This window comes from Loxodonta africana, chromosome 23, assembly GCF_030014295.1.
Source record: "Loxodonta africana isolate mLoxAfr1 chromosome 23, mLoxAfr1.hap2, whole genome shotgun sequence".
NCBI classification, from domain to species: Eukaryota; Metazoa; Chordata; class Mammalia; order Proboscidea; family Elephantidae; genus Loxodonta; species Loxodonta africana.
This window is the reverse complement of record NC_087364.1, coordinates 59,777,394-59,838,341: the sequence shown is the minus strand read 5'-3', so window position 1 is coordinate 59,838,341 and position 60,948 is coordinate 59,777,394. Positions and strand designations below refer to the sequence as shown.

Below are 60,948 nucleotides of genomic sequence, written 5' to 3'. Positions count from 1 at the left end.
ACAGCCTGTGAGCAGAACTTAGCAGAAGTCTGGCGGAAGGGATCAAATTGAAATGAAATCAGTGACCGTTAGTTTTGGAGGGACAGGGACGGAACACTGGCTTTAAATCCTGGTCTACATTTAATTGCTTAGATATCTTACTCAACTCCTGAACTCAGTTTTCTTATCTATAAAATGAGGGTAATGGCACCCCTCAGGGTGGTAGGGACTAAACGAGAAAATCAAGTGCCCACATGTAGTAGGTATCTAATGAATATTGGTTCCCCAATGCCCACCCTCTTTTTGAGGTGTGTGAGGAAAGTGTTACATGAAGAGTTTTCAGTGTGTGTAGTTCCTGGTAACTGATAACCGCATGTACATGAAACTGCGGTTTTGCTGTGGTGTGTTGGAGGATTGCTTGATCCTTATCGCCTGTAGAGAGGGGCGTGGAGAGAAAAAGGTAGGGGTTTTTGATTTTTTTTCTGCCTACAACCCTATTAACAGGCTTAAAAGGAAGGAGGCTATTAGTTGCCATCAAGTCCGCTGACTCACGGCCACCTTTCATATAACAGAATGGAACGTTGCCTGGTCCTGCACCATCTTCACAAGTGTTGGTTTGCTTTATACCAACTGTGAGAATCACTTTTGTCAGCTGCCGACTTCTGAGACAGCGACAAGCAGAGCTCCCAGTGGGGCTGAGTGCTCACTGCCTATGCATGGAGGCAGCCACAGGTGGACTGGAGCCAGCGAGGCCCAGCCAGCCTAGCCAGAACACCCAGTGTACTCGTGTTCCTCCAAACAGCCATTCTCCAGGCAGTGGGGTTGGGCCTCAGCTGCCCCAAAATCTACAAGAAAAACTCAAGACTATCTGCTCCCCCGACCTTTCTATTTAAAAAAAAAAAAAAAAAAAACAGGTCACAGAGGAAGCAGAGCTTTCTCAGCAGAGGAGAAAGTAGTGGGTACTGTGACAAAGGATCACACCAAGGACACACCTATGACTGCAGGAAGAAGTATTTCATGACTATAACCAAAGAATGCTCATAGAAAACTCTGTGGCTTGGTCTGAAGCTCTCAGTAAGTTCCAACTTTTTTGATATTTCACAATTTACATTTTTATTTGGGTCCAGTCTGCTAAATAAAAACAGTAACAAGATATTTCACAAACTATCATACAATTTAAATTTTAAGACTTGAATTTCATTTAAAAAATTAGGTGCATATTCATACTGGCTAAACTCAAGATGCTGTGTTTCATCTATGGCCTAAGTTGCTCTGTAAGAGATTTGGTTCCAGCACTAAAAATAATCCAGCAGTATTTTTTTTTTTTAACATGGTTTACATTAAAAAGTTTGTGTTCTTAGTCAAAAAGACTCACGGACTAATTCAGCATGTAAAAAATAAAGTTTACAAAAATCCAAGGTAACACTTTCAAATCCACTTTTATTTTCTTTTTTCCTTCTCACACACACACTCGAAAGGTCTCCACACACCACATTTGTCGCAGTTATCAAGTCACTTGTTGGTCGGGTACCATATTCCTTTATCGTTTTATCCCTAAAATTGTGTTGGCATCAAAATATGACAGTTAACCAGTGTTAAATCCATAAAATATTTACATAGCACAGCACATTAAGCTTTAGACACTTGGCAATTAAACCACATAAAAACAGGTCACGACCCCCATTGTACATGGTCTCAAGCAGGTATTTACCAGTCCCCAAAATGGCGTCTGCACGCTGGGTCAAAGGGCAGCAGAGGCAACAGGCAGTTGCTTCGGAGGACACTGAGCACTGTGATCTGGAAGCACATTACGGTGTTACCCCAGTGTCACGTACCACCCACCTTTCTCCAAGGTGGTCTCGTCATTCTAGAATGGCAGGTCCAGCTGATACAAAATGAAGACAGACAACACAACATTTACTCTGTAGAGATATCCTACTCATACTATGCATTCACTGTGATTTTGAACGTAACTCGTCCCAAAAACTTGTCACGATCATCCTTGTTTTTTAGGTTGGGTGATCCGTCAATTATGCAGTCAAATGTTGCTTCTTTCCTGGTATTGTTAGGGTTAAAGACTGCCTGAACAGCAACCACTGGCTGTCGATACCCCACCTGGCAAGTAAAGGAAAATACACTGATTAAAACTCTATAGTAATTTCAGCTACAGTTCTCTCTACCAAGGGTTGGTCTATTCCGTACATGAAAAGAAAAAAATAAACCCAAGACTTGACTAGGCCTATCATTTTCTACTCACTGCCTCATTTACTCTGCTTTTTTAAATGCTGGAAATAGAATTCATTTATTTTCATATTTCATTTTTATTAATAAAAGTATGTGTCTATGAATTTTCCTGCTTTAAATTAGTATAAATTGTGATCACAGTTTCAAATGAATTTTCCTGCTTTAAATTAGTATAAATTGTGATCACAGTTTTAAATGTATCCTATAGGTTGTGATTATGTTGTTTTTATTATAACATTCTATAATCTTGTTTCATATTTTCCCTTTCATTGAAGAGCTGTTTAATATTTTTAATTTTCCAAGTGGAAGGATCTTTTAAAAATAATTTTACTGCACTGTAATTAGAAAATAATTTTATAATATGATCTCTACTTTATGGAACTTAAGCCTGTTTTCTTTGTGACCTAATACATGATAAATTGTTGTGACCACTCCATGTGTGATTGAGAATACGTTTTCTTTATTATAGGGCATTACCTTTGGTAAACATGCAGGAGACCTCCCTTACAGACTGTTACTTAGGTCTTCTATATCCTTACTTATGGTTGCTGTGTAGTCTCGCACATAAAGATTCATCTTTTTTTAGCTTCGTTGTGCATGCTAAATATAACTCTTCACTAAAAGGAACCACAACTGATTCCAGGGCTGTGGTATGGAAAGGACAAGTTGAGACAGGGACATCTTCTGGTGCCAGAAAGTAAGGAAACGCTCAAAGAATTATGGGAGCATGTCAAAAGGAGAAGGAGCCAACCTGAAGGTCCACTACTGAACTAGTCGGGGACAATTTGAGCATCTATTAAAATGAAATGATTTTAATAGATTATAACCCCTGAATTAAAGAATCCATGAGTCCATACTGATACTGAACAGAAAGAAAAACTCTTAAGAGGAGAATGCCAATTAATAAATCTAAAAAGGCCCTGAAGTCACCTTAACTTAGCTTAACTGGTAAAAATGTCTGCCTTGAGCATTATGCGCTTTTCAGAACCATCTATATGGGATCGAATTGACAAGAGCAACTTGAAAGATTAGACAGGAACCTTAGGATGCAGTGAGTTTATGTTAACGAGGGAGGAATAACTCAGAAAAGGAGGGTACGAACGGTTACGCGACTCAAAGAATGTAGTCAATGTCACTGAGTCATACATGTAGAAACTGCTGAACTGGTGTATGTTTTGCTGTGTATATTCTCAACAAAATTTAGGGAAAAAACATAAAAAATAAAGATGGAATCAGTAAAATCAGCATTTGGGATCAATCATACTAGTAAATGATACAGGCAAGAATCAATGAATTCTAAAGTGTCGGAGAAAAGTTTGATGAGAAATAGGGTATTTATAAACTCTCAAAGTCTCTCCCTTAAGATATTCACTGATTACAAAGGAAAAAAGAGACAAACTTGCCAGAGGAGAAACTGGCTAACACCCGGTGATCAAGGTTAGCATCACCATTAATGATGGTGACAGTCAACATTATGTGCCTCCTGAGAGAATATGTGGAGGAAGATGTAACAATTCTCCTGAGGGATTCCTGACAAAAACGCACAACCTAAATCTAATCATGGAAAAAAAAAACTCTCTAACAAACATACACAAAAAAAAACAAACCCAAGAAAGGGTCAGAGCTCATTTTTGAAGAGTACAAGGACGTGAAATACAGACCGAGGAACTGTTCCAGATTAAAGGCAGCTAAAGACGTTAACAGTGTGACATTCTAGACAAGGAAAAAACTTTTTTATTTTGCTACAAAGGACGTTACTAGAAAGAATGGCAAAATTTGAACAAGGTCTATAAACTGAATGACGGTTCTGTATCAGTGTTAATTTTCTTTGATAACTGTATCATGGTTACATAAGATAATGCCTCTAAATGGTTCTGAGGTATGTGTATACATACCCACATACATACATATATATGTATACATACAGAGAATATGATTAGCCTAATGAAGTAAAATTTGGGAAATCTGAATCTGGGTACAATTCTTTGTATTAATCTAGTTTAAGAGTAAACCTGAAAGTATTTCAAAATGAAAGGTGTACACACAGCAGTATGATCCTAATTTCACAATATGAATATATATCTACATATACACAACATATATATACACACACACACACACACACATATATATATGTTGTTAGATGCCATCCAATTGATTTAGAACTCCAAGTGATCCCAAATATGACAGAGTAGAACTGCCTATAGGGTTTTCTAGGTCATAATCTTTACAGGAGATTGCCAGGTCTCTCTCCCACAGAGCAGCTGAGTGAGTTCAAACCACCAACCTTTCAGTTAGCAGCTGAGCAGTGTGTGTGTCTGTGTGTCTGTGTGTGTGTCTGTGTCTGTGTGTGTATGTATTTATATAAAACAGAAAAAAAACTAGAGAAAAAAGATACCAGAATATAAAGTTACGTCTGGGCAATGAGTTTTCTTATTTCTTTTACTTTTCTACATTCCCTAAAAAAGCACACACTACTTCTATAAAGAAAGAGAAATGGTATTTAAAAAATAACTATCCTTTAATTTATCTGCTTGGGTTTTGGGCTTTGGATGGTAGGTGCGGGATCTCCATCTGCCATCAGCCCAGACCAGAGGTATCATAATACAGACGTGCCTGCTTCCAAGAAGATTCAGTACCACTTAAGAATGTCTAAATACTCACATGCAGCTTTTTTCCATAATATGGAAAATACTTCAAGTCTATAAATCCTTGGGAAGGATAAGCTCTTACAAGTGCCACTTGTTCATCCTATAGGTGAAAGCAAAAGAAAATCTTTTTAGATTAAAAAAAAAAAAGTGGTTATATGAAAACTATTAATTATGAAGACAGTGGAGAAACCACAATGCCAGTGCACTACATTCATTACAAGTGTTATTTTTTAGAAGAGACTTGCTCATCTTGATTGGAGATATTACGTAATTAGACCCTCGACACAAACAGCCCTGGTTCTTCTTACATTTTCTGCCACACCCTAGGCCCTTCCCCCGAGTGTCCCCTCAACTCACAGCCATATTCGCTGCCGTTCAATCCTATCCACCCCCACAAACTACCAAAGGCCAGTTCTCTGGCCACCGAAGGCAGCCACGCACGAGGCTGGGGCTGAAGTTTTCCTGATGTGAATCAGACATGGTGCTTCCACATTGGAAAGCAACGGCCGCCACGAGCTGCCACTCTAGAATGTAGCACTCAGGCCTGGAAGGCAGCAGGTCCAAGAATTCCATGGGACTAACTACCACGACAAAACCACCCAGAGGGCAACTATGATGCCACCAACAGAAAATTTAGGGTACCCCAAGCAAAAGACTTCCGAATCAATTTAAATACCACATCTTTCCCATGAATAACTATGAACATATGTGAATCATCAAGTACTCTGCGTCTACTGCAATTATATTCCAGTTAGAAAAACTGACAAGCACTATAAATACACAAACTTAATCAGCATCTATGGTCCAATTCATTCATGTTATTTATCTCTAGTATTCTTGGTACCCACCACTCAGTCGGTTTGTCATACTGTGGTGGCTTGCGTGTTGCTGTGATGCTGGAAGCTATGCCACCAGTATTTCAAATACCAGCAGGGTCACCCATAGCTTCCAGACTAAGACAGATTAGGAAAAGGACCTCGTGATCTACTTCTAAAAAAACTGGCCAGTGAAAACATTATGAAAAGCAATATACATGGGGTTGCTAATGAATTGGAACTGACTTGGTGGCACCTAATATTACCGTTATGAACAATTTATGAAAATTCTCACGTAGTGCATTTCAAACAGGCCTGATTCTAGTAACTGTAATGCATACTTAGTGGAGACTAAATAGACTACAATAATTAAATAAGTGGCACATTTTTGGTTGTTGGATTAATTAAAATAAAACATTACTGTAACACATGAATTCTAGATTTGAATAATCTAATTTTTATTTTTGAAAGCACGTACAAAACAGCACAGCAAAACTAAAACTGTGGAGACCTCTGGCTCACTGCCTCTGTCGTTTCAGGATCACGGAGCAGCAGGTGTGGATAGGGTGGGAAGGAGAAATATACAGACGCAGGCAGGGGCAAGACAGGGCAAAGCACGGAATGATACCGCTGGCTGCCCTTGAGTCAGTTCCAATCCAGGGTGACCCCATGTGTGCAGAGTGCAACTGCTCTATAGGGTTTTCAAGGCTGTGACCTTTAGGAAGCAGATCGTCGGGCTTATCTTCTGAGGTGCAGCTGGGTGGGTTCAAACCATCAACCTTTTGGGTAGTACCCCACGGCTTACCCGTTTACACAACCGAAAGATACCCCCACAAAGAGGACAATTTGCAATAACCCAAATCAAGGATATAGGAAAAGAGCAGGAGATAAGAAGTCTAAGATAAACTGAAGGAGACATTTTTCAATCACTAATCGACACCATCCTACATTGATGCTCCTTAATTTAAAAAGTTTTTATGTAATCTGAAATAGCATTTTAGATCAGAGGCAAATTTTCACATGAGTGCTTTTCTTTATTAGTTGCCTTTATTTAAACTATTTTTCCTTAATATTTGAGCTTAATTCATAGAAACACAGAGACATTCCCTGAAGTGAAGAGATTTTCTTTAGGTAATGGAATTGGAAATAACTTTTACTTTTGCCCTGTGTGATTTAAAATAAGTCATTTATAGAAACAGTAAACTACTTTCAAAAGGAAAAATCAAATTTAACATTTCTCCAACCTAATAACCATGTATTGAGCACTTCTGTGTTTACTTCTTAGCAGATACCACACTTAACTTACATTTACACCTCATTTAGGCCTCAGAAGGGAACTGAGGCTCAGGGTCAAGGTCACTGGCTCAAGATCACTCAAGTGTGACAAATTTTAACTGTTATCTTGGTTTCTACCTAAACTATAATCTCAGCAGGCTTTTCCCTTAACTTATATTTTATACTTTCTGTAAAAATAAACATGTAGAAATTGTAAAATACTGAAATGCATTATCTGAATAAGGATGAGATACTTTAGGGTGAAGCATCCATGTTATGCTTTTCTCAGAACACAGACGACATTTCCTTGGAAACTAAGAGCAATTCATTCCAAGACTCTATTGATAATTACTAAGTTTCACTGTGAACAAAGTTTAAAAGTTAATGCATTTTGTTTTATAGAACCATCACCCACAAAGGACTTGGAAGCACACACACCGAAGTGTTCTAAGCACTGGTTATCTCTGGGTAGCATTCGTAGATTTTTTAAAAATTCTTGTGCATTTTTCTAAACTTTCTAAAATGAACATGAGTCATTTTAGAAAATTTAGAAAGAAATTTGTAGTAAGAAAATAGACTATGGAAAAAACAATGACATATATCAGAATACTACATATTTTACAGAATCATCCTTTAAGCTGATATAAAAAGACCACCTCTAAGACCACACCCTGTTAACATCGTTTCTGTATTTTCAGGTCTCTAACTCAAATAAAAACAATGACAGCAGATCAAACTGCTAAGACTGCAAGATGAAATAAAAGACATGTGCATTCATAAAAGACAAGCAAGCTAAAAACCCCTCACGTAGACAAATTTAATGGCAAAGAGCAATTATGTTCATATGTGGCTGATACACCCATCTGGTCTACAGGGACACGCCTCTGAAGTTCATGACCTCCACCTGGCTACTCCTTTGTGTATAGGAGTATAACGCAAAATTTTATAAGCATTTCTTCCAGTTGTTTTTCTAAAAGAGTAAAAAAAAAATTCCACAACTAAATAAATACACAAAACACTCCCACCTATTTTGATTTTTCCTTGTCCTTTACGCCCATCTCTTCAAAGCGAAAGGGATAGCAAACTGAAATCCGAACCATGAAAGTTGTATTGTTCATAAACAGTTCTCAGCTATGCTGGAAGCAAAGGCTACATACATACTGCGAAGGCAAAACTTTGGCCCTTTATGGCCTGAATGGGTGCGGTGCGTGTGTGTGCGTGTACGCATGTTTTCCTCACGGGGTCTCCATCCCAGGCCTATCTCTGTAGCCCACTCACATGGGAAGGCACAGGCTCCTGCACACAGGCGCGCCACCCTGAAATGGGTGTTTCTATCGCACTGGGGTCTGGCACCCAAGCCTGAGGAACTCTGTGACCAAATACTCTAAAGTTTTCAGTGTGTAACCTGGACCAGTAGCATCAGCATCACCCGGCAACTTGTTAGGAATGCAGAAGCTTTGGGCCCCATACCAGAGACATTACTGAGTCAGAATCTTTGGGCCATCTGCGGTTCAATAAGCCCTCCAAATGATCCCGATGCATGTTCAAGGCCGAGAACCACTACAAAAAAGTTTCTGCCCAAGTGAGGAATCCACCTGTGGCTAACAGCAATTACAATTCTTTTCAAAAACAACTTTAAAAGTGATTTCAACATAACATTTCAAGTAAAATACTGACACACAAGTCCAGTTGGCATGTTAATATTTAGCACAATGATAAAATGAAGTTTACAATGGACAGCTTCTCCTCAGAACTCTTACCCATCATTTACATATCTGTCTTAGTTGCATTTGCAGCATGGAGAGAAAACAAAACAAGTTATGAGATGAAAAATGCACAGAAGTCTGGACAACAATAGAGATGGTGGGGAAAACAATGCCTCTACCTCAAGGAAAAGGTACCATAATTCACTGAACCTCAGGTGCTACTGACGGTTACCACCCATTTTACGTGCTATGGAGAAAGAAAGAAAAAAAATCTTACGATAGACTATTAAGATACCATCAGTTGTAAGGCCAATCACAATTTCTGAGGTATTTAGTTGGAAAAGTAACTGTGACTCTTAGAACTGATGAAGTATGGCACAGGTAAATGTAAGGGCAACGTATGTGAAGTCAAACAGACGTGGAAAACAAGTTTTTAGCAAAGATAGATGGGCTACCCACAAAAGTGTGGTGTATAACTTTACATTTCCGAGAATGGCACTAGAGAAGACTTTAAAAATGGGGCAGGAAGGAAAAAATGACTAAACCCATTAAACTTTTAAAGTATTCTTAGAAAATACCAAAGCATTAACAGAAGCCTAATGCTATTTTTTCAATAATACTAACCTTTGGAGTACACTTTATCCTTGGGTGTCCTTGAGGCTTTAATCCAATTATCTAAGGTTAAAAAACATGGATGAATTTAAACATCACATATAAACACAACAGAACCTCCTTCTCTGTTGCTGGGGATCAGAGGTGGAGGGGCTGTGGTTAGCACTAACTCTAGGTATTGACATTGTTATGGCTGGCTTTTCCTTTAATTTTATTTTAGAGAATTCCATCTTACCCACTAGCTGTCTTATTACTGTCCCGGGGTAATTTAGAAAATAAAGCCACTACCAAAGAACTGACTTAACCACAGCATTGCACTTCGCTACCCTTAAAACAAGGAACAAAAACCCTTAAATTTGATTATTTATGTGAACAAATTGTTTAATGTAAATATTCAGCGCATCAGAGGCATAACAGAAGCACAAATTATTCCTGATGAAAATATATTAATTAGGTCATAATCCCTAATGTGTATTCTTCCATATACCCAACAGAGCCTTGCCATATTTACCTCTATCTGTTCCACAAAATGCATACATTTGGAAAGAACTCCATTTTACGGCTATCACAACACCGCTCAGTTCTGTGAAGAGGCCATTTCCATGTACGCAGCTGGTACAACTAACTCTGTATGAGTGGTGACAGGTTTTTATGCATCTATTTCATGAGGGGATTTTTTGGGTTCTGAATGCAAATGCTGTTTACAAGTAAATGTCTGTAAATGTCAAAATTCCTCCCAAAAGACAAATAATTGTTGCAACTGAAATAATCCCCTCGACAGCAGTTAACTACCCTTGCCTGTGCAATGGCTTTGGAACAACTTCCGCTGGACCCCAAGCCCCTCTACACTGAGCGTGCTTCTCATTAGGGCAGCTGCTTCCTGTGTGGTCTGACGTGGCAAACATAAGCTCAGACCCTTATCATTCAAAGAGACCTCTGAGAAAGAAAAGAAACTCAGAAGGCTGGTCCTGTACTGGGAATAGATTTCCACCCATCTAGGTGTTTGTGTGGACAATCCCAGATGGCTGGTATTACAAAAAGCATTCCTGTACAAATGAATAAACTTTTACTTAATTCATCTTATAAACTAGGTATCTAGTTTCACATTGTTGCTACTGTTAGGTGCTGTAGGGTCAATTTTGACTCAAACCAGCCACGTGTGTTACAGAATAGAACCACCCCATAGGGTTTCCTATGCTGCAATCTTTACGGGAGCTTATCTCCAGGCCTTTCTCTCACAGAGCTGCTGAGTGGGTTCGAACTGCCAACCTTTCAGTTAGATCACTTAACCGTTGTGCTACCAGGGCTCCTTAATTTCACATTACAGGTAGTCTCCGACTTACGATGTATTTGAGTTATCACGAACTTTACGACCGTCGTTATGAATGGAGAAGCAGGAAGCGCCTGGTGTTGAGCCTGTTAAGTTTGTATGTAATGCTTCCAACACCCAAAGACAAATAAAGATAGGATTTATAAAGATACTGATAATAAAAGGCGATAATAATGAAAACTTAAAAAAAAAAAAAAAAGAGGTAGTCAACTTACGTTAAGAACCGACTTACAATGGAGTCATTGGAAAGGACCCTCGTTGTAAGTTGGTAAATACCTGTACTTTCAGCTTATTTTGCCTTTGCTAACCTCTATTCTTAACAAAGTCTTGTTGAAATATTCCACTAATCACATACTGAAAGCCTGCTGTGTGTCAGGCAATGTTTCAGGACAATCTCTACAGTGCTATGGGACCAACAGGAAGTGGTCATTGTCCACGGCGGCCCCTGTGTGAGAGCCCTAAGGGGAAGGAAGGAGGCTGCTGGCGCGTCATCTGGGCACTTCAGCCAAACTCCTTACTTAGCAGTGCCAACCTGACAAGGCCCAGGTTTTAATTTTATTTGGGATGGTAGCAATTTGCTTACTAATGGTGACTATAGTGATAGATGAACTCATGATTCCTGACAGGTCTACACCTGCTTAAGAATCTGCCTTTGCTCCAAGTAAATGACCAGGAATGGCCTTGCACTTGAAGGGAGGCCTTGCAGGCCTCAACAGGACAACTTAGCAGAAGACAACACTGTAGCACAACATTCATAAGGCAGCCAGGCACAGGGGTTAGAAGGCATTTCATTACACCAGGAAAGCATCTTCTTTTATACAATACCCTAACTTGTTATCACTTATATGTAGAGGACATCAGCTTTTTAATTTGCTAATGACTATATAAGGGGCCCAGGTGGAGCAATGGGTAAATGGCTGGCTGATAACTGAAAGGTTGGCGGTTTGAAGCCATCCAGCAACCCTGAGGAATAGAGACCTGGTGGTGATCTACTCTGTCACATGGGGTCACCATGAGTCCAAATCGACTCTATGGCACCTAGCAACAACGATGGCTGTATAATTCAGGTGCCCCTTCTGCACAATATGGTAAAACTCTGGTTACAGCTGCAATACCTCACTGAGCTCATTAGACTAGGATTTTATTTGCATTTCTACTGTTTAACTACATATACATATACTAAGAAACTATGTGCTGCTACGAAATAGCTCAGAAAAGGTTAAGGTAGCCAAAACTTTATAGATTCACCCGAGATTCAAAGGTGGCCACTGAACATGAACAAAGCCACACTTCAGGTACGGCAACCAGAACAACCCATCCCTCAAGCATCAATCTATGCTTGTAGCCATTTTTCCAAAAGGAAAAGCTTAAGTTACTTTACTCTCTAATCTATCATTAACTCTTATAAACCAATTTTTTTTTACTGTATTAACTTTTTTCCCCCTGAAGATCAATATCACTGCTAGCCTCTTAAATAAGCTAACCCCAAATTGAGGTATCATTTAATAAGGAAGGCATTAACGTGACCAAAACAGTCTAAAAATATCTGCCAGGTTTCTACCAGAGGATATTAAAGTGGAGCAGCAGTAAAGTATGTACCTACTCTGTTCATTTTCACAAGGACACAAGGGTTGCCTCCGGAATAGCCATAGTTAGCATCATTCTGGCCGCTGCACTCTTCAAGTAAATGACGAGGAAACTGACACGCCCTATAAGCAGGGCCCTCCTGTACAAAAAGTTCTCCATCGGTACAGGCCGTGAGATTCTTCTGCTCTTCCAAATCGTATGCTAAAAAGGAAACACGTGTGTGCATAGATTGACCAGCTCAAAAGACTCAAAATAACCAAGAATATACTATGCTTGGGACAATGTTCTTCGAAGGCAAAAACCGCAACCCTGATTACCAGATAACTCTAGGGAAGGAATGTTAAGCTTGCTCAATGAACTTTTAACGCCTGTGGACTGCTCTAAGTGATGGATTGCAGATCAATCTCTTGTCACCATTAGGTGGCAGCAGCCCCAGCTGTAGCTTCCATCTTCTGCAAGCTCTCTTCTATGTGCTAGGCCCAACAGATAAGATGGTAAAGGCACTGCTGCCACCCCCATGAAGCTTACAGTCCACTGCGGGGGCCAGACTGAGTAGGCCACTGTTAAGTTCTTTGGCTCTTACAGTGACCAAGATGGAGGCTTTTAAGCAGAAGATAACATACCCAAGTTTTTCAAGGATCACACTGGCTGCTTTTTGAAAGTAGACTATTGGGGCTGGAGAGAAGAGGGAAGTGGCAGGGAGCTAGGCCAGTTAGGAGGCTATTACAGTAATCCAGCTAAGTGGCGACAGTGGCTTGGGGCAAGGGAAGGAGCAATGGAGGTGGTGAGAAACAGACACGTTTTGGTGAGGAAATGGAGCAACAGGGACTCTCACTGCTGCTGGTGGGAATGCAAAATGGTAGACACTTTGGATGACAGTTTGGAGGCTTCTTACAAAGTTCAGTGGTCTGGCAGGGGGACATGAGGGAGGAATGAATAGGCGGGAGCACAGGAGATTTTCAGGGCAGTGAAATTATTCTGTATGATACTGTAATTGTGGACACTTGTCAAAAACCCATGGAACTACACCACACAGGGAATGAACGCTAATGTAAACCATGCACAGACTTCAGATAATAACTGCTGATAGCTGCTGTTGAGTCAGCCTCCCAACTCCTGCCGACCCTGTGCACAACTGAACAAACGCTGCCTGGTCCTGTACCATCTCCACAACTAGTTATGGATTAGAATGCTGTGATCCACATGGTTTTTAATTGGCTGATTTTCAGAAGCAGATCGCCAGGGCTGTCTCCCACAGGACTGCTGAGTGGGTTTGATCTGCCAACCTTTAGGTTCTCGGCCAAATGCAAACCACTTGCACCACCCAGGGTCCCCCCAACTTGTTCTACTAAACAAATACTTTTAGTTTTAAGGTAGATATAAATGTTAACATCAATGAACTTACTCAGTGTACCTAAAAGATGGGTGGAAAAATCAAACCAACTGTCCATTAGGGTTAGGCCCCTATGTCTCTCCCTAAGTTGGAATAGTCTTCAACTAATTATAAAATTTACTTGCAACTCTTCTTTGGTTGTCTATAGTTAACAGGAAATCAGGTAAAATAAACTCTAAGGATGATGTTTTTAAAAGCAATCATAACGTGGTGCTGGTTTTCGTCATAACTAAAATCTTTGAACTTACTCCCAGAAAACATACTTACGCCTTAGAAAATCATCAAGATCTCTAATGTATCCTTCATAGGAACTTGAATCAGACAAACTGAACGAATATTCCAACGCAGTCACTGGTTTTGGAAAAACCATAAGTCCTGTTAGACAAAAGAAAAAACGGGAAAATTAAGTGTATCAAACTCCCTTTTCTCCTCACTCTTGTCCCTCAAAAGCAGGTCTCAATTATATAAAAAACTATGTCCATAGTATGCTGACATTATCAAGAACTTCCCACCATTATCCAATTATGAAGGCTTTTGTTGTTAGGTGCTATCAAGTGGGTTTCCCCTATGGAGCTGCTGGGTGGGTGTGAATGGCCAACCTTTTCATCAACAGTGGAGCACTTAATCGTTGTGCCACCAAAGCTCCTTATTTACGAAGGTACAGACATTTAAAGCAAAAGAACACCCCAATCATCAAAACCACCTCAGAATTTGAATTACCAATTTGAAATCTCTCCTAAATGTGACCCCAAAACCCCACTGCCGTCGAGTCGATTGTAAGTGTGACCATCTACAGTTAATGATAATCACTGTTTCTTATAAAAAGATATAAGTTTTATTCTATATTTTCCACATTAATTTTATCAAAGAATATTTTTTAAATTTTGCCAAACTGTCATTAATATATGGGAAAAGATTTTAGTGAATCAAAGTCCGAGCACTCGCTATTAAAATTACAACTATACGGGAACATTCATAAAAATAGATTTTCTGAAGTGCTCAGCTACTAACTTAAAAGTTTGGTGGTTCAAACCCACCCAGCAGCTCCATGGCAAAAGGCCTGGCAATCTGCTGCTGTAAAGACTACAGCCTAGAAAACTTTATGGGGAAGTGTTCCTCTATCACACAGGGTCCCTATGAGTTGAAAACTGACTTGACAGCACCTAACAACATACGTTTTTACCTCTATGGTTAAATAGCCTTCCTTCAATAATAAGCACTTCTCTATAATTAAAAAACGCCAAGGTTCAAGGAGAAGGTAGTAAGAAACACATTCAGGTTTCCAACTTTATTACACGATCTCTTTGTATAAAAAGGATTAGGTCTATATTATTTCTCCAGCCTTGCAAAAAGGCTTAAAAACAATGTTAATATTTTCATTATTCTCCAAGCATTCCCCATAGTACAGGTATTAGAGACAATCTTCCCTGCAATGAATCTGAAAATATACAAGTGAAAAGCCCAATTTTAGCTTTCATTAAAATTGCTGCTCAGGCACTAATTTTTAGGCCACATCCAGTTTCTTTCAAACCCTAAACACTTGCCTGTGTTGATCTTCATGGTTCAAGAATTAAACTAGATCTGCTACTCAAATATGAACTAATACTCCTAAATGGCAGAGCCAATCTTACTCTACGTTCAGCACTGCAGTGCGGTAGACTGCTTTTACATGGCCTTTCTAGCCATGGTCTTGTAATTCCCACCAAATGACTGGGTGAGACCATGCAAATAATGTGTATGGAACCCTAGAGAGAGGACAGGTCAGTTCTGCCCTCCTGCTAGGCTTAAGATGAGCCATCCCAGAGGCAGAAGGGGGGAATTTCACTATCATGAAGAAGAAGAGCCGGGAGTGGAGTGCGTCCTTTGGGCCCAGGGTCCCTGAGCTAAGAACCTCCTAGACCCAGGAGGCAGAGAGAGTGAGAGCTGTAACACCAGAGATGGCACATGATGGTGACAAGCAGTGGCAGAGAAAGGGTGGCAGCAGAACCAGGGGAGCAGTGTGATAGAGCATGATGAACCTTTTGGCCCATGGAGCAAGGCAGTGATAGTAGGCTGCCAAACCTCGGAGCAAAAGAGCTTACTGCCTTCGGGCAGGAGGCACTTATCAATGGAGTTAAAAAGCTTTGTGACACTTACCTTAGCAGGGCAGAAGCAAGCCCAAGAGGCCCTGGGAAGAAGGGGAGGCCTGTCTGCGGGCACTGCCAAGAAACTGCCCTGACCTAAGACCTGTATCCTGAGTCATTCTTGATTCTGGATTGTAACCTGTTACTTCCCTAATAAGCCCCATAATCGAAAGTATGTTCTGTGAGTGTTGTGTGGCCACTGCAATTTATTATCAAACGCAGCGGAGAAGTTGAGTGCTGCGGGAGGGATGGCAGGTGTTAGAATTGTTAAAAAAAAAAAGTTGTAGGCTGGAGGTATGTTTGACCTCCACCTAAGGAGGCAGAACCACATCCCCGTGTTGCCATGTTTACAAGCACAGATGAGCCCCTAGTTAAACTCCCCATTCAGCTGCACATCCAGACAGCAAATCACTTGGATTTGGATGACCCCGTCTATTTTTTCTTATAACTCCGCCTACTGCCAAATCACTATAAAATCAGTAACTTCCTGATTTCTCTGTAAAAGTATTTAATAAAAAAAAAAAAAAAATCCTCTGACCATCCATCCCATATATGTCTAAAATGTTTGTTTTTATTTCTAAGGTTTTACTAGTCAGAAATAAGCCATAATATATACTGCAAGTAGAATAAAAGAATTGAGGCAGCTTGTACATAATTGTGTAAGGACACTGTTAAGTACTGAATCATGTTCCCTGAAAAGTAGTACTAGGACCCTAAATTCTATAGCTTTGGATGTAACCCCTTTTGGGAACAGCTTTTCTTGTAATGTTAATGTAGGTGTGCCCTAAGTCTAGTCACTTCTGAGTTATAAAGAGCAGCACAAGGGAACACAATGGAAGACGGAGGCCATGTGACAATCGCCAAGGAACAAGCTGAAAGAGACGGGTCTTTCCCCAGTGCTGACAGAGGGAAGCCCTGAATCTGGACTTTTAGCCTCTTGAAGTGCAAGAAAAAACTCTGTTCTTTAAAACTACTTACTTGTGGTTATTTCTGTTCCAGTAACACTAACAAACCAAGACAAACACCTAACTTTAAGAAACCTAACACTGAACATCTAGATTTCCAAATCAGATAAGTTTTTAAGGAAAACATGAAACTACCTATGGTTTCTAAAATTGATGACATCCCTTTATATAAGTTCTAACGTAATTTTAAAATGATTCAACCTAGAAAAAAAACTGTATTAACACCTTGAACGCCTAAAACTGAATTTCTGATACTGGTTTCATTTAGATCTTGCCTGGCAATGCTCTTGCCGCCCCAGTACCTGCTCTTGTAGCCCCTTGTACCTGCTATTCAACAGCCTGTTTGAAGTGCTATGTAAAAAACCTGGGCAGGACTATGGAGCACAGCTGCATTTGCAACACAGTACCTTTACTTATTCCAGATGAAGTCTTGGCTTACTCAAACAGAAAACAACAGAACGTGAAGACGACGCAATTCTTCTCTCCTCTCTACTGGTGTATGAGAATGTGTGTATGTGTGCACGCACGCACCACGTTGTGTACATGCATGCATCTGTAGGGTCACAGATGGGGAGGCAAATGGTATGTATTCCTGTCATAAGTACATATACGTAGTGACACATGCCAATTTAAAACTAACATTTATTTTACTGAGTGTAAACATATTCAGGAACCACCACTTAAAAATAATATGGTTATTGTAAAAAGACTTAGAAAATACAAGTACAAAGAAAAACATTACCCATAATCTCTTCATGAAGAGAAAAATATACATATATACACGTGCATATGTCTGTGTTTGTGTGTGTGTGCATGAAACTAATGATACATTTTTAACTACAATGCGCTTGTAACTACCTTTAAGGAAATCAGTTTAAACATACTGAACACATATTTTACTGCTTTTATTTTTCATGCAATCATAAAAAAGTTTAATACTTCTGAAATAGATCAAATTGTGTTCAAAGGCAATAAAAAAGTTAATTTAAGGAGCAAGAGGAAGAATATCTTAGAATTAGTCTAGACAGAAAGAAAACTGGGGTATAGTGAGAAAGAACAGAAAAATTATTATGGTGCTAGTCTGATACTTGGTCAAACAAACTTAAAAGAGATAACAAAAAGGTATTCAAGATGTTTACACAAATCAGTATTCACTGCAAAGGAAAAGGCAGTTAGAATAAATTGTAAGAAAAAAGCATTGGGAAAAATTGGTGCTGTCTGATTGTCGATATGGCTCAGAGGTCCATGCTGTGAGCAAGGATCTAGGTCAGGGTTTGTCAACCTCAGCACCACAGATATTTTGGGCCTGATAATTCCGTTATGGAGGGTTGTCTTATTCACTGTAGGATGCCTGGCTGCATCCCTGGCCTTTACTCACTAGATGCCAGTAGCACTAGGCCTGCCCTGCCGTGTGACAACCAAAAATATCCGCAGACATTGCCAAATATCTGGGAAGAGCCAACTGCCCTTGGTTGAGAACCACTGCTCAAGGTGGAAACCTCCTGCTGGAGGTCCACCTTCCCTGGTCTGATGGTCCGTCCTTCCTGCTATCCAAGCCCCACTCCTCCATGTAGAGTCTTTTCTTCTCTGTAACTTCTAGAAGTCTTTCACATTTTTAGGAATTAAAACACTGGAGTTCTGCATGTTATTGTTTTCGTCTCTAAAAAATTATAAACACCTTGAAGACAAGGGCCATTTCCAACAATTAATGAAGGCAGAGTTGGCATTCAAAGACTATTTGACTATTTTAAAGAATAAAATCAGGAGGTACAAAATGCGATTTAAACAAGTATTTCAGTTTAAAAATTTCTCTCCACTATATTCTTTAGTATAATGAAGAATTTTGTTTTTACCTGAAGAGAATCAATGAACAGGAATTAAATATAAAAATACACTCATTTTACTCTCTAATGATGTGTCAGTACGTAACACCGCTTATCATGTCCATCCTAAGCAATCAGAACCATGAAGCATGGATTTACAAGACCAGTGGTCTAGTCCCTGAGCTAGAACTGAAATACACACCTTATAATTACTCAAGGTAAAGTGAAACTGCTACGCAATACTCATAAAAGGCATTCATAACTAGAATTAAATTTAGCTTCACTATAATTCTCAATATTCATTTCTGCTTATTACTGACAAAGGACCTAAGATTTATCAGTCCACAGACATGGAGGCCTTTAAGTCAGCATTAAACATTACACAACAAATCAAAACCTTCACGTTAACCAACCCCACGGTTACCTTCTATCTGCTATATAAAACAGATTTACGGGGTCATGGCTACACATTCAATTATGTGAACGCTGGGCTGTCAAGCTCTGTAAGCACTGCATCGTTCTAACCGTAAAATTTACACTTATCTACCTTGAAAATTTCATTATTTCCCAGGAAAAAGAGAAAACTCATTTTTTTACAGCATTCTACTGCCTAAATCCTAATACATTAACATTTCAGATCTGTGAGGTTAAAAAGAATGAGACTTGAGCGGTAACTGTATTTACCTTTGTCATATGCCTGTGGGGATGTCAGAGAAGACTAAATATTATTTAAAACACACACACAGATTTATGGTGAAGATAAACTATAACCCAATTTTGTTAAAGGCCATGACAACCGCAACACAATTACCTGGAGTGGGAATCTGGTCACGATATTTTGGGACCTCATCATTCAGAGTCTGAAGCATGGCCCACATTGTGAATGAGAAGAGCGCAGCCAAGAACCCATAGAAGACAAGGTAGAAGAGCAAGATCAAACCTGTAAAAAGAAAATAAACTTATGAAATTTGCACATATGTAGACACATAGGAGTGCGCGTACAGGCACGTGCGCACACACTTGTGTGTAAGAGGTAGGTTAAAAACCAACCACTGCAAGGCTTTGATCGCAAGCTTCGCCATGCACATAGCCAAATATCCACATATCCAGGACACGTGAATTTGCCCAAGCAAAGGGATAGTTGAGCAGGCAGCACCCACACATCCACCATAATCCCCTCCTCTCCTCTGGCAATTCAAAGTACAAGTAGCTTCCATAGCTCCTACTCTGGCTCAAAGTGAGAGCTTTAAAATTCCAGCCCATAGGACAGTGTTTCCCAAAATGAAGTTGATGCCCTCTAGAAAGATGATTTTAGATCAGACCAAAAACCCAATATTTACATGTTCCTTTTTCTATTTGCCATTTAAAGGAACATGTAAATATTATCAAACCCATAATTCAGACAGTAATTATTTACATAAATTTAAGTTTCAAAAAGTGAGTTGACTTAAAGAATAACCAGGAAATGTGCAGATAATGCAAAAATCATGAAGATGGTACTCAATACATTAAGTTTAGGAAACACTGGTCAAGTGGAAGGCTCATGCAGATGTGAAGAGTAGACAAGTCTGGAAACAAGCACCCCAGGGGCCCTTCACAACGCTGTGGCTAGGCACAAAGCAAGGTTGCGCAGACGCAAGTGTCAACACCAACGGCTTAATCTCTTCACAATTTGGAAACGCTAAGGTAACTATTCCTGGGCCAATGATTTATTTTTGGAACACTTAAAATCAATTATCTTCTCAAATGTCTATAGTCAAAGTTCTAACTAACATCAGGTCACCATCAGGATTACATATTAGAATATATTGCTAAAGTCACGCATTTGTACTTAAATGTTTAAAATTAAGGGTATTAAAGAAACTCCCAGATACAACAAGAGTGAAGGACATTTACTTTCCAGTCTTATTAACCCCTTTTGTTTGCCTGACTCTATTCCTAGCAGAGGGGCTAAGTGCAGGGGTTGCTGACCTGGAATCTAAGAACCTTCTCCTTCCACCCAAGCATTACCTTACTTTCAAACGGTTTCTAACATTTGTGCTAATAACATATTTCTGTATGTATCCATTTTTTTCCTGGGGAGTAGCTCCCTAGGCCACAAAACACTCCTATGACCCTAAAACAGATTGTGCCAAAAGCTGGATAACCTTTATTTCTCATTTGCAGGCCTGGAAACCACACTTCCCCCCTTTTTTCTCCAAGTAAAGGGAAAATGGTTAGAGCAATCTCAGTTTCGGCTAGTAATCCCACCCCCCAATTACCAGACGCCAAAAACAGGGAGAGGACAGAAGGAAGAAAGGAGGACAGATGTCACCTTCAGACAGCATCATTTCCCTACCACACAGTGCGACCCTGTGGCAGAAAAAGAAAAGGAAGACCAATCTCAAAGGAGTGATCGGCTACTACAGAGGGAAATGAAAACACATGCAAAGCCCACATGCCCACCTAATGAAATATAGGAGAGGAAAGGTTCTTTAAGATCTAGATATTTGTAGGAACTAACAGATAAAATCCTCTATACAGTAGACCAGAGGTCAGCAAGTACATAAACATAATGAGCGTGGCTGTGTTCCAATAAAACGTCATTTAAAAATGGGTGGATTGGGCCATAGTAGCTTGCTGACCCCTGCGGTCAATAATAAACTGTTTAAATAACAAATACATAGTAATGATAACAAAGTCTGAAACAAAAGCGAGAAGAGGTTAATTATTTTTAAATGCTTTTAATTTTTGTCTCAAAGTAGACTTACGTGCCATTTTGAAAATTTTGATTTTAAATTCCCAGGAAATAATGTAAATGAAATTTATAACACAGTTACCAAGCAAACAAATATACAGCAGACATGATTACAAGTTGTGTCCAATTCTGCTTTCTAAAAAACCATCACACCATGAAAAAAAAAAGAAAGCATTAAAACTTCCTGTGAAGGCACGTAGTAAAGAACTACTCACACATATTAATAACCAGGTCCCGAGTCTGACGCTGTGTATTAACAGCCGTCATGCTGACGTTTGAAACAACAGTGATTTCCCACAATGAAGCAAGTGTGGGGCTTGAACGAGATCCTTCTGCCAGGACCCAAACCTAACATTTAAAAATTAATCTCATAAATACCATATATGAAAGACTACTCACAAGGGTAGCCATGCTTTTATCTATTTAATCTCCCCCTCTCCCTACTAAGAAAAAAAATACCAGAAAATAAAAACAAGTTGGAAACTGCCGCTCCTTTCGGAGAGTAAACTTGCACTGAGTTACTCGGATGCAGCTTGCTGGTGGGCTTAACACATGACAGGAATCAAACTGGTGGCGCCCTCGGTTAGCAAAGGGTAGAGTGTTTGGCAACTGTTCAGTGTGCCATGTCTGCCACAGTGCTTAATGTAAGCAGGAAACAATAGACTCAATAGTGCTTATATTATTAACGTTCCCTAAGTTTAAAATCATTCTAGAATTACCTTAAATCATTAGCCAAAGAGAAACCAAGAAGGGTTTAAATTCTAAAGAAACACTAGTATTTTAAATGGTCTGGTTAAGGTCAACAGAATCAAAACCAAAATAAATACAGAGCTTAATGCTGTAATCGGTATTTCTGTATCATCACACTGTTCTTCTAACAAACAGTACAGAAGCAGCCATACCCCCTACCCTCCCCGCCCCCCAAAAAAGTTACTGCTAAATTCTCGCTCTGGAGAGAAGGGCAATCAGTGGACAGAACTGTCAAATGAGTAAAAGCTTCTGTTCCTCCCAAACGTAGGCATTGGTCTCCCTCCCCCTCCCATTTCTGCTTCTGGAGAAGCCCAGTTTTCAAATCCTTTTCCCTCTTCTCTTGTTTTTGATGAGGGGATGGGTGGTAAGACAGAGCTTCGCTGGAGGCAGTGCAGCAGGGTGGTTATATGCATGGATTCTACAAGAGCCAGACTTTTATGCTCAAATCCTGGCCTGACCGCTTTTTTGCTGTGTGCCTTTGGGTATGTTTCCTAATTTCTAACCCCATCTGAAAAAAAGGTTAACAGTGATAGCTATGCTAATTACTCACACTAAAGAAAGAAAAATAAAAGTCAATGTAAAGTCAAAAGGCCAGTAACATTTCTGGAATGACACTGTATGTAACTATGTTTTAGGGTTAAACCTAAACTTTAAAGTTTAATCTAATCAATTGTACTTGGCTTTCAAAGACTATTCTTGTAAATGAGGTCTGATCCATGCAGGCTCTATAAAAGAAGAAACTAAGTAGCAAGAAATCTGGCCAGTGTTTACCTTCTGTCATCCAGGGAAAGAGAGATGGGCTCTGTCCAGCGCACAGAATTTGGGCACAGGGAGAAGTCACCAGGCTTCATCATGACCTGGACATCCATTCCCTCAACACATTCAACACAGACATCAAGTGCTAGGGAAGGGGGAAAAAGAAAAAAACAACTGTCCATAGCAGGAAGAAAAAGAAAGGGATTTGATCAAAGCCCTCCCAAAAATGGTATCGGAGTTGGCTCACCAAAGATGGTGAGCAGGAAAAGGCTCTGGACTAAGGCCAAAGTGACCGAAGAGAGCCACACTGGCAGGAGCCATCAGATGAGTACGGTATGGCCCTGTCCCCACCCCCAATCCATACACGCCCCTGATGCCAAGCAACCAGCAGCCACAGCAGCATATACGCTGATGTGGGAACAGGGAGCCATGGTACTTGGGCTGAAAAACCAGGCAATGTCTTGAATGGCTTCGTGAAAGAAAACCTAAAGGACTAGAAAGCCTCCATACCTAGACCAGCTCTTGGCTGAACATGCTACCCCATCCCCATGGGCTGTAATAGGAAAGTGTAAATACAAAGAGGAAGAGCACACAACCAAAATCATGGAGCACTGGAAGGAACTATTCCAATGAAACTCAACAAAGAAAGTCACTAACACCTGAAAAATTTGAGTTATAACAATAAACAGAGTAAGACTTTAGCAAAAGCATAACTAAAACACACAGTATAAAGTGAAAGAATATGAACCAGAGAAAAGTCAAACTAAAAAAAAAAAAATCCAGACATTTAAGAAAAACGACTAACAAGCTTGCAAGAATTTTTGCAAAGCTCACAGGAATTTTGCAAACTGCTTGTTAAACAGCCATTACTAAAAATTATATTATACAAACAAATAATTAAATAAATTGTATTTTAAAAAATGAAAAGGCAAACCAAAGACTGGCGGGAAATATTTGCAAAACATAAGCGACATAGGACTTGTATCTAGACTACATACAGATGTCTTACAACAATAAGACAAAACACACTTTAAAAAACTGGGCAAAAGATTTGAACATACCCTTCACCAAAGATACTAGGATGGCAAAATAAGCTCATGAAAAAACGTTCAACATCTTTAGTCATGTGGGAAGAGCAAATTAAAAGCACCATCAACTACCACTACAGCAGAACTGCTAAAAAACCCAAACATTGACCATACCAAGCATTGGTGAGGATGTGGGGCAACCGGAACACTCAAAACACTGCAGGTGAGAATGCAAAATGGTACAGCCACTTTGGAAAACAGTTTGACAATTTCTCGGAAACGTAAAACACACACCTACAATAGGACCCAGTCAATCCACTCCTGGAAATTTACCCAAGGAAAACAAAACCACGTCACACGTGCACAAGGGGAAATGTACATGAGTGTTCACAGCAGCCTTATCTGTAATCACTAAAAACTGTCAACAACCCAAATGACCAGCAACAGAGATGAGTAAAAAAACCTGGTACATCCACGCGATGGGACGCCACTCAGCAACGAAACCAACGTATTGATGCACAGGGAACACGCCACTCAGCAACGAAACCAACGTATTGATGCACAGGGAACACGGGTGAAACGTCGACAGAACCCAGAACATCCCAGAAGAGTACATATCACACAAGTCCACGGATTTAAAATTCTAGGAAATACAAACAAATTTAAAGTGTCAGAAAGCAGATGTTTTTGCCCACAGGCTGGGGAGACAGGGTGAGAGCTGGATCACAAAGGGGCAAGACGAAATCTTGAGGACGATGGATATGTACATTACCTTGATTAGAGCGATAATTTCAGGAGTATGCACACGTCAAAACTCAAACTGTACACTTTAAATATAAATACATACGATTTATTATATGTCAATTACCCCACAGCATAACTGTTAAGCAAAAACTTGACAGACTGGCTAACCTAGACAAGTGGCCAAGCTAAAGAGAAACAGGTGAGCTGGAAGATCAAACCAAGGCAAAGAGAGGGAATGAATGACAACTGCTGAGACACAGGGACAGAGCCAGGAGTGTAAACAGATTTCACAGGAGTTCCACAAGAAAAGGGAATACGATGGGGAGGATGCTCAAAATAAATAAAAACAAAAAGCTTGTGTCTAGATTGGAATGGTTGAAAACTAGCAGAAAATACCCTATTCCTAGACACAAACTGGTCACGTAGAAGAATTTTTAGAGATTCTGAAGAGAGAAAACGCGTTATCTAAATACAGAAAAATGGCTGACATCACATCTCTCATTAGCCAAAAATGAAAAAAGTATCCTCCAAATTGAGGGGAAGCAAGTGTAAACTAAACTAAAAGACTGATCAAGAAAACAAAATAAGGACATTTCCAGATAAAGAATTGCTCATGCAATAAAAAAGCAGAACATTGCTAACAGTGTCCATGAAGAGGACAAAGAGAAACATAACAGAAAACTATAAGCAGCAGTTTAAAAAGGAATGGAATAGATCTCAAATACCCTGAGAGGGAAAAAGTAGCCTCAGAATGACACATAAAATAAAAAAATTTAAAATGCATAAAAATAGTAATTAAAAAACCCACCCAATGTTATCTATACAAGACAAACCTAAAAACAAAACAGAATGGTTGAAGATAAACAGATGGAAAAATAAAGTAGGTCTTGGCTAACACAACGTAGATGTGGCATTGTTACTGTAAGCAAACGAGAATTCAAATAAAAAAGCATTAATGTGGTGATGACATTTTGTCCTAATAAAAAGTAAATGAAACACATGAAGATACAGCGTAACAGCCTTGAACCTCTGTGATGCTAAGTGGCTTCAAATACACAAAGCAAAAGCAGAACTACAAACACACCTCTGCCAGAAAGAGATAAACAACAAAAAAGACAGTACTTATTTCTACAACACAGTTAACTTTGTAGACACCAGAGAATCTACTCTTTACAAACTTGAAATATTACCCCAAACCAACCATGGCTTAAATTACAAACCCAAAACGAATCAAAAAAACACACTCGAGGCCACATTCTTTAAACTCAAGGGTAAAAGACATCAGATATTAACAACAAAAAAAATTAGAAAATGTATTTTTAAACAACCCTTGGATTAAAAAGAATAAAAACTGAAATAAAACTACTTCCAAATTCAGAATAATGTAGCTAAAGCAGAACTCAAAGGAAAAGCCACTGCCTTAAATATAGTCACTAAAAAAACAAGGAAGACTGACCAAAAAAAGCCAGATTTTTAGTTCGAGAATAAAATAAATCCCAAGAAAGTAGGAAAGATTTAAGATAAAAGCACAAATTAATGGAAACAAGGTTTAAAAAGCATTTAATTGGGCCAATAAAACTAGTTTTCAATTCATAAATTTGAAAATTGGTTGTTTTTTTTTTTTTTTGAAAATAAATTTTTCTGAAGTTTTTATAAAAAGTAAACTGGGCTCTAACTCTAAAAAAGACATTAAGTCCAAATGGCTTTAGTTGGTTCTCCCAAAGTTTCAAGGACTATTTAATCTTACAATTTTTTTTTTTTTTTTTCTGGTATGCTCTTCCAAGTTACTTGAGTGGTTTTTACAATGCTGGCACTATCATAATGCCAAAACTGGCAGATAGTATACAAATTTCACAGGTTTCTTTCACAAGCCAGTATGATAATGGCACATGAATAAATACAGATTAACACCACAATATCCCCCCCAAAAAGATGCAAATGAAATGGCCTTTAGCATGGAACAATGTTGGCAATTCAAAGTAGGAAAGAAATGACAGAATATTCAATATATGTTGGGATATGTGATTAGGAAAAACCTATGAAAGACTTAAATATTTGTTAATTTAAAATGAGTACAATTTAAAAAACAATGGTTAAGAGACAAGAGAGCAAAAAGATGATCAAGAGACTGCAAAAGACATTTACACATACAACAAAGACATTCATGGTGTATCAAAAATTCCCTTTAACCAACAGAATACAAGCAATAAAAAAGAAAAAGATATACAGGCATTTCAAAGAAATGGAAAATGAGAAAACATAAAAATACACTCAGTAGGAGCTGTCAGAGAAATTTCCAATTATAACAATCAGATACCAGGATCCTATCAAACTTGCAAAAATTTTTAAGGAGTAGTAATATTCAGTGCTCATGAAGTTGAAAGGAAACGGGTACTTTTGTTCACTGCTGGTAGGGTGTAAACTGGTACAGCTTTTTGGAAGACAATCTTTTACGAATAAAAAGAAACATACACAACCTGACAATTCCACTTCTTCTCAGTACCTTCCCTAGATCAGGGAAGTTGCACATATGCACTGTATTTTTAATTGCAAAAAATGGAAGCCATCTAAGCAGTCATCACAAAGTAAAAGATTACATGAACCCCAAACATATCCACAGCATGGAGTACTACGCGATAATTCAAAGGAATGAGGCAAATGTACATACGTCAATATGGAAAGACGGTCAGAACATGCTAAGTGAAAAAAGCAAGTTCAGGAAATACTACAGGGACCATAGCTTCAGGTGACATCTAGGTAAACTGGCATAACAAAGTTAATTAAGATAATGTCCTGCATCCAACTTTGGTGAGTGGCATCTGGAGTCTTAAAAGCTAGCAAGCGGCCATCTAAGATGCATCAGTTGCTCCCAACTCACCTGGAGCAAAGGAGACTGAAGAACACCAAAGACACAAGGAAAATACGAGCTGAAGAGACAGAAAGGGCCACATAAACCAGAGTCTCCATCAGCCTGAGACCAGAAGAACTAGATGGTGCCCAGCTACTACCAATGACTGCCCTGACAGGGAACACAACAGAGTCCCTGACAGAGCAGGAGAAAAGTGGGGTGCAGAACTTAAATTCACATAAAAAAACCAGACTTAATGATCTGACTGAGACTGGAGGGACCCTGGAAGACATGGCCTCCGGACTCTGTTAGCCCAAAACTAAAACCATTCCCAAAGCCAACTCTTCAGACAAAGATTAGACTGGACTATAAGACATAAAATGATAGTTAATAAGAGTGTGCTTCTTAGCTCAAGTAGATACATGAGACTAAATGGGCAGCTCCTGTCCAGAGGCAAGATGAGAAGGCAGAAAGGACAGGAACTAGTTGAATGGACATGGGAAACATAGGGTGGAAAGGAGGAGTGTGCTGTCATACTATAGGGAGAGCAACTAGGGTCACATTAACAACGTGTACAAATTTTTGTATGAGCAACTAACTCAAACTGTATACTTTCACTTAAAACACAATAAAAAAACAAACATAAGTTCAGAAAATACTGTTTTCCTATCATGTAGTAGTGGAGAGGGGCTGTGGAGATAAAACGGCATATTCCTACTAATTCCATACGCATCTTATAATAAATATTTACAAGCAATTGCAAAACTGTTGAAGAGAAATATAGTCAACATCCATAAACCCACACACATTCTACAACATTTTATTATATTAATTTCATATGTATTCACTGTCTAATTTTTAGACCCATTTCAAAGTTGCAGATGTTAGTACACTTCACCCCTAAACACTTTATGTATATCGTTAACTGCAACTGAAAAAAAATTTTACATTCCACGAAATACACAAATTTCTGGACATATTGTTAGATGGATTTTGACAAATGTGTTCACCTATGTAATTCAAACCCCTGTAACAATCATCACTGTCTCGCTGGAAAGCTTCCTCATGCCTCTTTTCCCACTCAAATTCCTGTCCCACTCAGCCCAGCAGCAGCCACCATTCTGTTTTTTGTTTCTTCCCCCAGCGTAGATTAGGTTGCTTGTTCCAGAAGTTCACATCAATGAAATCACATGATACGTACTCTTTTGGGTAATGTTCTTTTCCACAAAGCATAGTGCTTTCCAGGTTTACCCAAGGTTTATGGATCAGTTCCTTTTTTACTGCCGAGTAGTGTTCTATCGTGTGGCAATACCAGTTGGTTTGTCTGTTCTCCTACTGATGGACCCTGGACTGTTTCCAGTTTGGAGCTAATATGAATAAAGGTACTATGAACATTCTTATACAAGTCATTTTGAGGACAAATGTTTTCATTTCTCTTGGGTAAATACCTAAGGAGTAGAACTGCTGGGTCAAGGGGTAAGTATATGTTACTTTCATAAGAAACTACAAGACTTTTATCCAAAGTGGATATGCCATATATTTTGTTTTACAAAGTATTAAAAGGGTAACTGTGGTTACCCAGGGAAGAAGCTGAGGATGACAGTGGATTTACTGATTACTCCCTGTATTATAAAAATTCGAACAATAGTGCTACTTTTGTTACAAGAACAGAAAAAAGCTAAGAGTCCACATCCCATTCAAACTAGCTCAGGTTTCTTGGGACAGGCTACACTAACTACTAACTCTTAACTTCTAAAGGAGCTCGCCAACTACGGCTACGACCTGTGTTTGTAAATAAAATTTTACTGGAACACAGCCAGGCCTATTTGTTCATACATTGGAGCTACAACAGCAGAGTTGAGTAGTTGTAACAGGGGCCACATGGCGACAGAGCATAAAATATTATCTGGTCCTTTAAATAAAAAATTTTCTGCCTAAAGCATTATATACTTTGTTTTTAATTTCAAAGTGACACCTGAAACTATTTCATACAACTTTTCTCCTTTATAAAGGAAACAAAGGCCAAGAGATGTGAAATGCATTATCTAAGTTGGGATGGGGACATGGAATGACAACTGTAGTCTGTATTCTGACTCCTAGTCTGGTCCCCTTCTCACTAGATGGAAGTCCTTTTAAGATTCGTCACGTGAAAATATATATGCCAACGGGCTCATTTTTACTATGGTGCCCTATCTGAAAACTTCAAAATGAACTGGAAGTTTAGGGGACAGAGTCATGGTGAGCTAAAGGCAGTTAATTACACCTTTATGTACAATTAGTTCCCTAAATAAGGCTTTAATAGTGTGCAGCTACACCAGTGAATCCACAATACCCTCAACCTGAGCCCAAGGAATCAGTGCCTCCAAAGCTGCAACTAATTAACTGACAATTTGTTCATTAAGAAATAGTGAGTGCTTATTACTAAGTGCTAGCTGCTACAGGGATATAAAATAAAAATAAGACGTAAATCTTGTTCTCTGAGAACATCCAGTTAGTAGGAGCAATATATATAAGCCATAATTCAGGACAGAAAGTTTTAGGTGCTTTATGAGGTAAAGTGGTGTTATCCCACCTGGAAGAATCGGCAAAGGCTCATGGCAGAGCTGGTACTCAAGCTACCTCTCTGACATAGTGAAGAAATTATAATGCAGACAATAAAAGGTGTGGGCGGAGAGCAACAAGCAGGGCAGCCCAGACAAAAGGCAGACAGATACACCGATTTGGCTATGACATGGGGTGTATGAAGGAGAGTAAGGTCTCAAACGACTGGTTATAAAGTTGGAAACTTCGCTCAAAGCCAATAATGAGCCTGAACTACCAAGCTGTTTGGAATTTATTTAAATTTTCTGAAAACAGGGAGCCCTGGTGGCGCAGCGGTTAAAAGCTCTGACTGCTAACCAAAAGGTCAGGTGTTCAAACCCACCAGGCGCTCCTTGGAAACCCTATGGGGCAGTTCTACTCTGTCCTATAGGGTCGCTACGAGTCAGAACTGACTAGACGGCAACAAGTTTGGTTTTTTGGTTTTCTGAAAACAGTGGGAATCTAAACATTGTTTTGGGGTGTGGCGAGAAGCATGATCAAAGCTGCTGCCTTAGAAACAATCTGACAACGGTGAGACTACACTGGGTTAGGTCACCACGATTCCAGACTGTTTCCTCGGGTCTCTGTGGAGATGCTTCAGGAGCTAAGAGCCCACGCTCCCCAGAGGCAACAACACAACACTTTCTTTTTAAGCGACAAGTAAAAGTTGGACAGGCTTTTTTAAGCTGATTAAAGCCAATGGTTTAGCTGAACTTAGAACAACTCTGAAAAAGTTCCAAAAGATCTTTGTCTGGTGTTTTAAGTTTTTTAATTGGAGAATTTGTAAGAACAGGCACTGCCAGAGCCCAATGTGAGAACAGGGTGGGTAGGAGTGTTAGGGGCTATGGAACTGTAACCACCTGGCTGGGATTCTGATGCCAGGAAAACGGAGCAGCCTGGGCTTCATGTGAATGTGCGCTTTCACAAGATTCGGGGGGAAGAAGGGGGTGGATAGGTGAAAGAAGATTCCCGAAATAACTGACGTACTGGATGGGGGTGTGGGCCACAAACGGATTCAGGAGATGTTGCGCAAGTAGAGCTGGCATGATTTGGCCAGGGTTACAGCCTGGATGACAGGAAGGATGATGAAGTAAATGCAGGAGTAAGACGGAACTTCAGTGCAGGGCGGGCAACACGGGCCGCGTTCACCAGCTGATGTACAAGGCTCAGGAGTTCCATCTCAGATTCACTCTCAAGTTTGTAAGACATGCAGGAAACAACTGGAAATAAACAGGAGCCTGGAATCTGAGAGATGTCAGTTCAGAAGTGAAATCTATCAGTGATCACTGCAACACTTTCACGAAACTGCCAGGGAAAAAGGTGAAGAGAAAACAAAGCCCCAAACCAAACCTGTTGCCATCGAGTCAATTCTGACTCATAGCGATCCTATAGGACAGAGCAGAACTGCCCCAGGGGGTTTCCAAGGAGCACCTGGTGGATTCGAACTGTGGATCTTTTGGTTAGCAGCTGTGGCTCTTAACCACGACGCCACCAGAGACAGTGCCTGAAAAATATACATTTAGCAATCTATACATTAGAAGAGCAGGAAGGAAGGGACCAGGAAAGGAGTGGTTAGAACGGTAGAGAGTTGGGGTCTTAAAAGCCTGTGAATGGCCATCCAGGATAGTCCACTAGTCTCAGCCCACTGGGAGCAAGGAAGAATGAAGAAAACTAATGATACAAGCGAAAGATTGGTCCAAAAGACTAATGGACCACATCTACCACGGCCTCCACCCGACTGCGTCCAGTAAAACTAGATGGTGCCCGGCTACCACCACTGACTACTCTGACAAGGATCACAATGGAGGGTCACGGACAGAGCTGGAGAAAAATGTAGAACAAAATTCTAACTCAAAAAAGAAAGACCAGACTTGCTGGCCTGACAGAGAATGGAGAAACCCTGAGAGTATGGCCCCTGGACACCCTTTCACCTCAGTAAACAGATCACTCCTGAGGTTCACCCTTCAGCGAAAGATTAAACAGGCCCATGGAGCAAAACAAGACTAAAGGGGTGCACCAGCCCTAGAGCAGGAACTTGAAGAGAACAGGAAAGCTGGTAACAGGGAACCCAGGGTTGAGAAGGGAGAGTGTTGACATGTCGTGGGGTTGTTAGCCAATGTCATAGAACAATATGTGTACTAACTGTTTGATGAGAAACTAGTTTGTTCTGTAAACCTTTATCTAAAGTACACTAAAAAAAATTGTTGAGCTGACATATGTTTTGTTGTGTATATTTTCATCACAATTAAAAAAAAAGGTAGAGTAGAGAGTGGGGTAAGAGCATATAAAGGACCATAACCCCCAGGTTTCTGGCTCTGGCCAGCAGACTAGTACCATTTGTTCTGATAGGGACAACAGACACAAGAGCCAGCCTGGCTGAGAGATGATAAAGAGGGCCCAGGATACCCCAGCAGCACATCAACCCCTAAGAAAAAGACAGAGAAATAAGAACATTTCCCTTAAACATTAAGAGATGAAACCAGGTTATCTAACTATGTTTTCAAAATGTACACATTTAAAAATTTTATTTATATATAGGAAAAGTAATTAAAATGTTAACAATGGTTATTCTAAGTGGTTAAAGATTACAGGTAGTTTTACTTCAAATGTATAATTAGAAGAATAATAAATTTATCTTTCAAAATTAAATTTTTTCTTCTCCTTCTATTACCCAATCAGTGTAAAATGATTGCTCCTTAATCAAACCTAAGGATAAATCATGGAGAAGCTGTTACTAAGGATGGGTGGGTTTTTTTTTTTTTTTTTAAAGAATTTCTTTACATACAGCTAAGGATATTCTATGGTCGGCAGTTCGAATCCACCACGCACTCCTTGGAAACTCTATGGGGCAGTTCTGCTCTGTCCTTTAGGGTCGCTGTGAGTCAGAACCAGCTCAATGGGACCCAACAACAGCAACAAGAACTTTCTATACACATAAATTCAAAAGTCAACTTCAAAGAAATCACAAATTATTGTGAAGGGGTGCTCTTTAACACTGTTAAAAGTACATACTACCTTGATTAAATGGTAACTGTAACACAACAAATAAACTTGTCCCTTCCCCTCCCCACTACTACCACGTCCATGAAGTGCTGTCACCTGCTGGGTAATGTTGCAGTATGTGTTCTGCTGCCACCAATGCACGCAACACTGACCTCATTTACAGCGTGTGCACAGGGCACACAAGTCCTGTTACCTCCCCAACAGGGCATGCTTCAGTGAAGTTTGTAAAGTTTCTTTAGTAGGTCGTCACACTCTACATGACAAAGAACACCTTACAAAACTGTGTGACTCCGGGAAAATAAATACATTTGCCTTCACCCGTAGTGAGAGACCCAAGATGGGATGATGTGTGATCTACCAAGCAGACCGTTCACTAAGACATGGCCCAGAACAGGAGCAGATGATTCTGAGAAAATGGCACTTTGAGACCCTATAATAAAAGAAAAAGTGCACGAACAAAATATAGGTTCTAACAGCTTTGGTTCGGAATCCCGACTGTGTCTGGAAATCAGTAAGTCAAGTTTTCAAAGACAACATAACATAAAGGACTTACTTACAGAGAGCCTCAAGAAAGATAACGAACTCCAAAGAAGCCCAGAAGCAGATCTCATTAAATGACATCATGGCACAGTTGGAAAAAACACAGCTCTGGCTCTGGCGTCTCAAAGCTCAAGGATTTTGTCACTAATTAAATGAGTGAATTTTGGCAAATCAGATCTGTAGGTTCAATAGTCTCAGTTATGAAATGAGGTCACCGGGTTAGATTAGTGCCATTCAAACTTTTTTGAGTGTGGGTCATAGTAAGAAATATGTTTTCCACTGGGATATGGGTATACACGAGACACAGAAAAAGCTTCACTAAGCCACACTTTTCTTTACATAGAAAAAACTTACTAGGTAGGTTAAACTGATATTTTTACAATTTTATTTCATTATTAAAAAAAACTTAATTTGGCCCACTATCCACAATTTAAATAACACTAGGTGATCTCTAAGATGCCTTTCACTCCTTTGTCTTTAACTGCATTTAATGCACTTGGGTTATTTAAAACACTTGCAACATCAACCACAAGGTACCAAATTTTCTCCGTTCTGTTTTCATAAAATAGCAACTAGTCATTCCTCACACTTACTGTTCAGCTTGAGAAACGAGCTTTAGGTTTCACACACTTCCATCACCTACCCAGTCTGCTTTAGACGATGGTGGTGAAAATGAAATAAGGTGACTTCTGTGTACGTGAGCACTTTCAAACTGTCATAACCAAGCATAAGATAGTAGCCGAATACACAATGAAGCAGCTACTCAAAACAGCTATGTAAATAAGGTAATGCGATGTCACGTGCAATATTTTCACTTCACCACAACCATGACCAGCAGAACTGCCTTTGGGATCTTTAAGGTATCTAATGCCCTTGGAGAGGAACCCCAGATCAAAGTGGGACAAACATACCAAAGACTTAAGAGTAAAAAATAAAACCAGAAAACATCTTAGATGAATGAACGTCTTTATGAAATCTTAGGGAGAAGGCCCTTCTCTGCACACAGCAGACCCAGCAACTTAACAAGGTTTAACAAAAAAAAGATTCCCTCCCCTCAATTAAATTTCTGAATGACTGGAGAAGAGGGGGAAAGTCAAAAGACACTAGGAAAAAATTTGCACAAGTAAAAGACTTTTTTTTCCCTTATGCTAAAAAAATTAAAAGGTCTTACCAAAATTTAATGTTTTTTAAAAAAACAAGCCAGGGAAGAACAGCTTTAGTGCTGACTAAGGCATAAGACACTACCACACACTGTGGATGGCGTATAAGTTGACGGAAATTTTCAAGACGACACCGTTTTCAAATGTAAAAGGTACATGTTATACATGATCTAGAAATTCCAGTAGAAACATATCCTAAGGAAATAAATTTGCAAAAAATGCACAGGAGAGGGCAAAGAAAACAGGAGGACAGACCAGCAGCATGAAATAATGCACTGGTTAAATTAAAAAATAAAACCAGCGTATCCATCTATACAACGGGATACTAATCAGCTACTAAGATGGTGATGCCGATTTTTATACACGTGGAAAGATGCCCACGCGATACTCGGATGATTATAAAACAACACTTACCGTACGATCTCTTTTTGTAAGGAGAAAAAAAAAATACAAATATATACAGACGTTAGGCTCATTTCTTAATCTGCCAGAAAGATATATACTGAAAATGTCAATAGTGAGGGTCTGCGGCTGATGAGATCAGGCCACTGCTAGCCTATAAATGAGGTGCCAGTGTGGGAATTAGAAAAAGGCACCCTCTCCTGGCAGACACATCCCCACAGGCACATGCCTTGCTGATCCTGCTTTCACCAGCATGAGAACGAGGTACTTCCTCCACACCGACCCAATCAGGCACTAGGGTACACAGCCTGGTGACCTGAATATGGATTTCAGCCTCGATTCACCACCCCTGGAACCCCCCCTCCCCCAATCCATTCACATACACCCCAGGAGGGATGCCCTTGTGCAGGTTACAACCTGCAGGTTGGGACAGGATTATGGATTATCGTATCCCTCATTTATACCTTTCCGTGCTGGTTTACTATTATTTACAATAAACACATAGATTTACTGTTTGTTGATTAGAGTAATGCTTATTTCCAATTTTGAAAACAGGTTTTGCCTTAATCCTCCTAAAACTCATTCCAACTTCACTTGTACTACCTCTGAAAACTCCAGTTCATGGCGAATCTACATGTTAGAGCAGAACCGCTCCACTGGGTTTTCTTGGCTGTAATCTTTAAAGAAGTAGGATCACCAGGTCTTTCTTCCGCGGCACCACTGGGGGGGTGCAAACGACAAACTTTTACGTTATTAGTAGGGTGCAAACGATTCACACCACCCAGGGACCTACTACTTCTACAGCCCTTATACATTTCCCTGTATTCTGATAACTTGTGCACATTATCTATTTAATGGCATATACCCAATAAAATCTCTACCGACATAAAAGTTAGATAAGCAGCACTACCTGTAGTAATAAATGTCATTCTAAGACAAGCTGATGACACTTAGTACTGGAAATGAGAAGGGACTGAGGAGGGGAGGAGGAAAGGAAGGTAGCCCACAGAAATAAATCTCTCCTACCGCACTCAAAAAGCCCTTCAACAGACGTGCAGTCTGGAGAGAAAAGCAACTAAACTCTTTAACTGGTCATCTTTTTTTCCCCATTTAACTCCAGATGCAAGATTTATTTCTTCATTACACTACTGGGTTCCCAAAAGACAGCGTTTTAAAGAAAAATGATGAGTGATTACCATACAGTTAAGCAAAGCATCGGTAAAATAATACAGCCATTGGACTGGGGTTAAAGGAGAACTGGGCTCTTTTCGTGGCTCCGTGGAATATGTAATTTTACACAAAGCAAATCACAACCTCTCTGGTCTCATGTTTTCTCATCTCTAAAGTGGGGGTTGGGCTAAAAAAAAGCCCCTTAAGTCCCCTTTCAGCTTTTGATAGGACTTTAAAGCCTCTTTCACCCTGGAAGAGCCAATTTCAGTATGCAGCAAGAGTTTACTTTCTGAGTTATAGCTCATTTAGTCTCTTCACGATTCTGGAAAATGTCGTGCCCAAATCGTTCTCCACTCTAGAAGGTGGAGTCCTGGAGGCATAGCGGTTAAGAGTTCGACTGACCAAAAGGTCGGCAGAAGAAAGGTATCAAGACCCACCAACAAAATATTTTCCAAAAGGCCAAAAAACCAAATCCGTTGCCGTCGAGTCGAATGCGACTCATAGCAACCGTACAGGACAGAGCAGAACTGCCCCCAAAGAGTTTCCAAGGAGCGCCTGGTGGATTTGAACTGCCGACCTTTCGGTTAGCAGCTGCAGCACTTAACCACTACGCCACCAGAGTTTCCAAAAGGCCAAAGGAAGTAGTTTACTTAAGTATGAGAAAAAAGCACTAGTCCTTATTCGAACATTATGTAATTTGTCACAAAAAAAGACGCCCTACAAAAGCACCACAGTGAGAGATGGTTTAAGTATTTCTTACAAAACAAAGAACTCGAGCCTAGAAAAACCGCTAACGTATACAACCATCACTCACATGGTTTGAAGGCACAGGCGGAAAAAAAAAATCGTGCAGTTCTGACAGTATTTACCTTCCCCCAAAGAAGCAAACTGCAAAGAAGAAAACCTCTGCAATCAGAAAGAAATTAGGGAGGAACCCAGCTTCTGCAGGGTCTTTTAACTGTCCAAATCCAAGTGCACGGTCGGGTACAATGTTCTTCTGTGATTAACTCACCGCTACACATTCATGCAACCCACACAGTCACTCACATTCTTCCGACCGGCTGGGGTGGCACCGTGGACGAGTCACAAGATAGCGGCGGGAGTGGAAATTTCCTCTCCCGGCCGTGGGGCACGCTCTGGCTTCCCGGAACCGCAGGGCGCCTCCGCCAGGGCCTCTCCCGGCCGCCGGGCTCGGTACAAAGGAGGCCCCGGGGCTCGGCCCTGGGGCTCGGCCCCGGCGCGCTCGGGGCTCGGCTCCGAGCAGGGGTCCCGGCTTCCGGCGCCGCACGTGCGCCCCGCTCGGCGCCCGGAGCAAGGACCCGGCGTCGCCCGGCGCAGCTGCCCGCGGGCCCCGCCGCCTCGGGGTGGAGTGGCGGCCCGCCCGGCCCGCCCGAGCAGCAATGAATGGGCCGCCGGAGGCGGGCCGCGCTCCGCCGCCGCCGCTGCTGCCGAGTCGGCGGCCGGGAGGAAAGCCGCGACGCGCGGCGGAGGCGGTAAGGACTCCGGGGCCCCGGCGTGGGGGACCGCTCCCGCCTTCCCCACCCGACCGGCCCGGCGCCCTCAGGACTCGCCGGCCTCGGGCGCCCCACGGCCGCCCGCTCACCCCAGCTCTTGGCGGTGCGCCCCAGGAACTCTCCGGTGGTCGGGTTATAGAGGAACAGCTTCCACTCGGCCAGGCTCTGGTTCAAGGACTTCTTGTCTTTCTTCGTCATGGTGTGCCCGTGGACAGCGAGGTGGGCGGCGGCCGCGGGGGTGGAGGCGGCGAGGAGCGCGGAGGCGCGTCCCGGCTCAGGCGGCGCAGCCCGGCGACTGCGGCGGACGGCGGAACGACCGAAGGCACCTCCTAGTTGCGGCGCACACTCCAGCCGACTGCGGCGCGCCGAGCCGAACGACCGCTCCGGCCGCGGCAGCCTGACGTCACGACCGCCCCAGCCAATCCCCGCGCGCCTCGGCCCGCGCCGCCACCGCCGCCGCCGCCTCCCGCCCGCGGCCCGGCGCTGCCCCGAGCGGAGAGGGCGCCCCGCCCACTCCCGGCCCCGCCCACTCCCCGGCCCCGCCCCCGCCCCGCTCGGAGGACCCTGTGGGCTCCTTCTCTCCTGGTCGGGGGCAGCACAAACGACACACGGCAACTTCAGAGAGCTACAGAGGCCTAGAGTAATCAAGTTTATAACAGTAATCGAGAGCTCGGCGTCCCTGACCCGCAGGTTTCTTAAGAGGAGGTCTGGGTTTCCCGGGTGCTCCGGGGAGCACGGAAACGACTCCAGTGTGCCCCAGTCGTCTTCACCGAGAAGGGGCGGCCACGATGTTAACCACCTGCCCTCCCCGAACGGCCCCGCAAAAGCCTCTCCAGGCGTTCTCCTTGGGGCTCTGTGACGTTACACAAATATACTCTGCCGTAGCAGCTCGTCAGGGGATTACACAATTCAGCTGCTCGGAGAATGCTCTTACTTGGTTCTTTTAACCCAAACCAACCCCTTGCTGTCTAGTGGATTCCGACTCATAGCGACCCTATAGGACACAGTAGGACTGCCCCTTAGGTTTTCCAAGGCTGTATGGAAGCCGACTGCTACATCTTTCTCCCGCAGAACGGCTGGTGACGTTGTGGTTGGCAGCCGAGGTCTTTAACTACTGCCACAAGGGTTCCCTGGCTCTTTTAAATGAGTCTGGATTTAGGCAGCAACTTTGGGTCAATGGGAACGTCGTTCTAAATATGCCAGTATTAATTATAAAGTATAATTCTCCAGATTCCTTTGAATTTATCAGTTAAATCAATATACATGTTTTCCTGGGGTTCCTGTCAAAAGACCCTCCACTTTTTCTCAGACCCTTGAGTTCTCAATCTACAGGAAATTAAAGCTCCGTTGTTTTTTTTTTTTTTTTTTTGGTTACTGTTAATGCCTACATCACGTTACCGGCTTTTCATCTTTTCCCCTGTAGTGGACGCGCCTCTCGGGCGGAGTTGAGGGTGCAGTCAGAGTTTTCTTACACAAGATGGAGCTGAAGAGTACAGTCCCTTCAGACTTGCAACAGAGTAGAAAGACCTAACTAGGAGTTTGGGGAGAATGTGCGTTTTATAGAAAAAAGAAAGGAAGCACTGACTCTGTTTATTAGCAAATAAAAAAATTATGAATGAAGAATAGAGCATTGTTTGGAATGACAAATTATAATCCATATGGAAGTTTAAACCCAGCTTGCCAGTGCTTTGGAAAGAATAACCCACTGCCCTGAAGTCGATTTCGACTCATAGCGACCCTACAGGACAGAGAAGAGCTGCCGCATAGTTTCCAAGGCTGCAATCTTTAGCAGGCCGACAGCCAACTCTTTTCTCCCGCTGAGCGGCTGGCGGGTTCAAACCACCCACATTTCGGTTAGTGGCCAAGCGCTTAACCTCTGTGCCACCACGGCTCCCTTGGGAAGAATAAAAAAAAAATAGATAAAGAAAAATCTGGTATTTCCCTGACTTTGCTTGTCAGAACAAGGAATTATGACATGTCTCTCACAAAGGGACAAGAGATAGAAGTTTTTGTTTTTATTTTTTTAAAGAAAGCTAAATTTATAATTATGATCTTCGGAAGGATAACCAAAATCCAGTTACTTTTTTGAGCCAATGACACCAAAAGATTTGTAGAAATATTCTGTAAAAGTTGGTATAAAATTAGTATTACAAATGGAACACCATGCTAGCTGACTAGAATGCATTTCTTTAGGTCGTAAGCCAGTTTGAAAAAGAACTGAGGAATGGAAATAGTTACTTTTTTTTTTTTAATTGTGCTTTAGGTGAAAGTCTGCAGTGCAAACTAGTCTCTCATTTAAAAACCCATACGCAAATTGTTTTGTGACATTGGTTGCAATCCTGGCATTGTTTCAGCGCTCTCTCCCTTTACCTTTCCACCCCTGGTTCCTGTGTCCACCTGTCAAATATTCCAGTCCTTTCCTGTCCCCTTGTCCCCCCATCCCCCCCCCACCTGGCCCTTCACACCTGATTGAACCAAGAAGGACATTCCTTATGTGTGCCATTGCCTATCCTGTAGACCTGTGTCATCTTTGACTGAAAGGTGGACCTCAGGAGTAGCCACAGCTCTGAGCCAGCAGGGTGTCTGGAGCCATAGTCTCGGGGATTCCTTCAGTCTCTGTCAGACCTGTAAGTCTGGTGATTTGTGTGTGTGTGCGTGAATTTGAATTTTGTTCTACATTTTTATCCCTCTCTGTCTGAGGCCCTCTATTGTGATCCCTGTCAGAGCAGTTGGTGGTTGTAGCTGGGCACCATCTAATTCTCCTAGGCTCAGTCTGCTGGAAGCTGTGGTTCATTAGTCCTTCAGACTAATATTTTCCTTGTGTCTTTGGTTTTCTTCATTGTCCTCTGCTCTGGAGAGGATGGAACCAATAGACGTACCTTACATGGCCGCTCAGACGCCCCAGACGCTACTCAGCAAAGTAGGATGTAGAACATTTTCCTTATGAACTATGTTATGCCAGTTGACCTAGATGTCCCCTGAGACCATGGTCCCCAGCCCTCAAACCCAGCAACTAGGTCCCTCAAGGTGTTTGGATGTGTCTAGGAAGTTTCGATGACTTTGCCTTGGTCAAGTTGTACTGACTTCCACTATATTGTGTGTTGTCTTTCCCTTCACCAAAGCTGACACTTGCCTACCACCTAGTTAGTGATTTCCCCTTCCCTCTCCCCTCCCTCGTGACCATCAGAGATTGTTCTTTTACTGTGTGTAAAGTTTCCTTGGGTTCTTAGTGATCTCATATAATATTTGTCCTTTTGTGATTGACTTATTTCACTCAGCATAATGCCCTCCAGATTCATCCATATTGTGAGACGTCTCCCGGATTAATCATTTTAATCATTGTTCTTTATCATTTTGTAGTATTCTACTTTGTGTCTGTGCCATAATTAGTTTATCCATTCATTTATTGATGAGCACGTAGGTTGCTTCCATCTTTTTGCTATCATGAGTAATGCTGTAATCAGCATGGGTGTGCATATGTCTATTCCTGTGACAGCTCTTATTTCTCTAGGATTTATTCCTAGGAGTGGGATTGCTGGATTGTATGGTATTTCTATTTCTAGCCTTCTAAGGAGGCACCATATCGTTTTCCATAGTGGTTGTACCATTTTACATTCCCACCAGTAGTGCATAAGAGTTGCAATCTCCGTGCAACCTCTCCAACATTTGTTATTTTCTGTTTTATTGTTGCTATTCTTAATGCCAGTAATGTTGAGGTGAGATGATATCTCATTGTAGTTTTTATTTGCATTTCTGTAATGGCTAAGGAGGGAGGAGAATGCGGCAGTGTGCTTCCATAAAGATTACAGCCTTGGAAACCCTCTGGGACAGTTCTACTCTGTCATTTAAAAAAAAAAAAAACCCTTGCCGTTGAGTCAATTCTGACTCATAGTGACCCTACAGGACAGAGTAGAACTGCCCCATAGAGTTTCCAAGGAGCGCCTGGTGGATTCAAACTGCTGACCTTCTAGTTAGCAGCGGTAGCACTTAACCACTACGCCACCAGGGTTTCCTACTCTGTCATACAGGGTTGCTATTAGTCAGAATCAATTGGATGGCAATGGGTTTTGTTTGGTAATGGCTAATGATTACAAAAGTGCTATCGAAGCATTGCCTAATGTGTCTGTTAGCCGACTGAATATCTTCTTTGATGAAGTGTCTGTTCATATCCTTTGCCCATTTTTTAATTGGGTTATTTGTCTTTTTGGTGTTGGCGTATTCTGTAGATTTTAGAAGTTAGACCCTTGTCAGATATGTCGTGGCCGAATTTTTTTCCCCAGTCTGTAGGTTCTCTTTTTACTGTTTTGGTGAAGTCTTTGATGAGCATAAGCATTTAATTTTTAGGAGCTCCCAGTTACATAGTTTATCTTCTAATGTTTGTACATTGTTATTTATGGTTTGTGTTGTATTTATGCCATGTATTAGGGCCCCTAGCATTGCCCCTATTTTTCTTCCATGATCTTTACGGTTTTAGGTTTTATATTTGGGTCTTTGATCCACTTTGAGTTAGTTTTTGTGTAGGGTAGGAGGTAGTTTTTCTATCTCACTAAAGAATGCTGTTGGCATTTGGATCGGGATTGCATTGTATCCGTAGGTTGCTTTGAGTAGAAATGACATTTTCACAATGATGAGTCTTCCTATCCATGAGTATGGTATGTTTTTCCATTTATGTAGGTCTCTTTTGGTTTCTCGTAGTAGTGTTTGGTACTTTTCTTTGTATAGGTCTCTTACATCCCTGGTTAGATTTATTCCTAAGTATTTTGTATTTTTAGGGGCTATGATAAATGGTATTGTTTTCCTGATTTCTTTTTCAAAGTTCTTTTTGTTGGTGTATAGGAATCCAGCTGATTTTTTTATATTGACCTTGTATCCTGCTACTCTGCTGAATCTTTCTATTAGTTCCAGTAGTTTAATAGTTAATTTTTTATTTCATTGAAAATCTAACTACAGATTAGAAGAAAGCTAAAATACTTGTAGAGTTGATAATAGGCTTTTTAGTTTATGTAAGAGTGATGATATAGAATCTGTTTGGAATAAAATATAAAACCCTCTATGTATATGTATGTGTGCATGTTAGTACCAAGCACATTTTGAGAAAGCATTACCTGGCACACACAAAGAAAACACGGCAATCAAGAACATTTCGAGAGTCTTTCAAAGATATTAACAATATGACAGCTGTCAGAGATTTTTACTTCATATATTTTTATATTTTATATTAATGTGACTTTGAACACACAGTGCTTTGTGATTTACCAAATAATAATTTAAGTGCAAATATAATTCAGTAAGCAGTTTCAAACCCATGCCTAGTTTAGTTTGGTAACTAGATCGAACAGATTTCAGTTTGGGAGGAATTTTACATCCCACTCCAGAACGTGGGACTCTTTGTTCTCTGATATATGAACCCTGGGCATTACCGGGGAAAGAAAATACTGAGTATATTGGGGGCTATTGACCTACCAAGTATGAGCAGCTGAAAGACTGAATTTAATCACAGTTTTATTCCCTGAAGATTTATTTTACTATACCTAAAGCTTTTTTTTGTTGTTGTTAAAGGAGATGTTATTTACGGTTGCCAGATAAAATACAAAATGCCCACTTAAATTTGAATTTCAGACAGAAAACAGATAGTTTTTTTCTGTTTTTTTTTTTTACTAATTGTCTCCCATGCAGTATTTGGGACATATTACACTAAAAAATTATTTGTCATCTATCTGAAATTTGGAGTTCCTGGGTAGTGCAAATGGTTAATATGCACTGCTCCTAACTGAAAGATTGGAGGTTCAAGTCCACACACAGGTGCCTCTCCTATGAAGAAAGTCCCGGAGACCTACTTCCAAAATATCAGCCATTGAAAACCCCATGGAGCACAGTTCTATTTTGACACACAGGGGGTCGCCCTGAGTTGAAGTAGACTCCGTGGCAAATGTGTGTGTGTGTGTGTGTGTGTGTGTGTATGGTGTGTGTGTGTAATCTGAAATTCAAATCTAGCTGGGTAGTCTGCATTTTCATTTGCTGAATCTGGCTACTCTACCTGAGGATACCTATGAATCCTACACTAATAATCACAGCAGTCATTTAGAAATAACTCTCTGAGTCCCAAGCTCTGTACTATTTGCTTAGTGTGATTTATTTTCTTAATTTTCAGATACCCTAATTAAGGGAAGTGAGGTTTGGAGAAATTCGGTAACTTTCCCCTGGTTAAAAAGCTATCAGAAGACTGCATGTAGGTTCAAATGCCCACCCACCAACCAACACAGCCTCTGCAGTGAATGATGGCAGAGCTCTGGGGAAACTTCACAAAGCTGAAGGAAGCAGAATGAGAGAAACAGTTGTGGCCCTCTCATGGAGTACGCTGCCTACTCAAGAGTGTCCATTTTCTACTTTCTATGGACATAGACAAGATATTTTGACTTTGAATTGACTAAAACTCATAGTTTCATTCCTGAATTTTAGATTCATGTGTACAGGGAAAAGTATTTCCGTTTTTACAGCAGCATCTTATTTATAACTTGGTGTTATAATGATGTAACTATGATTCTGAATCACTGAAAGGCCATTATGTGTCCCTGGAAGAGTCAATATTAAGATTTCTTTAGAAATAGTCCTTCCCTACAAGCAGCAGCTACAGTTGTGTTGGCGTTTTACACAGAAGAGAATCCTAAAAGTTTCTGGAGAGCCAACAAGTCACCTATGATGGGACAAAAATCTGATTGGCATGGGCCTTCTATCAACAACACTCAGTGCCTGAGACAATGGAGCCCAACCTTCAGAGTTCTGAATGAAGCTCAGAGTATTATATCCAGTCAAAATATCATTCAGCTATAAGAATAAAATGAAGACATTTTCAGACATCTGAGAACTCAACCTACCTCTCACACATACTTTCTGAAAAACAAAAACAAAAACTAAGGATGGACCAGTAAAAAAAAAGGGGGGGGGGGCAGAATCTTGGAATCCAGGAAACACTGATCTTAACCAAGGAGTGCAATGAAGGGGCAGACCGAGAACGACAGCTGTACAGCAGGCCACGTGAGCACCTGGTAGTGAGTGGGCCATATCTTCAAGAAGAAAATGGATTTCATGCCACAGAGTCTGAGGTTAAGATTCTGGATAAACTTAATCATATGTTGAAGGCATGTAGTTCTTTTGTTAAGAAGGGGAAAAGGAAAGCAATTAAAAACTGTGTTCCAAATATAAAGCAAATTAAAATGTGCTATTATTCTGAGCAACTAATGGAGTGTTTGAGAATATAATTTTTTGATCTTGATGTTTGCAGCATCCTTCTTCTAGTGACAAGAGGTAGTAGTATAGGTTTACATTTCTATTCTAACTTGATGCACTTCGTTCTACAGTCAATAATATTTACATAATCAAAATTGTATAATTGCAGTTTATTAACTTTCAAAACTTAGAATCAACCAAATTTGACAGGGAGCAAAGGCCCTGAGATTGGAGGGTGCCTGTTGGAGGAATAGCAAAGAGACTGGTGTGTTTAGAAAAGAAGCAAGTAAGAGAGAAATAGACTATAGGGGGTTGAGTGTGGAACCTGGAGACTTAGTTAAGACAGAGAACAGAGGAATCCCCAAATCTGCAAAGGAAGTAACGAGAAATGGGCCAGGGTGCAGAGACAAAGCCATTTCCCAGAACAATGGGGCAGGGTATCAGAAAATAGCCCACAAACTTCTTTAAAGTTGCCTTTCAGAAGCAGCTGGAGAAAACCAGCCCCAGGGACATGTGCAGAACATCCACTTGTGACCGCTGTGTGACCTTCCACCAGGGCAGTGAGGGGCTGCAGCCCTAGTCAGGGAATTGAACCCAGGGAGTGAGAGGCTGCAAAGATGCGACACCCCATAATAAGTCCTGCTATGAATCCAGAGGCCTCTGGGACAGGAGCCATCTTGGAAAGCTGCTGCACCTGAACCTTAGTTAACATATCCCTGCCTGTGCCTATGGATAAATATGAATCTTTTCCTACCCAAGAACTTTTAAAAAAACTCAGGCCCGTCTTTTGTTCTGTGAGACGGGGGTGTGCCTTGCTCTAAGCCCTCCTCGTCTCTGATTGCAAGCCTCTTCAATAAAGCTTTGCTCGTGTGGAAAACTGTATGTGCCTTACCTGCTCATTCTTGATCAGTGAGAGGCAAGAACCTTATTCCGGTAACAAAATGACCAGTTATTTTTTAAAAAATGACTGTTGTAAACACTGACAATATAAAAGGAATAGTGTATTTTGTTCATCAGTGGACTTTATCAAAAAAGGGAAAAGACAATTTAGAGATTGGGAGAAAATTTTCAGGAACCATGTATCTGATAAAGGTCTAATATGCAAAATATATATAAAACTTGTACGACTTAACAACAAAAAGACAAACAATCCAATCAAAAAATGGACAAAGGACTTGAACAGACATTTCACCAAAGAGGATATTCAAATGGCCAATAAGCCCATGAAAAAATGTTCAACATCCTTAGTCATTAATGAAAAAACCCCAAACCCATTGCCACCGAGTTGATTCCAACTCATAGTGACCCCATAGGACAGAGTAAAACTGCCCCATAGGGTTCCCAAGGCTGAAATTTTTACAGAAGCTGTTTGCCTCATCTTTCTCCTGGGGAGTGGCTAGTGGGTTCAGAATCACCAACCATTCTGTTAGCCAAGCTATACCACTGGGGCTTCTTCATTAGCCACCTAACCTCTAGTAGAGTGGCAATGATGAAAAAAAGGAAAACCATAGTGTTGGCCAAGGTTGTGTGGAGAAACTGGAACCCTCATATACTGCTGGTGGGAACGAAAATGGCACATCAACTGTGGAAAACAGTTTGATGGGTCCTCAAAAAGTTGAACATAGAGCTACCATTTTGACTCAGCAATCCCCACCCAAAACCCCACTGTGGTCAAGTCGATTCTGACCCATAGTGACCCTACAGGACACGATAGCTCCATAGGGTTCCCAAGAAGAGGGTGCTGGATTCCAACTGCCGATCTTTTGGTTAGTAGCCAAACTCTTAACCACTATGCCACCAGCGTTCCTAGGTATATATACCCAGATATATATACTCTCAAACAGAAACCTGCGTACCAATGTTCATTGCAGCACTTTTCACAAGAGCCAAAAGGTGGGAACCAAAACGTCCATCAACAGATGAATGGATAAGCAAAATGTGGTACAGACACACACTGAAGTACTAAACCAAACCAAACCCATTGCCATCGAGTCGATTCTGATTCATAGCGACCCTAGAGGACAGAGTAGAACTGCCCCTTAGAGTTTCCAAGGAGCGCCTAGTGGATTCGTACTGCCGACCTTTTGGTTAGCAGCTGTAGCACTTAACCACTACACGACCAGGGTTTCCACTGAAATACTACTCAGCCATAAAGAGAATGAAGTGCTGGTGTATGCCACGACATGGGTGAACCCTGAAAACATCATGCTGAGCAAAATAAATCAGTTGTAAAAGGACAAATATGTTATGATCTCACAACCCCTAACCGGAAACTTTTTTTTCCCTCCTTGAAGGAAGATTTAAGTTCTCTATAGAAGGGTAAGAACTAATATTTAATTAAATTGAATTGCTAGATATTAAACCAAACCTGTCGTGGTCGAGTTGATTCCAACTCATAGGGATTTTGTAGGACAGAGTAGAACTGCCTCATAGGGTTTCCAAGAAGCAGCTGGTGGATTCGAACTGCTGACCTTTTGGCTAGTAACCAAGCTCTTAACCACTGTGCCACCAGGGCTCCTGTTAGATATTAAAAACCAAAAACCCAGTGCCGTTGGGGAACCAAATGAAATTTTGTCCAACAAAAACAGCAATTTCCTATGGTTCAACTTAATATATGCTTTTTTTCACTAGAAACTATACAAATGTACTCAAAACCACAATTATGGGTTGTACGTAATTTTTTTTTATATTGATTTTTCCACCTAACTTAACTACAATGGTTTTTAAAACCCCACAGAATTCTGTCAAAAACACAAAACTCTTTTCAGCCACAGAAAGGGTTAAGACATCAGTTAGCGAGTTTTCTCATTTGCTTTTGTTTGATCTGCCAGTTACAAAGCGACCTGCTAATTTAACTCAAATGTGAAATTAAAAGTCTGTCACAGGAAAGTATCCATAAAACAATCAGGCCCCTTGGACATGATGCTGAAATAATACATACTACAGTTTTTCTATTTACTTATTTCATGAAGAGCAGTAACTAAAGAGGGACCAGAAAGAATTTCTTTATACAAAGACAGAAGGTGATCTAAGTAAGAATAATGTCTCATACTTTATCATTATTTTACAGTAAGCCTTGAAAGCATTGGGATCTCAAAAGTTAAACTTTTTCTTGTGTTGTAGGGTAAAAAAAAATCATAAAGTTTAGTAAAGCAAAAAGAAAGTTTTATTCAGCATATATCCAAAAAGGCAAAAGTCTGAAGTGGGCAAGGAGGCTGCCAGAGCTAATGTCTACCCCAATCTAAGAAAACATTACAGAATTATCAAAAGTGGAAAAACGGACAAGCATGCTGCTAAAGCCATGTCTGTCCAAGTCCAAAGAATATTAAGAATAAACAAGAATGAGAAAATGGATAAGCATACTGCCACAGCCGTGTCTGCCAAGTCCAAGGAACATTCTAGAGCCATCAGTATATATTAACATTACAAAATGGGCAAAACCATTGAAAGCTTCATCTTTCACTGATTGGCTAGAAATGGTGATCTTACACTTTGAATTGCCTTTCTTAACAATCTTTGGTACAGGAGTGTTTTCATTGGTCCAGTAAATTTTCTAATCACTAAATGCTAATAGAAAAAGATAAGGGTGGAAAGTCTTTTGTTTTCTGGCTTCTGTGAAATGTTCCCTAAAAGATATTTTCCAAGATTATCTTAGCTTTATTGTCTTTATATGTCAAGGCCCAGTTGATGTGTCTTTGTGAGTCCAGCTCCAGCTGGGTCACATTCTCTATGCTCAAGGACAGGGAATAATGATTTCAGTATTATTTCCTAAATCACTTGATACACCTCAACTGTTCCTCTCAAATTTGAAGTATTTGATTCCCTAATCAAGGGTCTTCCCTGAGAATTGTTGTTCTAAACTTGGCAATTTATCTCTGAGCGTCACCTTGAAGAACTAAAAACTATAGAGGATGTGTAGTTTCAAATTTTGGTTCTCGATATTGTCATAGGATGAACATATTGCTTATGGACTCTTAGGTCTTTGGGGACGGGACCCTCGAGACACGCTGGTCCAAGCCCTTCATTTCACCAAAGAGGACAGAGAGACTGAGAAATTCAGCCTACATAGGAAGTCAATGAGATACCAAGAGTGAGGGAGGCCAACGACCTTTGGGCTCCCAGTGAGGCTTTCTTTCCATTATACTGTGATGTTTTCTTCAACTCATCATCAAAAATATCAGTGCTTTTAAAAAACAAAACCTAGTTTAAAATGAACTTTAGTAAACCTGGTAAATCATGATTCTTCAGAAATTTTAGAAAATTGCCCCACACAGGTCAGGAATAATGAAAGTAAACAAAATATTTTCCATGTTTTGAAGTCTGAATCATCCCCGTATTCATATGGAAATATGGGCTGAAGGGACAGTAGGACCTATTTTTACATATCCCACCCTTATGTGAACAAAGAAATTTCACAAGCACTGATTAAGACCCATTTCTACCTGTTCAAACAGCTGTGGGTTTCCGGTGCCTTTACAAGACAACGCCTAAGGTGAAATGGGAGCAATTCAAACCCTGAAGCTGATTTTCTAGTTACCAGCAATACACTATCAAATTTTATTAAAAAATAACTGACTTACCTTAATGTATTTAAATAATCTCTTTTCCTTTCAGTTTGATATTTTGTTTTTTAGGAATTGTGTCAGAGAAATGACTGTGTCCTTTTAAGCAGAAACCATGAAACTGTCACAGTCTGGCTAAGAGGAACATTGAAACGTCATTTTAGGCAATATCTGTATGTTATTTCCTAAGAGACTTGGTAATGTCTCCAGGGGCGTGGGAATTCAAGTTCTGTGATTCTAATTATGGTGTTGCAACCAACTGACTATAATAATGGTTTAATTATTTTCACTCACACTCATCATTTCTAATGCATTGTAATGTAGGTGCATAACTCTGCCTTGCTGGGGATGTTATAAGGGGAATGGTCTTTTGGTTAAATGTTGCTTTGGGAATTAGAAAATCTCCATAAATGCATATGGGTGTTTCAACTTCCTACAAAGTACCTTTCAGGAGCAAGAAACAGAAAGTAAACTCAAATTGGTAGAAACAATAAAGAGAATTTACTAGAGAACAAAGCTGAAAAGTCCAGAAGTTACAGGCTTCAGGAAAGGTTTGATCCAGGGCCCAAATGATATAAACATATCCTGGATTCTTACTTTCCAGTTATTGACTCTACTACCTCAGTTTTAGCTTCCAGAAACTCCTGAGCCTACACGCTTCCAGGTTAAAAGCCAGCAGAAAAGAAACTCTGCATTCTCAATAGCTTAAACAAAACTCCCAAATGTAGTCTCATTGGCCTCCATGCTTGGGTTCTGCGTTCATCCCAAACCAATTATGAAGGCCAGAGATGAGGTATACTGATTGTTTCAAGCCCTAGAGGCCCACTGTTGACCTGGGAATGAGATCAATCCCTTTCAAATACATGGTTCAGAAATCCGGAATCTTGTTTGGAAGAGGGAAGTGGGAACAAATCTTACAATGTCCAATTTAAACGCCTTCAAGATCTACCTTCTCAACCGAGAGTCGTTCGTGTATTTATTGATTCATACAACAAATATTTCTTCAGGGCTCACTATGTGCAAGGTCTTGATTCCATTCTATGTCACTCCATTTCTAGAGCAAGCATCAAGAGCTGCACCTCCAACTGTGGGCAGAATTACGAGAGAGACCAAGAAAACTAGTCTCCCAAGAACCTTCATGTTTTTAGAGCCCCACTCGTTACATTTTCAGGCTTCTGGTAAAGGAAGGGAAACAAAGCCATTCACCCACAAACCCTACGCAGGCCGATCTTCCTATTGTATCTTCAGAATTTGGGGGCCTAACAGATTTTCCAAGCCCATTCATAGCCCCAGATTAAGAACCCTTGTACTATAAGATCACCAAGATCCCTTCCAGACATAAGATTTACAATGTAATTGTGATTCACCAGTGACATGGAATGCAAAGTTCTCCTTTTTCAAATGGCCAAGGAAACATAAGCAAAGTGTACTCCTTGGGAGAGATAACTCTTTTCTAGGTTGAGGGGAGGAGCGGTTACAGCATTTAGTGGTTGACTTTAGGTTCTAACACGCCACCTACATCCCAGGTGGGCTTAGCTCAGAGAACTTTCTCTTTCTAGCATGTGCGTTATACAGAATAGGAAGGGACAGGAAGTGGTCATATATTTTGGATGTTCCCACTGACTGAGCAGGAAGCAACAAGAGAGATAACAGATGATTAAGAGCTCTCCCCAGGCTCCCTTTGGGAAAGCAGCCTTTGGGAAAACACGTGCAGAAAATGAGAGACAGTAAAACTGAGATGTTTTCAACCACGGTCTGACTGTGCCTGCCCTGTTTACAAAGCATTCTGAAATAGCCAAATGAAGTTCCTACACATTCAGCCAATGAAGAAAGGACAGAGGCCCTGGTGAGCGTAACATGGCCTGGTGTTAAGCATAACTTTTTCCCCCCCTAATTTAGCTTGCTAAATCTTTGGACTCTTGGGATCGATTTCTGTTTCCTTCCTTTCCCTGGGGGATGAAACGTTTTGGTGTTCAATAGGATGCTCTGATCATCTCATTGTAGACTTTGGGATTTATTCCAGTGTCTTGTTTGAGGGTCCATAAACAAACAAAAAACATTGCTATAGAGTCTTATAGGAGAGTAGAACTACACCGTAAAGTTTCCAAGGAGCAGTTGGTGGATTTGAGCTGCTGATCTTTTGGTTAGCAGCCAAGCTCTTAACCACTACACCACCAGGGCTCCTCTGCTGTTTGAGGGCAGAGACACCTAAAGTAAAGCTGGAGGATAAGAGAGGAAATGAAAAAGGGAAGACAAATCGGAAAAGTAGAGAAAAGCGACTTTTCTTGAGACTCAACTTAGCAATATAGTAAGAATAAGATGTTCTTGCCAAAGCTCGGCTCCCTGCACCTACATAAACATAGTAGAAGTCATTTGGGTATCGTTGAGGGAAACCCTGCAGTAGTGTTGCTGGGTGGAGGCTCCAAGTTCTGCTTGGTCTGACTTGTCTCAGCCAATAAACAAGACTGAGGTGGGAGAACAGAAGGCACTTTTATTTCATTGCTCAAGGAAAGGCACAATCAGGACTCCTGCCACCAAGACTGCCCAGCCAGGGCAAGGGGGAAGGTTACTTTTAAGGGGCTTACAAGTGGGAAGTTCATACAAGTTACATCCATGTTACTGGTCCTCCAGGTCTCGCTTGGCAAGACACTGAGACATGAGTTGGGTGAAAGCAAAAGAAGAAAACTTCATTTGGTTGGCCAAGCAAAGGAGCACATTGGCACCTCGTCACCAAGATGGCTCCTCCAGCAGCAGGCACGTGGGTTATACGGGGAGGAAACAGAGGAGGGATGCGCTCTTCTTCAGGGCATGTTCAGGAGAGTGGTCCATCAGGATTGGTGGACAGCCCCTGTGATGATACCTATGTCATCAGGTCTGCACAGCTGCACCGGGGCCATGACAGAGGGAAAAAGGTGGCTTAGCTCCTCCCATCCACCATCCAGCAACTGCCCGCCTCATGAACAACATTCTTAACCATACTATGCAGGCGCAATGGGGTTTACATATAACTTCATGCGTCGCATGTTCAGAAAATGGTGGTTAAATCTCACCCAGAGGCAGGGAAGTTATTATGTACGAGGTACTTCAGGAGCTAAAAAATTATCTTGAATGTCAACAGGCTGCCTAATCTGGTTTCTGCCAATTTCCTCTAGTTTGGGGCAGCAGTTAAGGAGAGGGGAACCAGGATTTCCATGTAAAGCTATAGGGTATATCAAACAAAGGAACCAGGATTTTAACGTAAAGCTACTGGGCGTGCCAAATGAGCTGCTTGAGGCAGTGGAATTTTCCACAGCCTAGGGACCTCTGTCTTGGTAGGGTAGTAAGGTGGGATCTCATTTCTAAGACAAATGTACATTGACCAAGAAGAAATTCAAATCCAAGCTTTAACCTGAATTCTGGCCTCATGTCCTTCTGCAGGACAAGCTCCAAGAGCATAGCTTCTATGCTGTCACATCATGGGTTGCCTGTGGCCTTTATGCATAGGTTTTCTCAAACAGACCAATACCAGAAGAGATTAAGTTGCTTTTGTAGTCTTCAGATTTACAAATAGAGCTGATCCTCAGTCAGTTAAGAAATTAGAATAAAATGATAACTCCTATACCTGAGTTATCCCCACACATTTCAACCTCCTTAGCATGGGATCACTCGGCCACGCACCTAACGCAGGTATACGAGTGTTAGTATTTTCATTTTGGGCATATGCTTTGTAGGAGGGTTTTAGTTAGGTGATGACTTCCAGCACTTTGGACTTCTTGAATGAATCAGCCTTCTAAAGGGAATGTGTTTTAGCTTCTAGACTTAACTTGGGCATTGGAAGGGGAGTGGGTACACTAAACAGAGGTCTTGTCTTCAAATTATTTTCCAGGGTCAGCTTCTCTTAGACCCAGGAAATAAGTGAGTCTTCCTCACAGCAGTAGTTTGTCAGCCTTTTCTGGTAGTAAATGAGATTCTGAGGCAGCAGTTGATGTGCTTGGTGTAATGAACTTATAGCTTTTGCTTGATTCTTAACTACCGCCGACCTCCCAACACAGTCCTACCTCCAACTTTAGGGACAATGTTTAAGGCCAGGAGGCTTCAGAAGCCCTGGTCAGAAACTCCTTGATTCAGGGCAGAGTTGGTCTTGCTCTTTCCTGCTGCTGCGTTGACCTTGGTTCCAGGTTTCTAATAACTGGGTCTACTTTCCTGTTTCTAACTCTTGCTTTGTTCCTAACTTGCTAGTTCCCTTCCCAGTTCCTCAGTGAGCTGTTTTCCTCTATTCCCTCCAGTAACTAGAAATTTCTGACCTTGAGACTCAAACTCCTATGCCTGAGTTATCCCCACACATTTCAACCGCCTTAGCATGGGATCACTCGGCCACACACCTAACGCAGGTATACGAGTGTTAGTATTTTCATTTTGGGCATATGCTTTACTTAGCTTTAATTTTTTTTTTTTAATAAGCAGAAAATTTCACACCTGAGCTGTTAATTTAGTGAATGCCCTGAATCTCACAGAAAACAAGGCATTAATTTGCTAAAATCTAATTGCAACAGCTGATGGGAACACAAACAAGATGGACTAAATAAACTGGACTGTCACTTAACATCTCTTAACATTAGCAGAAGAAAGCTTAATATAAATGCGATATGGACAAAAACCAGGGCAAATATTTTAATAAAATGTGAACCTGCTGTAACAGCTATCTGGTCAAGGGCCTCATTTCAGTTTTTTAAAAGAGATCAAAAGCTTAAGAATTAGGAATTATAATCATAACAATTGCCATAATCATCTTGTTTAAAACGAGAGGAAAACACGTTGTTATATTCATTTACTTTGGCAGAAAAAAAAATGGAGTTTCAGTTTTGCAGATAATTTGTTTGGAGCATTTGTTCTATAGACAAACGGTTTCTGTCTCTACTTTTTCTTTGAAACCATTCAATAGACCCGAATGATGTATAGAATGTTTTTTGTTTTTTGTTTTTTTTACCTTTAGAAATGAGTGTCTAGTTGTAATATCAAGATCATGCGAGACCAAGACATACAAAATGAGCTGGAAATGTCTCCAACTTTTTCCGGGCTCTGAAACAATTGATATTAATGTTGTAAAGTTGTGTCATAAAAGTTTGGTGGGAAAAAAAAGTTTAGTAGAGCTCACCTATTTTAGGATGCTTTCAGTTGCCAGTGTCAGAAAACCAAAGAAAAATGGTTTAAGAATATATTTGTCTCATGTAGGAGGTCCCAGGGTTGGTTTTGTGCTCAACAACATCATGGAGAACCAGATTCTTCCCATCTCATCCTCTATGGGTCATCCAGGTGTTCCCTCAAGGTGCCAAGATGGCTGCAGCAGATCCAACAGCAGAGAGGGAGGGTCAGGGTCTCCTCACACACCACAGTCCTTTTATTGGAGAAGAAAACCCTTCCCAGAAGCACTCTCTTCCTGCCTCCCTTCTTTCATCACGTTGACCCGAACCTGGTCATACAACAACTCTAGCTGCAAAAGTCTTAAAAGTGGTGATTTGTCATTTTCAGCCTACTTTGGTTTCAGGGCTATGCTAGCTAAATAAAATGCTATTGGTAAGCTTTCCACCTTTCACTAAGCCAAGGTTCATTTCGTATTACATGGGATTTATATTCTCCTTAAAGTCTTGATAGAACTCAACCATAAAACCATATTGATGACCAGAGACTCCACCAAGCCTGAGCTCAGAAGATCTAGATGGTACCCGGCTACCACCAACAACTGCCCTGACATGGATCAAAACAGAGAGTCCCAGACAGAGCAGGAGAAAAATGTAGAACAGGGCTGAAATTCATATTAAAACACCAGACTTATTGGTCTGACAGAGACTGGAGGGACCCCAGAAACTGTGGCTCCCAGGTACTCTGCTAACCCAGAACTGAAAACATTCCTGAAGCCCACTTTTCAGACAAAGATTAGACAGGCCTATAAAACAAAAAATAACACACGTGAGGAATGTGCTTCTGAGTTCAAATATGTGAGACCAAACGGGCAGCTCCTGTCCCAAAGCAAGATGAGAAGGCAGGAAGGGGCCAGAACCAGATGAATGTACACAAGGAGCTCGAGGTGGAAAGGGGGAGTGTGCTGTCACATTGTGGGGATTCCAACCAATGTCACAAAACAATGTGCATACATTTTTAATGAGAAATTAATTTGAGCTATAAACTTTCACCTAAAGCACAGTAAAATAAAGAAATAAATATCCCCCTACAAAAAAAAAAATCTTGTTTTCTTTTTTGAAAGTAGATCGTTGACAACCTATTTCTTTCTTTCCTTTTTTTTTTTAATCCATTTCTTATATTACTGTTGGTAAGTTCAGGCTTTCTATTTTTGGTCAATTTTGGTAATTTTTATTTCTCTAGAAAGGCATCCATTTTATCTGGATTTTCAAATTCATTGGAATAAAGTCGTACATAACATTACATTTTTTAAAATCTCTGCATCCTGTTTTCATTCCTAATGTTATTGTGTCTTTCCCTTTTTATTTATTTTTTTTTCTGGCTCATACTTGCCAAAGGCTTTCTATGTTTTGATGTTATCAAAACATAGAACTTAAGTCTATTGTTTTTTGGTTTTCTATCTCACGTTATCTATTTTATCTTTATTAATTCCTTCCTTCTACCTTCTTTGGTTTATTTGTTATCCCTTTTCTAGTTTCTAGAGTTTAAAGCTAAGTTCATTTACTTTCAACCTTTCTTGCTTTCTAACATCTGGATTTAACATTACAATTTTCTCCCTGAGAAATGGTTTTGTTATGTTTCAGAGTTTGAGATACTTTGTTCTCATTGTCACTGATCTCTAAATAATTCCACTGCCCCGCTCCGTGGGAGAATTCTACTTCTTTAGCCCATTGACGTTAGACTTGGCCAGGTGACTTGCTTCAGCCAATGAAATATGAGTGAAAGTGAACCAGGCTTTTTAAAAGCCCCAGTGTGTTTCCATCATCTTCCTTTTCCTTCTGCCACGAGACCTGCAATGTCCCAGTTAGGGCTACTGCTTCAGGCTGCATCCCAGAATGAGGATGACGAGGAGAGTGGCAGCTGACCTGGGATGCTTAGGTAGTGTGAGTGAGAAACAGGTCTTGTTCTCAACTCCCGAGACAGCCCAAAATACTTCAGTATGCATTTCTAAAGGATAAGAACATCTTCCTCCCTTATAGCCAAAAATAATGGTTCCCTATCTAACAAAATTAAATGGTGATTCCTTAATATTATCTAATATTTAATGTTGTTGTTGTTGGGGCCCTTGAGTCGCTTCTGACTCATAGCTACCGTATGTACAATGGAACAAAACACCGCCTGGTCCTGTGCCATCCTTACAATTGTTGCTATGTTTGAGCCCATTGTTGCAGCTACTGTATCAATCCATCTTATTGACAGTCTTCCTCTTTCTCGCTGACTCTCTACTTTACCAAACATGATGTCCTTCTCCAGGGACTGGTCCCTCCTGCTAACATGTCCAAAGTATGTGAGACAGAGTCTCGCCACACTGGCTTCCAAGGAGCATTCTGGCTGTACTTCTTCCAAGACAGATTTGTTCATTCTTTTGGCAGTCCATGGTATATCCGATATTCTTTGTCGATGCCATAATTCAAAGGCATCAGTACTTCTTCAGTCTTCCTTATTCATTGTCCAGCTTTCGCATGCATATGAAAAGTCGTGAAAGAGGCGATCAAAAATACCATGGCTTGGGTCAGGCAAACCTTAGTCCTCATGTTTCCTCAACTGATCCCCAAAAGTCCTCTGTAGCTGGTTTGTTCAAACCATGAACCAATCCAGAGCCACATGTTGAGGCTAATTGTCGTGTTTTTAAACTCTATTTTAAGCCAGAACAGTCCCTTTTCTTAAGATACTGATGGGTTGAAGAGCCCAGGCCAGTTGTCCTAAAGATTTGTTTGCTTCCCCCTGTTGCTGTTCAGCTTATCCCCATGTCCCCATGTCAACAAATTAGGTATAAACATTTGGCTAGATTCAAGTTAAACATTTTTTTTGGCGAGAATACAATATAGGAGCCCTGGTAGTGCAGTAGTTACAGCACTTGGCTGCTAACTGAAAGGTTAGAGGTTCAAACTCACCCATCTCAGGAGAAAGATGTAGCGGTCTGCTTCTGTAAAGATTTACAGCCTTGGAAACTTTTGGGGCAATTCTGCTCTGTCCTATAGTGTCCTTGTGAGTCAGAATCAACTTGATGGCTACAGGATTTGTTTTTTGGTTTGTGTATTTAATATTATAGCACATCAGGACACATGTCATAGTTGGTTGTCTTAGCCATTAGTGATGCTAATGGCTTCAGTGACCAATAAGTTAAGGTGGGAATGGCCAGATTCCTCCATTGTGTTTGTTTGTTTGTTTGAGGGAGAACGAAAGGCAACTTTATTGGTTGGCCAAGTAAGCAGAGAGTTGGGACTAAGCGCCTTCCAAGGCTGCTTGCAGGCAGCTTGTTAAGGCTGGTTCATTTTTTAATTTTTTAAAACTATTTCTTTTATTCATTCATTCATTCATTTACTGTACTTTAGGTGAAAGTTTACAAATCAAGTCAGTCTCTCATACAAAAACTTATACACACCTTGCTGTGTACTCCTAGCTGCTCCCCTCCTAATGAGACAGCGCATTCCTCCTCTCCACCCTGTATTCCCTGTGTCCATTCAACCAGCTCCTCCTGCCCCCTTCTCCCTTCTCATCTCACCACCAGACAGGAGTTGCCCACATGGTTTCAAGTGTCCACCTGAGCCAAGAAGCTCACTCCTCACCAGTATCGTTGTCTATCTTATAGTCCGATCTCTGTTTTTAGAGTTGGCTTCGGGAATGCTTTCAGTCTTGGGCTAACAAAGGGTATGGGGACCATGACCGTCAGGGTCTGTTCAGTCCTTCTAGTCTCAGTCAGACCATTAAGTCTGGTCTTTATATGAGAATTTGAGGTCTGCACCCCACTGCTCTCCTGCTCCTTCAGGGGTTCTCTGTTGTGTTCCCTGTCAGGGCAGTCATCGGCTGTAGCTGGGCACCATCTAGTTCTTCCATTCTCAGGCTGGTGGAGTCTCCGGTTTATGTGGCCCTTTCTGTCTCTTGGGCTCATCTTTATCATATATCTTTGGTGTTTTTCGTTCTCCTTTGCTCCAAGTAGGTTGAGACCAATTGATGCATCTTAGATGGCCACTTGCTAACGTTTAAGACCCCAGACACCTCTCACCAAAGTGGGATGCAGAACGTTTTCTTAATACATTTTGTCATGCCAATTGACCTAGACGTCCTCTAAAACCATGGTCCCGAGAACCCCTTCACTGCTACTCTGGCCTTCAAAGCATTTGGTTGTATCCAGGAAACTTCTTTGCTTTTGGTTTAGTCCAGGTTTACTGCCTATCCCTGTGTTGTGTGTTGCCTTCCCCTTCACCTACTATCTAGTTAGTGAATATCCCCCTCTCTCCCTCCCCACCTCGTAACTGTCAAAGAATATTTTATTCTGTGTTTAAACTTTATCTAGAGTTCTTTTAAGAATGGTCTCATATAATATTTGTCCTTTTGCAACTGACTAATTTCACTCAGCGTAATGCCTTCCAGATTCCTCCAGGTTATGAAATGTTTCACGGAGTCATCATTGTTCTTAATCATTGTGTAGTATTCTATTGTATGAATATATCATAATTTATTTGTCCATTCATCTGTTGATGGGCACCTTGGTTGCTTCCATCTTTTTGCTATTGTAAACAGTGCTGCAATGAACATGAGTGTGCATGTATCTGTTCATGTGAAGGCTCTAATTTCTTTAGGGTATATTCCAAGGAGTTTATGGTAGTTCTATTTCTAGCTTTTTAAGGAAGCACCAAATTGATTTCCAAAGTGGTTGTACCATTTTACATTCCCACCAGCACTGTATAAGTGTTCCAGTCTCTCCACAACCTCTCCAACATGTATTATTTTGTGTTTTTTGGATTAATGCCAGCCTTGTTGGGGTGAGATGAAATCTCATTGTAGTTTTGATTTGCATTTCTCTAATGGCTAATGATTGTGAGCATTTCCTCATGTATCTGTTAGCTACCCGAATGCCTTCTTTAGTGAAGTGCCTGTTCATATTCTTTGCCCATTTTTTAAGTGAGTTAGTTGTCTTTTTGTTATTGAGTTTTTGCAGTATCATGTAGATTTTAGAGATCAAATGCTCATCGGAAATGTCATAGCTAAAAACTTTTTCCCAGTCTGTAGGTAATCTGTTTGCTCTTTTGGTGAAGTCTTTGGATGAGCACAGGTGTTTGACTTTTAGGAGCTCCCAGTTATCTTTCTCTTCTGGTGTTTGTACGTTATTAGTAATGTTTTGTGTACTGTTCATGCCATGTATTAGGAAAGGATGGTTTATATAGGCAAGATCAGTTACAAAATACAAGACGACATGCGTGCAGGTGCAGAACATTCCAGAATGAGTAAACATTTTCTAGGGTCTAGATTCAATTCCCCCAGCAGGAAGAAGTTAGATATTTTTGTTCAACTCTCTACCCAGGGGTGGAGAATTTACCATGCATGAGGCAGTTAAAGAGCTAAAGGTCATCTGGAGTGCCAAGATGGAGGGCAGGACTCGTTTCAGCTGGTTCCAGCTAGCCAGTGGCTATTTCTTTTCAAAGAAGTTCTGGGGAGAAATGGGCTGGGTGAAGGGCTGTCCTATGGAGACAATGATTTTAAGAAAATGACTCTAACCCTGTCTTACTCCCTTCTTTTCTTTTGACACTAACAGTAGTTAGTGGCAAGACTGGGAAAACGGAGACAGGGTGATGACTCTTTGAACTGCTTCCTGATGAGAAGGAGCAGTGAGCTGGGATGGTACAGCTCTAAAAGTTTAGGCTTCTCCTTCTTGGAACTGTTGGATAGCTTCCAGCCTAAGATCATAAAGTGAGGGTGGTGGTGTGGTTTGATAACCTGGCTGTTGTGTCAGGGCCATATTGAGCTTGATAGAGCTTAGTCTTTCAGTAAGGAATTTGGCTAGAAGGTTTAGGAGGCAGAGTCCCAACATGCAGACAAGAAAGAGTACAGTTAGTTCTACTACAAGAAGAAAAGAAAATGAGACTAAAAAAGGTTTTTGAGCCATCTAAAGTTGGGAAACCATGATGTTAGCCAGTCAAATAGTCCTTTGGAGTCATCTGTAGCAATGTGTAGACAACTTATATAGTTAAGTTTTTAATCTCTTATGATCAGAATGAAACCTGAGTGGTATAATTTTGACTCCGTAACCAGTGGAATATCCAGAGTAATTTTAACTAATTGGAAATTCTTGCCTGAATCAATAATTTGTTTGTTGTTGTGCACTGTCGAGTCAATTCTGACTCATAGCGACCCTATAGGACAGGGTAGAACTGCCCCATAGGACTCTCTAGGCTGTAATCTTTGTAGGAGCAGGTTGCCAGGTTTTTTTTTCTCCATTGGAGTAGCTGGTGGTTTCAAACCACC

The 60,948-nt window shown here is 40.8% G+C and overlaps 1 protein-coding gene across 2 annotated transcripts; it reads right to left on the bottom strand.

The window, feature by feature from the left end:
* Positions 1–1,399: 1,399 nt before the first annotated feature.
* On the bottom strand, positions 1,400–38,030 carry ATP1B3 (ATPase Na+/K+ transporting subunit beta 3). 2 transcript variants are annotated; one of them, XM_003416223.4, is made up of 7 exons: positions 37,825–38,030; positions 19,315–19,443; positions 13,860–13,967; positions 12,216–12,400; positions 9,295–9,345; positions 4,888–4,974; positions 1,400–2,094 (listed from the first exon to the last, which is right to left on the bottom strand). In XM_003416223.4, exons 1-7 carry the CDS (start codon positions 37,931–37,933, stop codon positions 1,924–1,926), a joined length of 840 nt encoding a protein of 279 aa, XP_003416271.1. In that variant the 5' UTR covers positions 37,934–38,030; the 3' UTR covers positions 1,400–1,923. The 2 variants fall into 2 exon arrangements, with proteins under 2 accessions (XP_003416271.1, XP_064131605.1); XM_064275535.1 differs by lacking the exon at positions 37,825–38,030 and adding an exon at positions 22,762–22,786.
* Between the last annotated feature and the right edge of the window lie 22,918 nt (positions 38,031–60,948).

What these genes read in the sequence shown, in the direction of transcription:
- ATP1B3 (XM_003416223.4), bottom strand. Translation starts at nt 37,933, where the DNA reads ATGACGAAGAAAGACAAGAAGTCCTTGAACCAGAGCCTGGCCGAGTGG. An exon ending in GCGCACCGCCAAGAGCTGGG is followed by an intron (nt 19,444 to 37,824) that starts GTGAGCGGGCGG and finishes TTCTTTTTACAG; the next exon opens with GTTTGATCTTGCTCTTCTAC. An exon ending in GGATAAAGTGTACTCCAAAG is followed by an intron (nt 4,975 to 9,294) that starts GTTAGTATTATT and finishes TTTCACCTATAG; the next exon opens with GATGAACAAGTGGCACTTGT.